Source organism: Eulemur rufifrons, chromosome 30 (genome assembly GCF_041146395.1).
Source record: "Eulemur rufifrons isolate Redbay chromosome 30, OSU_ERuf_1, whole genome shotgun sequence".
NCBI lineage: Eukaryota > Metazoa > Chordata > Mammalia > Primates > Lemuridae > Eulemur > Eulemur rufifrons.
Window position 1 is genome coordinate 9,452,320 of NC_091012.1, and position 72,089 is coordinate 9,524,408.

Here is a 72,089-nt window from a genome sequence, read left to right on the forward strand (position 1 = left end):
AAAAAAAAACTGCCTGTCTTTTCAGAAGTGGGAAAGCATATTCTCAAATTCATATGGAATTGTCCACCTAGTAGCCAAAAAAAAAAAAAAATACTGAAAAATAGAAGGAGAACTCACACTTTCCAGTTTTAAAATATATTACAAAACTGCAGAATCAAAACTGTGGTAATGGCAAATGAGTAGAAAAATAAATATATGGAATACAACTGAGAGTCCACAAATAAACCCATATAATTCTTGTCAATTGATTTTTTTATAGTCACACTTGCATTTGATTAAAGAAAATACAAAAATACTCACACATGGTTCCTGTATGAATTCTAATTAAGAAACATTACTTTCAGAATATTAATACTCGGTGATAATTTTCAGAAGACTCTAAGAGCTTCTTTACCATTTAAGGGGTACATAGGGTGCAGGTGTTTACGTGAATGTATTCTTAAATAAGAGACTACACCACTCTAATTTGCCTGGCTGTAGCTCTGTTCCAGGTTACTGACTGCTAGTTCATGTTCCAGAGTTTCTTTGCCAACAGGTTACTTACAAAAGAGGCACCTCCAAAGTCTTAGAGTGAATTGGGAAAGGGCTGGTTAAATGAGGAAATAGGCTATCATTCCCCTGTAAAAGTTCATCATTTCCTTTCCCAATGCATCTTTTTATAGAGAACTTCTATTTTTTATCCTGTGTGCCTCCTCTGCCATCTCACACTCTGGCTCTACCTGCTGTATTTTGGCCACCTGCACCTCATTCATTTGTATCAGTTGTAAGATGGAAATTGGTTGATGGGGTTCTTCCTCATGTGTCTTTTTAAAGGCACCTTCCTGGGAGATTTTGCTCGTGTAGTTTTTATTGGAAGTTATTCTGACAGCTGAATAACAGGTGGAGCAGTCCCCTCACATACTGGGAAGCAAGGAACTCTTTCTCGTCATTGAACAGTTCTCTATAAGCAGCAGCAAATGATTGTGGGCTGCAGAGTGGGGCGGTATTCGGCCTCTTCTTCCCCTCATCCCTGACTCTGCAGGAAGTAGAGCTGCTCAAGGGCATCCTGTTGGCAATCTTCTTCTTCCCCAGGATGTGGGTACTCAGAAGTGGGCTGACACTGCGCTTCACTTTCTGTTTCCTTTCACAACCTGTAATTGATTTGGTGCCAGGCTTGATGTTCTCCAGCACTTCAGCTGTGTGGAAAACCGCCATGGCACGCTCCTTGCATTCAGCTAAGAGTTGCATGCGTGGCAAGCGCTGCCCAGGTGCGTCGCTTGAGGGCAGTATTTCCTATATCGCATCACTTTACTTACGTTCCAGCACATATTCGGAATTTTTTACTAAAGCAAGCAAGAGGCTCTTTTCCAATTCGGAGAGGTATTTGGCAGGTTTTATAATTTTGTCCTTTTGGATTTTTCACTATATTCCATCTGGACACTAGCTATGTGAGTCCCACTGCGGCGCAAAGAGGCAGCAGCAACATCCTGCCACCAGAGCAAGGGTCACAGCGGGTCCCCTAGGGAGCTTGAGCTAACAATTGATTGGAACAAGGGTGTAGATGCATTTCAGTGGGAGAGGGGAAGAGTTGTCAACAAATAGTGCTAGAAAAACTGGATATCAACCATGCAGAAAAAATGAAGCTGGATTCCTAGCACAAACCTGTACAAAATTGACTCAAAATGAATCATTTACGCTCATGCAAAGGTAAATGTATTTCTGTGTGTTCAACCCCACTTGTGTTTTAATTGGGTCCCCTATCACCTGTACTCTGACAAACATTTTTCTGTCTCAAGTGATCCTTGGGCATATTCCTGTCACTGGATGTTCAAGGCTTTGTTCCCAGAGGCTTTGCAGGTGATGGCATGGACATGCCATGTTTTATATAAAGCACAACATAATTGATCTTTTAAGACATCATAAGAATGGTACGTTTTTCATCTGAAGACATTCTTAAAAATGGCCATGTAGAAAATTTGTTTAAACCAGACCTTGACTTGGAGAAGCTGTGAAGAGAAACTTTGTTCTCTTCCCCAGGTTAAGAACATACATTACTCACCAGTAAATACTTTGTGGTTAGAGTCTCAATGCAATGTCACAGACTTATTTTATTCTGTGAAACAATTAACAACAATTAAAAAATTTCCTTAAGGGAGTAGGTCAAGCTAGTAAGGAAATAGTTAATTCTTTCAAGCAAATAGCAAGTAGGCAGAATTCTTATATTTTTATTTTTATATAAAAATAAATCATGGCTGACGATTGTTTTATGCTGCCTCTACTGATTAACAATTCTTATTTTTTAAAGAAAACTTTACTTAACATCAACTTGAAAAACACACAGAACTATGTATGTAGAAGTTCCAGAAAGACAAGAACACCAATATTAAAGCAAAAAAAAAATTGAAAAACAGTTTGTAGGTAGATACAGATATAATAAATAAAAATATTTTTATATTTTATAAAAATTTATTGAAATGTAATGAATCAATTTCACTTTTTAGTTTTGATCACTATCCTTTTGTCTTTTCAAATCATTTTAATATTTTTATACTAAAAGTTTATATTGTGGTTGTGTGGGCATGAAAGTGTGTACAATTTATAAATATTTGAAAACAATAGTGTACAACTTTTTCACACACATTTTGAATGTGAGTATGTAATGAAGTATACCTAAATATTTCTCAAAGGTTTATGGATAACAATGGTTAATATTTTTAATGTGGCAAATCTAATTTAGAAAATTGTTACAATCTTTAATCTCACAACTAAAATAATCCTTTTTAATTTTTCTAAAGAATATTGAATATTTTCTTATTTACAAATACCAATAACAACAACAGGAAAAGTGTAAACCTTCCACTCTTACCAGTTACAGAGGAAAACATTTTAAAAAATACCTTCGGATATTTGTGGCATTCAGGAATATGCTATCCTCTCCTTATTGCTATCTTTCTTTCATTTCTATTTAATCTTTGTTTTATTTTTAACTTCTCCTTACTGCTTGTACTAGGAAATTTTCAATAAATATCTTCAGGCAGCCTGAAGAATAGACTGAAGACAATCACTGTGCCTTACACGTAACAGGGTTTAAGTTCCATAAGTCTCTCTAAAATTATCATGGTCAAAATTTTAAGAATTTTCAAAAGTCAGTATATTTTTATTAAAAAATATACATGTTCATAAAGTAGTTATATTTTTATTTGTCAAAATTATTGGAGGTTCTATGTAAGAATTGGATGGTAATTTGCAAATTGGTTTTTACATATGACTTCAGTCTGTTGCTTTGTAAGCTAGAGTTTCCCTGTAAGAATGATACATGGAAAACAAAGTCAAATACATAAAAAAAGCAATTCCAAGTTGTAACTTGCTCATATAAGCAAAAAAATACATCAAGTATGTTTAATTAATTCAAACTAGCTAGTGGACAATTTACTAAGTTCTATTAGTGAAACAAAAAAGTGGTAGGTAGTACAGTGTAAAAAAAGGAAATGTCTCCACAGCTTTATGCTACCATCCAGGTTTTAAAGACATATCTGACCTTTCCATGTAATATTTTTGATAGAGTGAAAAGTCTTGCAGGTTCTTAAACATATTTGCTTTTCGTGTCACCCATTACTAACCAAAATTTTCACATTTATTTGTGTTCTTATGTATTGTAGTATTTTCCCCCTCAAAAAAACAAGCAATTAAAAACAGTAATAATTTCCTTCTTCCACTAAAACCTCACTGTCAGAACAGCTTTTAGATGGTTGTGTGTAATCAGTAAATATCTTTTGAAAAACTAAGACTTTAGCCTGTACTTCTCACAAGGGATATGAGTTTTATTATTTCAAACCTACATTCAATGTATTGATTTATGGAGATTGGGAAAGAACATACCTTATTTTGGACCTAGTCATTTGTAAATAATTAGGATAAGGAAGAATTTTAGTGGCCAATCAGTTACATTAAAATGCATTTCTTTATTAACTGTCACATGTGTAGACATGTACTTGGTACTAAAAGTTAAAAAAATACAGTAAAAAATTCAAAAAATTTACACAAATGTGTGGGTGACAAACACATACAACATTCCTATAATTCAATATAAAATTTAAATTTTAAACAAAATGTAGGTAGAAGAATAAATCTGAATTTATTAGGAAGGTTCAAAGCAAAAGCGGTATTTGAGTTGGATTTAAAGACTAGATAGATGGTAAGGGAAGAGCATGATATTACAGGCAAAGAAGGAAAGTGGCACAGTCAGAGACCAGTTTAGGTTTATTCTGAGAATGAGGAGTGTACTCAGATGAGGACTTCAGGTTTGTATAGAGAAGAATGAGAATTAGGGACAGAAAAATATATTGCATATAGATTTTGCAAGACAAAAAATATTCCAGTCTCGTGAAATGTAACTTATAAACAACTTGGGCTGTCTACTCACACATACAGCCTTGTGGAACACATGCACTTTCAGAGATGATCTGAAAGCTGATAAGAAAAGTGACTTTCCTGAGGGAGATGGTGGTTAATGTGAGAAGATGCTGAAGAGGAAAATGGTTGGATAAGGTGGGGGATATAACCATTTATGTCACTCATGGGATTTAACTGGTAAGAGCTCTTTCAAAAGTGGTATGATCAGTAGTGCCAAAAATCTATTATATTAATATTATTATGATATATAGATGATACCTTTAGGAAAAAGAAAATGTAATGAAAAGAATGGTCATGACTAAGAAAAACCATTTTACAGACAGAGGAATCTTAAACTTTATGCAGGTAAAAGCATGAAGTAAGAAACATTATGACAAGCAGAGCTTTAGGAAAACAAAATAGAACAAAAAAATAGAATCAGAATAAATCCATGCTAGAGGCTTTTAAGAATTTTGTAATAATCTGCTGGAAACAGCAAATAAATAAGTAAATGGAGTCTGGGCACGTGGCTAACACCTGTAATCCTAGCACTCTGGGAGGCCAAGGTGGGAGGATTCCTTGAGGTCAGGAGTTCGAGGCCAGCCTGAGCAAGAGCAAGACCCTGTCTCTACTAAAATTAGAAAAAAATAGCCAGGCAACTAAAAATAGAAACAAAAAATTAGCCAAGTGTGGTGCCCTTCGCCTGTAGTCCCTGCTCCTGGGGAGGCTGAGGCAGGAGGATTGCTTGAGCCCAGGAATTTGAGGTTGCTGTGAGCTAGGCTGATGCCACAGCACTGATTCTAGCCCGGGCAATAAAGCAAGACTCTGTCTCAAAAAAATTAAAAAAAAAGTAAGTGGAGATGACCTGGGCAGTGATGGACAGGGCAAGGGTCATGAAATATTAGTATTGAGAAGGATTCCAGTGGAATCATGGGAGGCAAATATGGAATTATGGAAAATGTTTTAAGCTATAAATAAGTCAGATTCAAGTTGAGGCACCAAAAACTGCAATGCCTGCAGCCAGCACTGGCCAACAGAAAGGGCCCGATTCTTCTCCATGACAACACCTGACCACACATCGCACAACTAACACTTCAAAAAGTTTGAATTAAGTGGGCTACAAAGTTTTTCTCATCTGCCATATTCACCTAACTTCTTGCCAATCGACTACCACCTCTTCAAGCCTCTCAACAACTTTTTGCAGGGAAAATGCTTCCACAACCAGCGGGATGCAGAAAATACTTTCCAAGAGTTTGTGGAATCCCAAAGCATGGCTTTTTACACTACAGGAAAAAACAAACTTATTCCTCACTGACAAAAACGTGTTGATTGTAATGGTTACTATTTTGATCAATAAATGTGTTATAATGATTAAAAATTCATGGTCCAAAACCACAATTATTTTTGCACCAAATCTAAGAAAAAGACTCCATCTAGTATATCAAAGGGCATGATGTCAGCAGGGACCAGATGTTCAGAGACTACACCCAACCAGATAAGAATGTAACCCTTTACTACCAGTCCTCCCCAGAGGACTGAAGAGTGATAAAAAGAGCAGGGCTTCACCAGCTAGGTGAGGTCATCTCTATAGACACCATCTTGCTGTCACTTGTGGTCAGCACCTGGCATTTTCTTTTGAAAGATGTTGATGATCATGCAGATCAGCCCAAGATACTCTTCTTGTCCATGTTGCTCTCCTTGGACTGGTTCATTAACTCCTTTTCATGTCCTCTTTCTTTTGATGTTAAATGTTACTTTGTTGGATATGAAAATTTTAATCTATAACATGTATATATTAAGTATACTACTATGTATGGTTTGCAATATTGACAGACTTGTGGATTCGCTTGCACCTGTGTACCAATGGCTCTGACTACTGAGAGAGCCAGTTGTACTAAAGTGAATTTTCTTTTTGGAAACTCCATGAAGCTCACAGCTTTTATGATTAAAATAGCATCAGTAAAAGTCTGGACTTGTGGAAAGACACAAACATACATGGAGCTGGTTCTGTCTGAACCTGTGCCACTCAAGACAATATGCTTTACCGATCTCATGCTTGCATGGTATGACATTGTCAAGTGTCATAAAGGTGTGGAAACTATTGATCTCAATATCTGCACATGTCTGAAGAAGATAAATGTTAAGGCATGACTGTTGCTGATAACAACAGACCACCCAATGAAGGCAACTGTTAGATCTCTGCTACATATCAATATCCAGGCTGAATGTGTTGTCCAACTCCTAATAAAATTTAACTGTTACTGAAATTTACTCCCTTACAGGCATTTTACACATATCAAGTAATTCAATCTTCATTAAAACAATAAATATCATAGGCTGAATATGATATAAGTCAGTGAATTACACTTCTGTAGGTCTTGCTCAGATAACTACTTGAAATACTTTATCCTTAGCAGTTTGATATATTATCAACTCAGGTGTGGTTATGCAAATCAAAAGACCAATAGTAGACCTATACACAAAAACCACTTGTGTAAGACAGAAATAAAAACTTTCAAGAAAAATATATGAAGTGGATTTTATCATTTTATGTTTCCTACTTTTTGTCTTTCTGCCTTCCCAGTCAACCAGAATTTCTAGTAAATGGTCAATTCCACCATGATTTCTCAGTTCCTCTTCGTGGGTTTTGCTAAAGGCTGGAAACTAAGGTACTTGCACTCCATGCTATTCCTATGAAGTACTTGGCAATCTGTTTGGGAATCTTTTCATCATCATTGTCACCCGTGTCAACCAGAACCTTCACAGGCCCTTGTATTCCTGAGGAATTTGTGCATTATGAATATGTGCTATATTTCTATCACTGCCTCCAATGCCTATGTTAACTCTGTCACTGAAAACAGGGCCTTCTCAGTGGATGGGTGTGCAACTCAGATCTTCTTGGACATTTGTTATGTGTATGTAGTTTCTTTTCCTCACCATTATGGCCCACAACCACTGTGTGGCCATCTGGCAGACCCTCCATTCCTCAGTCCTCATATGCCACCACTTTTGCCTCTGAATAACACTGGCTTCCATACTCTGTGGTCTCTTCTATGCAGGCATGCACACTGTCAACACCTTCCACTGGTCCTTCTGTGGTTCATCAATTCTCCTGTGATGTGCCCCCTCTGTTGAGGCTCTCTTGCTGTGACCCCTCCAGCAATGTGCTCTAACTTCTTGCCTCTGCCATAGGAGTTTGTGGTGGCTGCTCTACCTTAATGCCCATGTTATATATTTGCACATTTTCTAATGTGCTCAAATTTCTAACCAGACAGTGAAGAAAGGTCTTTTCTCACCCATGCCTCTGATATACAAACAGTGTCTGTCTTCCTCAGTTCTCTCATGTGTATGTATCTACAGGCTTGGGTAACTTCTGAAACAATTCAGGATATAATTCTTTCTGTATTTTATACTATATAGCTTCCATTCTTGAATCCTATAATAGTTGTATGAGAAGAAGAATAGAAAGGCTGACACCACATCTAAATTTTTCTGTACTCACCTTTTTAGTACTCACCTTTTCTGGTATTATAAGGATTAAGTCATGCAATGTAAAGGCTTCTTCCCAGTGCAGCATACCATACTTATGAGCACACAGTACATGCTCAGTAGACATTGCATTATGCTGGTCTTCACTTTGGAAAGTAAGTATCTGTGTTGTGATGACTGTTGGGCATAAGACACTCTGTATGCTGTGCTTGCTGTCTCTAGCTGAGTGCTACTAATAATGGATCTAGGTTGAGCAACATCAGCACTAAAACCAGACTTGACAAAGAAGCCAATTAATGTCCCCCTTCCACACCAGCAGATCACATTTCTTAGATTGAGGCCCACAATATGACATGATTTCTATTCACATTGATAGTTCAGAGACAATTTTTAAGTAATTGCCTCTCAGCCTAGGCTTTCAATTAGGATTACCTGGCTAGCTTGAAAGAAACACCATCACCTGTCTATTGGGCTGGGTGGGAACATCCATGTGGTTTTAATTGTGCCCCAAATAATTCTAATTTGATACCAGGCTTAAGAATTATAACTCCCAAATACATTCATGAGACTGAGTTTAGACTTTGTTCCAGAGAGAAGTCACAGGGCCTGCTGCTTTGGGTTTTGTAGGGGCAGATCAGTGTGGTCCAGGTTCCCACTGCTGTAGCAGAAAGTCCTGGCACATGTGGCAGGGGGAGGTCACCAAGGGAAAGACAGGAGAACCTCACATTTTAATCTCCATCAGGAGACATCATACCTGACTGTATCCTGTGACTAAGAACCAGTGAGTGTAGCCTTTTCTGCATTTTGTGGTCCTCCTGTTTGTGGATGCTGTGTAAACAGGTGAAGAGATTATGCTGACTCCTTTCAGGGCATAGTCTCAAGATGCAATTCTAATTGTTCTACACAGTCTCACCTGAAAAGAAAGTTCAGAGTAGGAGCAGGAGAAGGAGAAATGGCTGGTTTTCAGGTAAGTGTGTCCCAGGTTAGGGGCTGTGTCCACTATTCCTCCTGGAATGTCATGCAGAACTTCAATTTTTAGAACGTGTAAGCCTTTACTTCTTTACTTCTGATGTTTATGCCTAATGAGTTTTCTTCCACTACGTTTTTTTTTCATTTCTTCTTAGGATAGTCAAGCAGCCCTGGAAAATCGTTCCTCCCTATATAATAAAACCTGTTCTGCATTCTCTTCACCCAAGCTTCTTAATAAAATAATCAAGTTCCATAATAAATGTGTGATATGTAATATTGAAAATGTTCCCATTGGGACAGGTCAACTTATAATAGTGTGGATATTGATATTCCTACTGGGGATGAGATAGGGTCTTTGTATTTGAGTGAAGAAGGGGAACATGTACTCTCAAGGTTTCATCTGGATGTTTTCATCAGCTCTATGTGAAATAATATTTGGAAAATGCAGAAAGAGGATGGCATTGATTGCCTAGGATAACAAGAAAATTATGGAAAAATAAAAAATTGAAGACTTGCTCTGTATAATGCAAAAGTATTTACATACAGTATTAAAGATTACAAAAGATGGGAAATATCTATAACTTGAACTTTGCATAAAACTGATGATTCTTCATGGTTACATATTGTTGGGCACTACCATCCCAGCAGTGATTTTTTTATCCTCTGTGCAATGGTGTCTAATACCAATTTGTCCCACTACAGTTGATGTTAATTTCATTCACTTGGTTAAGGTGCTCTCTGACAGATTCATCCAATGTAAAGTTGATTGTTTTTCTCTTTATTATTAAGTGTTTTTTGGAGGTTTACTGACAGATGCGCATGAACCATCACATTTACACTGGAAGCTCCCCTTTCTTTTTATAGCTTGCTTGGAAAATCAAGACTCTTATCTTTGTCTTCTGGTCAGATGAACTGAGATAAATTGAAAGTCTACCAGTTACTGGATGTTGACAAAATACTGTCCTTAGGTTAGAAGCACTGGCTTCACTGGTTATATTATGTGAAAAGCAGAGACTCAGACCCCACCCCAGATCTCCTGAATGAGAATCTGTATTTTAACAAGATCTCCAGTTCATTACTGTACACGTGAAAATTGGGTGATACCTTCTAACTCACTGTTTCTCTGTGTGAGAAATATGCACAACTTATTTCATATGATGTAAATATAGCACACATAAATTTATATTGCTGTGTTAAGGCCCTTTATTTTATTTTATTTATTTATGTATTTTTTATTTTTTTGGAGACAGAGTCTCACTCTGTTGTCCAGGCTAGGGTGTTGTGGCGTCAGCCTAGCTCACAGCAACCTCAAACTCCTGGGCTCAAGTGATACTTCTGTCTCAGCTTCCTGAGTAGCTGGGACTACAGACATATGCCACCATGCCCAGCTAATTTTTCTCTATATATTTTTAGCTGTCCATATAATTTCTTCCTATTTTTAGTAGAGACAGGGTATCGGTCTTGTCAGGCTGGTCTCAATCTCCTGAGCTCAAAAAATCTGCCTGCCTCGGTCTCCCAGAGTGCTAGGATTACAGGCATGAGCCACCGTGCACAGCCAAGGCCGTTAATTTTATATTAAATACTTTATCATGCAAAGCAGTATCATATGCACACTAGTTTCATACATGTTATATGATCTTCATTCCTGAAAATTAGAGAATATGTTCAAGAATATCACTGTGCTAAAAAATAGCTTTTTGGATAATTCCGGTCACCCATATGTCAGAAACAGTTCTCATAACTTTCATTTTCCTTGTAGTCAAATTAAGAACTCTCTCCTTGGCAACTTGGGAAATATGTGTCTTTTTTTCAGGAACTGGTGACATTCAGGGATGTGGCTATAGAATTCTCTCCAGAGGAGTGGGCATGCCTTGACAATGCGCAGCAAAATTTGTATAGGGATGTGATGTTAGAGAACTACGGAAACCTAGTCTCCCTTGGTGAGGATCACTTCAATACACAATTCCTATTCCACACTAAGGGCATTATTTTATTTTTGTAGATTATTTCTTGGAAGTTTCTACTTTACATGAATGAGTTTTATATCCCTGCTTTTAAAGAAAATTTGAAGGATTTTGGTGTAGAAAATAAAATCACTAGATGTCTCATCTTATGAACCTTTTCCTTTCTTGAGCTGATCTGTATACTTCACTCTAGATTAGTGGTTCCTCTAGAAATCAGGGTATATAATTGTTGCCTGTACCTTAGAATACAATTTCCACCACTTATTTTTAATTTGGTGCTAGTGGGAATTGGTACTCTGGGGCCATAAATTTGGAATAATTTCTTATCATTCTACATTGTCTGTAAGAAAACAATATTTTGGAAAACAGTTTTCTAGAATCGTCCATAGTATTCTGTCCATAAGTATAGTACTTATAAGATGAGTAACTAGAGAGTCTTCAGCAAGAGTCATGTGAATTCTTTCTAATAAAACAGGTCTTGCTGTCTCAAAGCCAGAGCTGATCACATGTCTGGAGCAAAGGATAGAGACCTGGATTATGAAGACAGAGGGAACAGCTAAATATCCTGGTAGGTAAGATTCAGTAAAGCAGATAACAAGTGTTACAGAGCCAAAGCTCAAGGAGAAAGGCAGATATAAAAACGTGGTTTGGAATGCTCCGCTCTATTGGAAATGTTTTTTGAGAAGCCTGTGTATGTTTCTCTTTCTCTTACAGAAGGACATCTTCTGTCCCATGCTCTTAAACTCTCTAAGAACTGTACATCTGTAGTGACCTTCCTTAGAATTCAGTGAGAGCTAAAGTTCTTGTCATGGCTTATAAGAGACTACATTATCTGTAAACACTTCTATTGTTCGGGGAGATATGGGAATATCTGTACATATTTTCAAGACCTCTACATTAAAGCACCTTTTGACAGCATTTTGCTTTGCTTCCCCATGTGGAGTACAGGGGTTGATCATACCTCTCTGCAAACTGAAACTTCTGGGCTCCATGGATCCTACTACCTCAATCTTACAAGTACCTAGGACTATGGGCATGAGCCACCATGGCCAGCTGATTTATTCCTGTTATTATTATTTTTGTTAAAATGGAGTCTCATTATGTGGCTGGGGCTGGTTTCAAGATCCTGACCTCAACTGATCCTCCTTTCTTGGCTTCCCAAAGTGCTGGGATTATAGTTGTGATCCACCATGCCCAGCTCCATTTTTGAAGTTCCTTTTGTTGCCTCATTTTTGAAATGTGTAAAAGGGAATAGTGGAGAAATTGTGATTTGCTTCAGTAATGCTAGAAACACTAGGGACAGATGTTTCATATTTTCTGCATCATGATTCACAATTCTAAGGTTTCAGAGGCGATCCTACAGAAATTCAGACTCATTAATTTTATACAAATGCATGGCCTCTTCCTAAACCTAAGAACATCTAATGGTATTTCACTTCGAAATATCCTTTTTTCTTTTTTTATGTATATTCTTTTTTCTAGTATAAAATAAGAGTAAAATTTCAACTTTATTGTACCCAGATTCCCAAACTGTAATATAGTTTATTTTCCCTACTCACCTCATAGAATTCTTAAATCTACTACCTCCTAGGCCGGGCGCGGTGGCTCACGCCTGTAATCCTAGCACTCTGGGAGGCCGAGGCGGGTGGATCGCTTGAGGTCAGGAGTTTGAGACCAGCCTGAGCAAGAGCGAGACCCCGTCTCTACTAAAAATAGAAAGACATTATATGAACAACTAAAAATCTATATAGAGAAAATTAGCCGGGCATAGTGGCGCATGCCTGTAGTCCCAGCTACTCGGGAGGCTGAGGCAGTAGGATCGCTTAAGCCGAGGAGTCTGAGGTTGCTGTGAGCTAAGCTGACGCCACGGCACTCACTCTAGCCTGGGCAACAAAGTGAGACTCTGTCTCAACAACAACAAAATAATCTACTACCTCCTTGAGTGCTTCAAATTGCTGAATATATTCATACTCCCAATTGACACATTATATTTTGATACTTATATTCCATAATTTCCCCCTATTTAGTACTATCAGGAAATTGTCATTCATATATACGTGTGTATGTGTGTATATGTATTTGTGTGTTTGTGTTTAACTGGTAAATTTTTCCACAAATAAGAATTGCATAACTGTATATATTTATTGTATACATTGTAAGTATTGCTGCAGTATACATGGGAGTGAAGAATTTTCTTGAGATACTCATTTTACACCTTTGGTTATACTCATAAGTAGAATTGATGAATGATAAGGCAGTTCTATTATTTACATTTTTAAACAAATCTCTGATGATATTACCGGTTTACAATCAATAACTGTACAGGGATTGCTTTTCTGCACACTTTGCCCACACTTGTTATGTCTCTTTTTTTGGACATTAGCCGTTTTAACAGTTGTGAGGTGATAGCTTATGATAATTTTGATTTGTGTTTGCATGACGTTTTGGTGATGCTGAGTTACTCTTCATGTTACTTTCATTAAAGAATTTTATGTCTCCCATTTAAATCTTTATTACATCTGGAGTTAGGTTTTGAATATCATGTAAGAAAAAATAGCCTATTTTTATTCATTTGTTTGTGGGTATCCAGTTTTCCAGCAACAAGCATTGAAGAGACCATACTTTATGCATCGCGCATTGCTAGTGCCTTAGGTAAAGGTTGGTCGACTTTATATACTTCGGTTTATTTCTGAGCTCTCCATTCTGTTCCATTGTTTTTTGTGTTGGTTTTATGTGCATATTTTGTTTTTATTACTATCACCTTGAAATATAGTTTGAAACCAGAAAGTGTGATGCCAGAACCTTTTTTCTTCTTTCTCAATATTGTTCTGGCTCATCAAAGTTACATGAGATATCATCCAAATGTTAGGATTTGTTTGTTAATACTGTGAGTAATGCCCCTGGAATTTTGATAGGGAGTGCATTGAATCTATACATGGTTTTGGATAATACCTTTCTATTTACTCATGTCATCTTCAAATTCTTTTATTAATATCTTATAATACTCAGTGTAAAGTTGTTTTTTGTTTTTTAATACTTTGGTTAAATTTATTTCTTAGCAAACTATTCTCTTGATGTTATTGTAACTGAGAGTGTTTTCCTTTTTTATTGGATAGTTTATTAGTGTGTAGAAAAACAACTGATGTTTGAATGTAAATTTTATATCCTGTGACTTAACTGAGTGGTTTTTTACTTTATAAGGGTTTTTTTCCTGTCTTTTTATGGTTTTTGATATATAAGATAATGCCATCTGCAAACAGTGTTATTTTTACTTTCTCCTGTCTAATTTGAGTGGATTCTTGTCATGTTCTTGCCTAGTTTTTCTGCTTAGGTCTTGTAGTAATATCATAAGATAGAAGCATTAGGAGTGGTTGCACATTATGCTTATATTGGTATCTGTGCATGTGAAGGATTAAATACCTTTTCCAGTTTTTATATGCTTGTTTTGGAAGGTAAAGATGTTTCCTTTTGGGTACTTGGGCTAAAGGTATGTCCACTGGGTTTTCAATGAAGAGTTGCTGTAGCCAGGTCACAAGGCTGCCCCTTGCTCTGCAGTGGAGTCTGCATTTGGTGGGTCAGTTCTGAAGGGCTTGGGTGGTTTTCAATCCTCTCTTGTTTCTGAGTAAGCTGGTTGCCTTCAGGATTTTAATCTCTATGACACATACTAGGGTTTGTTTGTGCAGTTGAGTCTGCATATGGTGGGGCTGATACCAGCTGTGTGGATGGGTGCGGCTCCCAATGAGTACCTTGGAAGTTTCCCTTCAGGTCTCTGTGTGGATCTATGCACTGAAAGAACTGGCCATGGACTGTAGTTGAGACAGCTGTAGCAGAGTCACAGGTCTGCTTTTCAGATTACAGTAAGACCAAATTATTCAGGTCTGCCTCCATGACTGCAGATAGGTGTGTTTCTCCCAAAGGCTCTGGATGAGCAGCACCACTGCAACTTTGTCGCAGGGAACAGTTAGAGACTGTGTGTATCCAGGTTGGTTGATCCATGATGTAGTCTGTAGTCATGACAATGGGTCCTTAATTTTGGCACCTGAATGAGAGCCTGAATATTCAAAATGACCCTACAGGATCTATGGTTCCACTAGGGTTTAATGACCTTCTATTTAAGTCCCCAAATTCAGATAAATGTAATTTTCCATGGATGGCCACCAAAGTTTTGTTGTTGTTTGGAAAAATACAAGTGGATCCTTTGCCTCCCACCATATTGCTGAGTTTAGTCTCCTTATATATTTTTAATTTCTGATCTGTTCTGTTTCAATTTTTTATAATTTTAGAATCAAAGGTTCAGAATAACATGACAGCATTTCAATTTCTCTACATTCTCACCATATGTATGTATGTATGTATGTATTTATATATATATTTATTTATTTAAAAGCTCTCAATGTAATGAATGTGAGTTGATATCTCATTGTGATTTTGCTTTGCATTTCTGTAAAGATTAACAATTTTCAGAATCCTTTCAAATTTTGTTTGTCCATTTGTATTTCTTCTTTGCAGAAATGCCAGATCAATCCATTGTCCATTTTTCAGTCAAGCTATACACTTTTTGTTGTTGAATTTTAGTCATTGTTTATATCTTCATGATGTTAACCCCTATCAAATATGTGATTTGCATCTATTTTTACCCATCTTGTAGGAGGCATTTTTACTCTACTTAGTCTTTTCTTTGTGCAGAAATTTTGAAGTTTGATGAAATCCCATTTTTCTTTTCTTCATTCTTATTGCTTATGCATTTGATATTACACTACTAAAACAGTGCCAGGACCAATATCATGATCTTTCCCTTTTATTTTCTTCTAAGAGTTTTATACATGTATTTCTCTTTTTTTATTTTAGCTTATTATGGGGGTACAAAAGTTTAGGTTATGTATATTGCCCATGCCCCCCAACACCCCCTGAGTCAGAGCTTCAAGCGTGCCATTCCCCAGACAGTGTGCATTGCACTCATTATGTATGTATACACCCATCCCCTCCCCCACCCACATCTGCCCGACACCCAATCAATGTTATTCCTGAATGTGCTCTTAGGTGATGATCAGTGAAATCAATTTGATAGTGAGTACATGTGGTGCTTATTTTTCCATTCTTGGGATACTTTACTTAGGAGAATGGGTTCCAACTCAATTGCCCATCAATACATGAGTGGATTAATAAAATGTGGTATATGTTTACCATGGAGTACTACTCAGCTTAGGAAACAATGGTGATATAGCATGTTGTTTTTATTCCTGAAGATTTGTTTTCAAATCACGAAGTGCAATGTCTCTTTGTTTTTATTTTCTAAAACAATCTGACTATTTATCGTTCTAATACATTTTAGAATTTTTTTTTTTTTTATTTCAGCTTACTATGTGGGTACAAAATTTAGGTTATGTATATTGCCCATCCCCCCACCCCCCCGTCAGAGCTTCAAGCATGTCCATTACCCAGACAGTGTGCATCACACTCATTATTTAGGTATACACCCATCCCCTCCTGCCACCCCCCTCATCTGCCCGACACCCAATTGGTGTTATTCCCAAATGTGCACTTAGGTGATGATCAGGGAAACCAATTTGCTGGTGAGTACATGTGGTGCTTATTTTTCCATTCTTGGGATACTTCACTTAGTAGAATGGGTTCCAACTCCTTTATATATCTCCAGATCAAGTATGATTGGAACGTTATAGACCTTGCATTATATTTGTATATTACTGTGGATACTATTGACATCTGCACTATTTTAAATCATCTGACCATTGAGCATGAATACATTTAAGAGTGTGTTTAATTTTGACATATTTTTGTATTAGCCAGTTTATCTTTTGCTTTTGATTTCTAGGTCCACTTCATTTTTGCCAAAAAATATATGTTGTATGTTTTTAGCCTTCTTCAAGTTGATAAGACTTAAGTGTCCTAACAGCATTTGACGTGTCTGATTGAAACTATTATGTATTGTGCTATCTTTGACTGAAGAGCTCTGCAAATATCTTTCACATCTAACTGGTCTATAATGTTTTTCCCATTATCTGTTTCTTATTGATCGTCTATCAAATTTTTGTATTCATCATTGAAAGTGAGGTCTCGCAGTCTCCTATAATTTGTGTGTTGCTAGGTGTTTCTTGCAACACTTCTGTCCACACTTTTGTTCATATTTGCTTAATATATTTAAAAGTCATGATGTATATAATATATATTTTAAAATATCTATGATAAAATATGTGCATTGCATATATATCTTCTATGTGTATTGTGTGCTATAGATTTCTGCTAAATGACCCATTTTATCATTATATTATAACAGTCTTTGTCTCTTCTGATGGTTTTTGACTTAATGAGTATTTCCTTTAATTATGGCCAAAATATCCTCCTCTAATTATTTACATCCTTTTTTTTTTCAATAACTTTCAACCAGTTTGACTTTTCAGAGCTAAAGGAAGGCTTTCATAGGTGGCATATTGTAGGGCACTGTTTGTTTTTAATCGATAAAGTCATCTTATTTTTCATTAGAGAATTTAAACCACTTATATTTAAAGTAACATCTAAAGGATATGAAGTTACCATTGAAATTTGTTAATTCCTTCTCATGTGCCCTGTAGATACATGGTTCCTCATTGCCTGTCTTATTCTTTTATTTTTGTTTCCTTGATTTTGAAGTGACATGCTTTGATTGCTTTCCCATTTGCTTTTGCATACCTTCTACAGGCATTCTGTTTGTGACCACGTTAGGAAATGGAGACTACCTAAAAAATCTCTATGTTATAACAATATATCTTAAACTCGTAACAGCTTCACTTCAAGTGAATAAAAAACCTATATGTCTTAAAGTGCCACATGTTCTTATTAACGTCACAAATTATACCTTTTATATTGTATATATTAGAACAGCTTTTTGCACATTTATGCCTTCAGTTTTTTTTTAATTCTATAGAATTATTATGAGGGTTTATGAACCATCATGATCATATAGAATTCTATATCTGTTTGTAGATTTATCTTTAACACAGAGCTTTATGTTTTTAAGTGTTTATAATGCTACCCAATATCATTTTATTTTTCATCACAATGGACTTCCTTTACCTTTCTTCTGGCCTATTCCAGTGGTGATGAACACCATTGACTTTTGCTTAACTTGGAAAATCTTTAATTTTTCTCTTGTTTTTGAAAAAATATTTCCCAGAGAAAGCCTTCTTAGTTGGTAGTATTTTTTTTATCACTCTGGAATTTAGAAAATTCTCAGCTGCTTTATTCTCCAAATAATCTTTCTGCCATTTTCCCACTATATTCTTCTTCTAGGAATCTTTCTTTGATATATTGGTCTACCTGATTGTGTCCAAGAGTCCCATACTCCACCTTCAGTTGTCTCCCTTTTAAAATTTTGCTTCCATGACTCAATATTTTTAAATGAAATGTCTTCAACTTCCTGATTCTTCTGCTTCATTCTAATTTTTCTGCTTCTGATTCTTCTGCTCTAGAGAAGCTTCTGTGCTTCTCTAGAGAATTTTTCAACTCAGTTATTTTATTTTTCAGATCCACAATTTGTGTTGGGTTTTTGCTATAGTTTTTATGTCTGCTAATATCTCAGTTTCTTCAGGCATCATTTTGCAGATTTTGTTGTCTGTGTTTTCTTTTGTTTGTAGGGGATGTGTCAGATGATTATTTTTAATGTTTTTCAGATACTGCAAATATCTCCATTTCTTAAGCATTGATTCCTGGAGATTTATGTTTTTTGTTGCTGTGGAACAGGTTTTGTGAATCCTCTGCATTCCCTGAAATCTTGTGATAAGTTCAGTTAATTTTATCTTTGCTTTTACCTATGCATTGTAATTTTGTGTGACAATATTCAACTCTGCTCACTTTAACACAGTATGAGTTACTATTTAAATTGGAATTACCAATTTAGCCATTGCTAAAATAATTCTGTATGTGTTTGTTTGCCTGTATGAGTAAAAATTTTCTAGTGTGTTTCAAACTTACTTGTTTTCTTGGTTTGTGGTCTATAATTCTTTTATCTTGACTAGGTGAGTAGTCATGAAAATTGTAATTTCAGCAGCTCTTTATTGGTGAATGTGTATTATGTTTGTGTGAGAGAAATAATCATGTAAGGAGACTTCAAGATGGCTGACGAGAACCAAGGCTTGTCGGACCTTTCAGGTAGAACAGTTGAGAATTCAACAGATGGGAGTGGAGGATGATTCCTGGTGAGCAGTGGACCATAGAGTCTGAAATAAGTGGATTCCAGGACACTAAGAGCAGGTAATGAGCAGCTGAGAGGAGAGGAGGATAGAAGGTAGGAACTGGCACAAACAAAATCATAGAACTTCTGGAGCCCAGGGAAAAAGTAAAGGATTTTGACCTCCCCCACCCAGGTGCCTCAGGCCTGCAATACGATGCATGTCTCTCATGCCATGCGAATATGCTATGAGCAACAAGAGAGGCAGCATCACTACACCTGGACACCCCACATTCTGCACCTGATGCACTCCCGGCATCCCAGGAAGTAATTTTGGCTTAAGGTTCTCATAGCTGTGTGACCACACTCACCCCATAGCAACTGCCAAAGCACCTTGCACTGAGTGACTAAGCCTGCTTTGGGTAATGGGTAGCACACTTCCAGCAAAAGCTGCACTGGGTGACTGAGCACGCCTTCGGCAATGGGGTGCGAACTACCAGCCGAGCTTGCCTTGGAAAGTGTAGCTGGTGCTGCAACTCAGAGAGGAGGAGGTTGGCCTGGCACTCAAGCTTCCTGAGAGTGTTACAGGAAGACCATGGCCCGTTCTCGCCACCATAGCTGATGCTGGAATTCTCTGTGCTGAGATGGCCAGCTTTCAGTGCCACAGGTGCATTTTCACCTAGCTCCAGCAGTGTGGCCTCAGCTTGTGATCTTCCCATTGACAGGTACTTGGTGCATCTGCCTGCTAATAGCACAGTCAACAGGATGAGAAGCATTGGGGAAGGGTCCCAGTTTCAAAATTAGGCAGTGAATGAAAGGCTGTGTCCATTGGGAGGGTGTGGAGGAGAAAAGGAAAACACTGGTCTATCAATGTTCCCCCTCCAAACCTACCCTCGAGAACTGCCATATTGGATTTTGCTGAACCAAGGAGAATCAATTTGCATAAATACTGGTTACCACGGTAACTATATACATCTGGTGCCTCCGTCTGATGTATGGAATCTGCCCACAACACCACTCACTTTAATAGAGAGTTCAGCTTGGTCCAAAAGTTCCTTGAGCTGCCATGGTTCCCCAAGGGGAAGTGTCCCCCTGGCAGAGTTTCCTGAGGGTAGAGAGAAGACAAAAGAGTTGAATGTGGTCACTTCAGCCCCTTCTGGACCCAGAAGCATGGAATGAACCTTTAACCTATACATACCTGTGAACTGCATTTGTGGAACTGGAGGACAGCATGATCCAACCTAAACTCACCCAGCCTAATTCCCCACCTGCCTCTTCTGTGGTAGTAAATAAATGACTTACATGGAGGTTTCATGGTCCGCACCCACCGCCTGGGGTATTGGAGGGCTTCTCCTGAGGAACTAGAGCTGGTCATAGGATCCCAAAACAATAGTTTACCTTCTTCCTTCCTGCAAACACCATCTACTGACAGGGAGATTAACTCACATGCCTGTTACACATTTACTCAATCATAGAGGGTGTAGTTGATTCTCACTCACAAGCACCAACTAACTCAGAAAATAAACCGTGCATATCATTATCTAAACAAAAGAAAATCCAAAATAAAGAAGCAAAGTCTGCTCCAGATGAGAAGGAACCAGTGAATGGACTCTGGATGTATGAAGAATCAGAGTGAAACATCACCCCCAAATGGGAACACCAGCCCCCTAGCAATGGATACCAACCAAAAACAGAATACAGAAAGGACCTATGAAGTATTTCAAACATCGATAGAAAGGAAACTCCATGAAATTCAAGATAAAATGGAAACCCAACACAAAGAAACCACAAAAACTATGCAAAAACAGAATGAAAAATTTACAAAAGATATTGAATTAAAGAAAAATCAAACAGAGTTTCTGGAAAGGAAAAATTCATTCAATGAACTACAAATCACAGTGGAATGCCTTAAGAACAGGTTACATCAGGCAGAAGAAAGAAACTCAGAGCTTGAAAACAACACCTTTCAATTAAACAAGTCAATCACAGAGATAGAGCAGAGAAATAAGAGGAATGAGCAAAGCCTACAAGATACATTGGATCATGTAAAGAGGCCTAAGATAAGAATCTTAGTGACTCCTGAGGGTGAAGGAGAAAATAAACAAGGGTTGTATAATTTTTGGGGTAAAATTAAGGAAAATTTTCATGTCCCTGCTACAACTCTACATATCCAGGTTCAAGAAGCTCACAGGACCCTTGGGAGATTCATCAAGAGACAAAAATATCACAACACATTGTCATCAGACTGGCCAAAATAAACATGAAAGAGATACTCCTAGGAGCCATAACGTGAAAGGAGCAGGTAACGTACAAAGGAAACCCTGTTAGACTAACTGCAGACCTCTCAACTGGGACCTATAAGTCAAAAGGGATTGGGGCCCTATTGGGACTTCTCAAACAGAATAATACCCAGACTAGATGTTTGTGTTTTCCAAAATTAAGTTTCACTTGAGGTGAAAATAAAGTCTTTCTCAGACATGCGAACACTGAGGGAATTCATCAAGACAAGACCTTCCCTGCAGGGAGTACTCAGAACTTCGTTATTCATAGATTAGCATGATAAACACTTAACAACATGAAATCACCCAAGAGCTAAGGTAGAAGTCCAGTGGCTTAAGAGATAAAACAAACCAACAACATTCAACTCAACAAGATGAACAGAAATCCACCACATTAATCAAATATTTCAATAAATGTGAATGGTTTTAACTACCTAGTGAAGAGACATACGCTGGCTGAATACATAAATATACACAGGCAAGTATCTGCTATCTTCAGGAAACACATTTAACCCACAAGGACTCATCGAGATTGAAGGTCAAACGACAACATTGTATGCTAATTGAAACCCAAAGAAAGCTGGAGTAACAGTTCTCATATCAGATAACTTCGACTTCAAATCAACAAAAGTAATGAAAGAGAAAGATAGCTATTATATAATGATAAATGGAACAATTCTCCAAGAAGGTATAATAATCTAAAATATTTATTATGCACCAAATACAGGAGCACACAGATTCATACCGCTAAAACTGCTTGACCTAAACAAAATCATAGATAATACAACCATAATGCCAGGGACTTCAACACCCTGCTGACAGAACTATACAGCTCCTCCAAGCAGAAAATAAACAAAAAGACAAGGGACTTAAATAAAACTCCAGAATATATGGGCCTACTAGACAGTTACAGAACATTCTATCCAAAAACACCAAAAAATACTTTTGGCTCATCAGCTCAGAGGACATTCTCTAAGATTGATCATGTCCTAAGCCATAAAAAATGTCCCCCAAAATTAAAAAAAAAAGAAATTATACCATGCATTTTCTCAGACCACACTAGAATAAAATTAGAAATCAACAACAGAAGCACTCATCTCTACATAAAGTCATAAAGACTAAACAACCTACTGCTGAATGATTGGCAGATCAAGGAGGAAATTAAGATGCAAATGAAAACATTCTCTCAACTAAATGATATGGGACATAAGTTATCGAAATCTTTGAAAACAGCTAAAGCACCCTGAGAAGAAAATTCATAGTCATAAATCCCTACATCCAAAAGACAGAAAGGTAACAAATCGACAATGTAATGAATCAACTGAAAGAACTGAAAAAAGATGAGCAAACCAATCCCAAACTCAGCAGAAGAAAGAACATAGCCAAGATCACAATAGAACTAAATGAAATTGATAATCAAGGAACTATACAGAAGATTAATGAAGCAGAAAGTTGGTTTTTGAATAGATAAACAAAATTGACCTGCCTTTTATGAGGTTAACCAGAAACAGAAAAGATAGGACTCTAATAAGCTCAATTTGGAATGAAAAAGGAGAAATTACAACTGATTCCACAGAAATACAAAATATCATCTTTGAATATTCTAAAAATCTCTATACACATAAACATGAAAACGTGGAGAAAATGGACAAGTTCTTAGAAAAACGAGTCTCCCTAGGCTCATTCATGATGATATACAATTCTTGAACAGACCAATATCAGGACTGGTATTGAAGTAGTAATAAATAACTTTCCTTAAGAATAAAGTCATAAACCACATTGATTCACTCCTGAATTCTACCATATGTAAAAATAAGTACTGGAGCCTATCCTGCAGAAATTATTGTACAACATTGAAAAGGAAGAAATCCTCCTCAACATATTTTACAAAGCCAACATTGCCTTGATACCAAAGCCAGAAAAGGACAGAACAAAAAGAAAAATACAGAGAAATATTCCTTATGAATATGGATAAAAAATTCTCAATAAATTCCTAGAAAATGGAATTCAGCTGGTCTTCAAAGAAATAACCCATTATGATCAAGCGGGCTTCTTTCTAGAGATGCAGACATGGTTGAACATATGCAAATCTATTAATCTAATTACATATATGAAAGGGAAATAAAAGATTCTGACAAGAAACTACTGGAGTTGATAAATCAGTTCAGGAAAGTCTCAGGTTACAAAATAAGTGTACACAAATCAGTAGCCTTCACACGAGCCAACAGCTGTGAAACTGAGAACCAAATCAAAGACTCATACCTTTCATAATAGCAACAAAGTAAATGAAATACTTAGGAATATATCTAACTAAGGAGGTGAAGGACTTCTACAGGGAGAATTACAAAACACTGAGGAAGGAAATAGAAGAGGATACAAACATATGGAAAAGCATACCATCCTCATAGACAGGCAGAATCAACATGACTAAAATGTCTATACTACTAAAAATAATCTATAGATTCAATACAATCCCTGTTAAAATATTAACTTGATTGTTTACCAATTGAGAAAAAGTAATTCTATGCTTCATATGGAACAAGAGAAGACCCTGTATAACAAAACCAACCTTAAGGAAAATGAACAAATTGGGAGGCATCCATTTACCAGACTTTAAGCTATAGTGCAAGGGTATAGTAACGAAAACAGCATGGTACTGTCACAAGAACAGGACATAGACCAATCGAAGAGATCTGACAACCCAGACGTAAAACCATCCTCATATAGCCATGTGATAGCAGACAAGAACATACACTGGGGAAAGGAATCCCTTTGCAATAAATGATCCAGTGAAAATTAGGTAGCCACATGTAGAAGACTAAAACAGGATCCGAACCTCTCATCTGTCACAAAAAACAACTCACAATGGATAAAAGACTTAAACCTATGTCGTGAAACCATAAGAATCCTAGAAGAAAATGTTGAAAATACTCTTACAGACTTCAGCCTAGGCAAAGAGTTTATGATTAAGATCCCAAAAACTATCACAGAAACAACAAAAATAAGTAAATGGGACCTGATCAGACTTGAAAGCTTCTGCACAGCCAATAAAAGTATAACTAGAGCAAATAGACAAGCTAGAGAATGGGAGAAAATATTTGCATGCTATATAACCAATAAATTGCTAATAACTAGAATTTATATATAACATAGGAAAATCAATAAGAAAAACAATAAAGCAACCCCATTAAAGGTGAAAAGGACATGAACAGAAAGTTTTTTAAAGAAGATGTACTAATGGGCAAGAAACATATGAAAAAAATGTGCACATCTCTAATCATCAGAGAAGTGCAAATGAAAACCACAGTGAGATATCACTTTACTCCAGTGAGAATGGCTTTTATCAATTAGTTCAAAACAAGTGTAGGTGTGGATGTAGAGAGATAGGAACACTTATATATACTACTGGTGGGACTACAAACTGGCATAATCTTTATGAAAAGTTATATGAAAACACATCAAAGTACTAAATGTAGAACTACCATGTGATCTGGCAATCCCACTACTTGGTATCTACCCAATGAAAAAATGTCATGCTCTAATAAAGACATCTGCACTTGAATGTTTATAACATAACAATTTACAATTGCAAAGATGTTGAAACAACTTTGGTAATTATAAATACATGCATATAAATATATGTATAAATACATATAAATATGTGATGTTTGTATACCATAGAGTAGTACTAAGCCTCAAAAATCAGTGGTTAAATAACATACCTTGTATTATCCTGGATTGTATTGGAGCCCATTCTTTGAAGTAAAGTATCACAAGAATGCAAAAATGTGCACCACACATGCTCACTATCAAATTGTTATCAATTGATCCACACATATGTGACCAAATGGAAGTAAAAATCAGCAGGTATTGTACCATTGGAAGGGTGTGTAGGGGTTGGGAAAATTCACACCTAATGAGTGTGGTGCACACAATGTGTGTGGATGCACACACTTGTAGGTTTGATCACTTGGTGCAAAAGCAATATATATAATCTGAATGATTTACTGCCATAATACTTTGAAATTAAAAAAAAAGAAACAGTTTTATAATATGTAGGATAGTTTTGAAGAGCCTCATAACTGTGTATCTCTTTTAGATATTATTTTTATTTTAATTATTGTAAAATCACAAAAATTACAATCTTGATTACTTTTAATTATTCACATCAGTCATGTTAACTATATTTACATCATTATGCAATATATGTCTAGAATGTATGTATTTCCTAAAACTAAAATTCAGTACACATGAGAAAACTACCCATTTTCCCCGTTGCCTAACTGCTGACAAACACCATCATGTTTTCTGTTTCTAGGAGTGGAACTGGTTTAGAAATATTGTACAAGTATAATCATAAAATATCTGTCTTATTCTGCTTGACATTTCCTTAAGCATGATGTCTTCAAGCTTTATCTCTACTGTGGATATTATTAGATTATTAGTTTTTTTAAAGCTGAGAAATAATCCATTATTTCTAAATTTCAAATTGTATGTATCCTTTCATTTTGTAAGGGCAGTTTGGGTTTCTTTCATCTACTGGCCTTTGTGAATAATGATGAAATAAATGTGAGTGTGAAGATACCTTTTTATTTTACAATATATGCAGGAATTTATATTTGTGTTTCTTTCTGATTCATTGGTCCAGTTTTCTGTCTTTCTGCCAGTAGAAAACTTCATTGACTACTGTAGCTTTTTTAATCTTTTAAAACGGGGAAGTGTGGTCCCAATAGCATTGTTTCTCTTTTTGATGATTGTTCAGATCTTTGTGGTCTCTTGAGATTCCATATTATTTCTGGGTTTGCTGTTTCTATTTTTGAAAAAAATTAAATGGAGAATTTGAAAGGAATTGCATTGAATCTGTAGACTGCTACCGATGTCTTCAGAGCATTAAGTCTTCCCTTGAACAAGAACGTGTTCAAAAGTGTGTTATTTTCATATATTTGTGAATTTTTCTGTGTTTCTTCTGGGATTTATTCACAGTTTCATTCCATTCTGGTCAGAAATTAAAGTGTGTAAAATTTCAGTTTTCTAAAATTGGTTAAGACTTGTTTTGTGGCCAAATAGGTAGTTTTTTAGGAAGAATGTTTTATGAGCTATCAAGAAGATTGTATGTTCTATTAGTATTATGTAGAGTATTTTCTATATATCTATTAGATCTAATTGCTCTATGGTGTTTTCAAATCTTCTGTTTTCTTATTATTAATTTGACTTGCTTTATTATTATGGGAAGTGGAATATCAAAGTATCCTATTATTTTGCTGTCCCTTTCTTGCCTCAGTTCTATTTTTTTTATATATATTTGCGAACCTTGATGTGAGATAAAGATAGATATATATATGTATTACTATCATGGGTTCTCAGTGAATGACATCTTTTTATATTAAATGTCCTTGTTTGTCTCTTGTGACAGTTTTTGCTTAAAGTGTATTTTATAAACTATAACATTTTTCACTTCAAATGTAATGTGCCTAATATAACTTTGAACTCCACTGCTCTTATATCCTTAAGGTTTTCATGGTATATCTTGTTATATCCTGCCAGTTTTAGTCTATTGTTTTTACAAGCTATGAAGTACAGTCTCTTTAGAGAGAATATAGTTGGATTTTGTAATCCATTTGTTTAACTGTGTCTTCTGACTGGAAATAGTAGTACATAAATATTTACATAACTTTCTCAAAGGGAAGGACTTATAATTTCCCTAATATTAATTGTTTTATATAACTTGTGTCACTATTTTTTGTTTCTTTCCTCTCCTTTTCTCCTGCGTTGTGTGCCACTGATATTTAGGGACATATTTTGTTTCTTTGTCCACCTTCCTTTGTGTATCTCTATAAACACTTTCCTGATGTTCACTGTGAGAATTACCTAAAATCCTTTGAAGTTGCAACATACGTTGAACTGAGAACTACTTAACTTCAGTTGCATACAAAAATTCTTAATCTTTACACCTGCCCCCAACCTTATGATATTGATGTCAATAATTATGTCTTTTTACATTGTATATCAATAAACATATGGCAATGCTTTTTTTTTATTTTGTCTTTTAAATTTTATAGCATAATTAAATGTTTTTGTACCGTCATTATAGTACTGCAGAATTTTATTTTTGTTATGTGCATATGTTTCCCAGAGAGTTATATAGTTGTCATAGAAGACAGAAACCAGCTTATGGAAAGGCCATAAAAAAACAAATGTATGGACATATGTGCCAATGGTTTCATTCTCTTTTGAAAGGGAGTCCAGGAGATGGGATTTTACTACTAATGTGATTCCTCTATATCAGCGCAGAGGAAGGGCTTTGGTAGGTAAATGTAACAAACTTTCCTTCCAGTTTCATTTGGTTCTTGGTATCATTCTCATCTGGGGTGCTATAAACTATTAGCAGTTATGAATTCTCAAATAAGTCATGTTTGTAAGTATACTTTCAAGGTCATACGTCTGTGATGGAAGTAAGACCATGGTATTCTATTGTGATTTCTTGCTAATGTGCTTGGTATAGTTTTATATATTCAAATTGTGAAGTATATTCACCTGAGTCCAGTTAGTGAGATACTTTGTTATTTTCATTTCTTTCAGAACTGTCTTCCCATTGCACCCGAGACCTGGTGCCAGAGCAGGGCATAAAAGACTCATTCCAGAAATCAATAATGAGACTATATGGAATCTGTGGCCTTAAAAATGTACACTTAAGAGAAGACTGGGAGTGTGTGGGTGACACTAAGAGGCAGAAAGTATATTATGATGGTCTTACTCAATGTTTGTCAACTACCCATAGGACAATCTGCAAACATAATAAATGTATAAAAGTCTTTACCAAATCTTCAAACCTAAATACACATAAAAAAAGACATACAGGAGAGGGAAGTTTTAAACATAATAAATGTGGAAAAACTTTTAACCACAGCTCAAAACTTTCTGGACATAGGAAAATTCATACAGGAGAGAAACCCTACAAGTGTGAAGAATGTGGAAAAGCCTTTAACTGGCACTCAAAACTTACTACACATAAGAGAATTCATAGTGGAGAGAAACCATACAAATGTGAAGAATGTGGCAAAGCATTTACCCAGTGCTCAAACCTTAATGTACATAAAAATGTTCATACAGGAGAGAAATTGTACAAATGTGAAGAATGTGGCAAAGCCTTTACCCGGTACTCAAGTCTTACTGAACATAAAAGAATTCATACAGGAGAGAAACCATACAAATGTGAAGAATGTGGCAAAGCATTTACCCAGTGCTCAAACCTTAAGGTACATAAAAAAATTCATACCAGAGAGAAATTGTACAAATGTGAAGAATGTGGCAAAGCCTTTAGACGGTGCACAGACCTCACTCTACATAAAAGAATTCATACAGGAGAGAAACCATACAAATGTGAAGAATGTGGCAAAGCCTTTAGCCGGTACTCACATCTTACTGAACATAAAGGAATTCATACAGGAGAGAAACCATACAAATGTGAAGAATGTGGCAAAGCCTTTAGCTGGTGCTTAAGACTTACTGAACATAAAAGAATTCATACAGGAGAGAAACCATACAAATGTGAAGAATGTGGTAAAGCCTTTAGCCGGTGCACAGAACTCACTCAACATAAAAGAATTCATACAGGAGAGAAACCCTACAAGTGTGAAGAATGTGGCAAAGCCTTTACCCAGTGCTCAAACCTTAAGGTACATAAACAAATTCATACCAGAGAGAAATCGTACAAATGTGAAGAATGTGGCAAAGCCTTTAGATGGTGCACAGACCTCACTCAAAAGAATTCATAGTGGAGAGAAACCATACAAATGTGAAGAACATGGCAAAGCCTTTACCCAGTGCTCACATCTTAAGGTACATTAAAAAAAAAGTGATGCTGGAGATAAATCCTACAGATGTGAAGAATGTGGCAAAACCTTTACCCAGGACACATACCTTACTCTGCATAAAAGAATTCATACTGGAGAGAAACCCTACAAATGTGAAGAATGTGGCAAAGTCTTTACCCAGTGCTCACACCTTAATCTACATAAAGGAATTCATACCAGAGAAAAATTCTACAAATGTGAAAAATGTGGCAAAGTCTTTAATAACTGCTCACATCTTACTCAACATCAAAGAAATCATACTAGATAAAAGTGAGATAAATGTAATGACTATGGAAGTGCTTTCCCAATGCATTAGCCTTAAATGCACAACAGTACTTATGCTGAAAGTAAACATTAATAATGTAGAGCACTGAACATACCTTTATTCTATCACAGATCTTATTGGACATGAGAGAACTTACACTGAAAAGAAACCCTCCAATGTTTTCTCAAGCACTGCTCAACATCAGAAAATTTTTAATAGATAGAAACCTTACAAATTTAATGAATGTGAAAAAAGATTTATGCAAAAGGTATGCCTTAGAGAACAACAGAGAATTGATACTTAAAACTACTTTGCAGACGTAATAACTTTCAGAACATATTTAATCAAAAATCAAGTCTAAATAGATATCAGAGGATTCACAGTACAATGCACTAAGGCACTAATGCATTCAACCATTTCTTTAAACCAGGTTGCTGACTATACAGAATAATCCAGTTAAAATAGTTAGACAATTTATTGTATGTCAGTTTTAAAAAAGAGAGAGATTTTCTGAGAGTTATAATTATGTGTAAAATATACTTTCTGGTCAGGGTGGGGTGAAAATGTAACAAAGTATAATTTTTTGCATTTTTTGATAAGCAAATATTGATGTGATTCAACTTTCAAAGCAGTAGGTGCTATGCTTTCATTCCTAGTGTGCATGTGAATGTGTGTGGTTAATGGTAGCTACATCACAGTTATTAGAAGTCTTTCTCTATTAAGTAGGCATCATTCATGTACTTTTCCATGGAAAATTGAAAACACTGAAATGTAACATGTATGAAACGGAGAGGTGCTTTGTGGTTGACTTTTAACAAACAGTATTTCAAGTGATGTGTAATGTAGGTATACAGACTAATATTCTTGTCATTATAATCAGAATGAAACAATTACAATATTAGAAATAAATTGTTTTACTAATAGCAAATTAGGATGATGAAATAGAGTGAATTTTGAAATATTTTTAGATTACATGTAAACTTAATTTGTTTTATTAAACTGAAAAAGGTTTTTAATGTGTCAAACATGTTGTAGATTGAATGAAGTGTTATTTTGCCAGTAACATTAACCTATCCGATGTTATTCAAAGTTGGAGATAATGGATTGTAAAAATGTATAATTGGGTTACCCACTAAAATGGCATCATTTGTGATCCCTTTTATCAGTGACTTTAAATTTCTAATACTTTGACGAATAATGTTACCAAAAGTTTTATTTTTTATTAATTTTGCAATTACATTGTTACTGTAATGCTTATAATAAAGAGTGTCCATTTAATGAAAAGCCATCCATTTCTGAACACTGAATGACAACTTCTTCCATTTTATCCTACATTTTTCTTTCAGCATGCAACTGCTCTAGCCAGTGAAGCACAAATAAACACATTTTTTATTTACATGGAATCAAACATACAAATACATCATGGTAAGATGAACTTTAGTTGTAATAGATTTACAGAGTAAGTAATTATGTTTATGTGAATGTGGCTGTATACCTATTTTGAAATGAAAAGAAGAAATATTGGAAAAAATAGGTAATTTCAAAAGTGTTGAGAATTTACTAGCAAACTAGAAACTTCAAAGATTCTGAAAGCAATTTTTTTTTTGCTTTATGTTGAATTAATTTGTTTAAAACCCTAAAGCTTCTGGTTCAGAACCTGCCCACACCAATCCTCTGTTCTCACATGCTTATTACTCATGCTAGGCCTAATGTATAATTTTATTATTTCAAAGTTCATTAAGTATTCTTTATATGACATGCTCTTCAATTATAAGAATGATTTTTATAAAATTTAATGGTGCTCATGAAATAATCTGAAGGTATGAGTAATTCCACAGTGTATTAATTTCATTTTATTTACTTAGTACATTCTATATTTTCCTTCTATTTTGGGGAGCGTATTGAAAGCACTTTTGGTTACTGTTTCTTTTAATTTTGGTCATTGACCTAATTGATTTATTGACTGTGTCAGGCTAATTTGTTCAGGTAAACACTAAGAAGGATTTATAAATTATGAGGTTGTTTTGATATTTAAATAGAAGGAACAATTACAGGACAGTGTTATGTATGTAGTAAATGCTTTATAATTAGCTGTAAATATTTCTGTGGGAGTGAGTTTGTGGCTCCGAGTAAGAGATTGAAAATGTCCAGGGTGAAAAAATGGCACTGATTTTGCATATGGAGAGAGGAGACCTACAGAACAACCAACACTTGGAATTTATAAGTGGAAACTCTGCTTCTTTGATTTCCTAATTATCTCCAGCGTTTTTTGCTTTTTATCTTCATTCCCTTCTACAAATGTATCTAAGCCATTCTTCTTTCTGCCTGTACTTGGGCTACAACTTTCTCACTGTTGTGCTCACCCCCTGCCAGTTCACACAGTACTTTCAAAGTTCTGATGAGAAGTCCAGAATTTTTTAATTTGGTGAAAAAATAATTTAGAGAGTTTGAGGCCATTTATAGGTTATACATGCAGCAATCTGATTACTTAAGATTAGAGAGATTCAGTGCCCTAAGCTAAAAGTAAGAGCCTTAAAGTACAAAGAAATATAAACAATTCTGAATGCCAGAGGATTAAATCAAGAACTCAGTATTGTTTGCTTTTTAAAGGCAAAATGTTATTAGATCTTAACATATAATGTCATAAATATGAAAATAATTAAAATAAGGAAAGCATTAATAAGTGTGTGATGTATATGGTAAGCACTATATAAAGAAACATCAGAACTTGGCCATCATTTAATAGAGAGTTTAGGTAAATGAAGAAGTTTGAATTTAATTTTCTATCAATTACTTATAGTACAACATATGTATCCATCTAGAATCTACTTATGAGTGTGTATTTTCAGTGTATTTTTATAATTTAATAGAATCAAGGGAGTCCAAATAGGGAAGGAAGAGATCAAACTCTCACTTTTTGCTGATGGTATGATGTTATATCTGGAAAACCCCCAGGATTCAACCATGAGACTCCTGGAATTCATTAATGAATATAGCAAAGTCTCTGGCTACAAAATTAATATACACAAATCAGAGGCATTTATATATGCCAATAACAGTCAATCAGAAAACCAAATTAAAGACTCAATACCCTTCAAAATAGCAACAAAGAAAATAAAATATCTAGGTATATACCTAACTAAAGAGGTAAAGGACCTCTATCAGGAAAACTATGAAACACTGAGAAAAGAAATAGCAGAACTTGCAAATAGATGGAAAAATATACCATGCTCGAGGATCGGAAGAATCAACATTGTTAAAATGTCTATACTACCCAAAGTGATCTACAGATTCAATGCAATCCCTATTAAATTACCAACATCGTTCTTCACAGATGTAGAGAAAATAATTATACATTTTGTATGGAACCAGAGAAGACCCCGTATAGCAAAAGCAATTTTAAGCAACAAAAACAAAATGGGAGATATTAATTTGCCAGACCTCAAACTATACTACAAGGCTGTGGTTCTTAAAACAGCCTGGTACTGGCACAAGTACAGGGACACAGACCAGTGGAACACAACAGAAAATCCAAATATAGAGCCATCCTCATATAGTCACCTAATTTTTGACAAAGCAGGAAAGAATATACTCTGGGGACAAGAATCCCTATTCAATAAATGGTGCTGGGAGAATTGGTTAGCCACTTGTAGAAGACAGAAACAGGACCCACAGCTTTCACCTCTCACAAAAATCAAATCACGGTGGATAACAGACTTAAACCTTAGGCGTGATACAATCAGAATTCTAGAAGAAAATATAGGAAAGACTCTTACAGACATTGGCCTAGGCAAAGAATTTATGAAGAAGACCCCCAAGGCAATCACAGCAGCAACAAAAATAAATGAATGGGACATGATTAAATTAAAAAGCTTCTGCACAGCCAAAGAAACAGTCCAGAGAATAAACAGACCACCTACAGAATGGGAAAAAATATTTGCATACTACACATCAGATAAAGGACTGATAACAAGAATCTATTTAGAACTCAGGAAAATCAGCAAGAAAAAATCAAGCAACCCTATCAAAAAGTGGGCAAATGACATGAATAGAAACTTCTCAAAAGAAGATATAAAAATGGCTAACAAACATATGAAAAAAATGCTCAACATCCCTAATCATCAGAGAAATGCAAATCAAAACCACAATGAGATATCACTTAACCCCAGTCAGAATGGCCTTTATCAAAAAAAACCCAAAACAACACATGTTGGCGTGGGTGTGGAGAGACAGGAACACTCATACACTGCTGGTGGGACTGCAAACTAGTACAACCCCTGTGGAAAGCATTATGGAGGTATCTTAAACAGATTCAAGTAGACCTGCCATTTGACCCAGCAATCCCATTACTGGGCATATACCCAAAGGAAAAAAGGTCATTCTTTAACAAAGACACATGTACCCGAATGTTTATAGCAGCACAATTCACAATAGCAAAGATGTGGAAACAACCCAAATGCCCATCAATACATGATTGGATTAGTAAGCTGTGGTATATGTATACCATGGAATATTACTCAGCTGTAAGGAGTGATGAAGATACGACATCTCTATGGTTTTCCTGGAGAGAGTTAGAACCCATTATATTAAGTGAAGTATCCCAAGAATGGAAAAACAAGCATCACATGTACTCACCAGAAAATTGGTTTCCCTGATCATCACCTAAATACAAATCTGGGAACGACACCAATTGGATATCAGACTGAGGTGGGGGGTGGGGGAGGGGATGAGGGTATGCCTACACAATGAGTGCATTGCGCACCGTTTGGGGAGTGGTAACACTTGAAAGTGCTGACTCGGGAAGGGGTGGCTGGGGAAGGGAGGGATATATACCTACATGATGGGTGCAATGCGCACGACCTGGGGAACAGACACGCCTGGATCTCTGACTTGGGGGGAAAGGTGGTACAGGAGCAACGTATGTAACCTGCAATTCTGTATCCCCCATAACAAGATGAAATAAAAAAAAATGACAAAAACAGCACTAAAGCTTTATATTTTTGATACTGTTCAGTTAAGCTCATGACAAAGATCCAGGCTCAGCATTTAGAACAATGCTATACTTCAAAGATTTTTATTGATTTTTTTAATTGACTGATAACCTTATATGTATTTATCATGTAAAATGTGATGTTTTGAAATATATATACATACACACACACACACCCTTGTCTAATGCTTATTCTAGTTAATTAACAGATGCTTTAATTCTCATAGTCATCACCTTTGTCGTGAAGAACATTTATCATTGACTGTCTTAGCATATATGTTTTTTTAATTTTTATTTTTTTATTCTTATTTCAGCATATTGGGGTAAAAAAGTTAAGGTTACGTATATTGCCCTTACCTTCCCCCCCGAGTCAGAGCTTCAAACGTGTTCATCCCCTAGACAGTGAGCGTCACACTCATTATGTATGTATACACCCATCCCCTCCCCCACCCACATCTGCCCGACACCTGATTAATGTTATTCCTAAATGTGCTCTTAGGTGATGATCATTGAACCCAATTTGATGGTGAGTACAATTCTTGTGATACTTCACTTAGTAGAATGGGTTCCAACTCTTTCCAAGAAAATACAAGAGGTGCTATATCACCATTGTTTCTTATAGCTGAGTAGTACTTCATGGTATACATATACCACATTTTATTAATCCACTCATGTATTGATGGATGGGCACTTGGGTTTTTTCCACATCTTCGCAATTGTGAATTGTGCTGCTATAAACATTCGGGTGCAGATATCTTTGTTATAGAATGTCTTTTGTCCTTTTGGGTAAATGCCCAGTAATGGGATTCCTGGATCAAATGGTAGGTCTACTTGTATCTGTTTAAGGTATCTCCATATTGCTTTCCACAGGGGTTGCACTAGTTTGCAGTCCCACCAGCAATGTATGAATGTTCCTATCTCTCTGCATCCACACCAACATTTACCTTTTTGGGACTTTTTGATAAAGGCCATTCTCACTGGAGTTAAGTGATATCTCAGTGTGGTTTTGATTTGCATTTCCCTGATGATTAGAGATGTTACGGATTTGTTTCATGTGTTTGTTGGCCATTCTTCTGTCTTTTTTTGAAAAATTTCTGTTCATGTCCTTTGCCCACTTTTTGATAGGTTGTTTGATTTTTTCTTGCTGATTTACCTGAGTTCTAAATAGATTCTAGTTATCAGTGCTTTGTCAGATGTGTAGCATGCAAAAACTTTTTTCCATTCTGTAGTTTGTCTATTTACGCTCGTGACAGTTTTTTTTGGCTGTGCAGAAGCTTTTCAATTTAATCAGGTCCCATTTATTTATTTTTGTTGTTGCTGTGATTGCCTTGGGGGTCTTCTTCATAAATTCATTGCCTAGGCCAATGTCTTTAAGAGTCTTTCCCACATTTTCTTCTAGAATTCTAATCGTTTCACACCTAAGGTTTAAGTCTGTTATCCACCGAGATTTGATTGTTGTGAGAGGTAAAATGTGTGGATCCTGTTTAAGTCTTCTACATGTGGCTGTCCAGGTTTCCCAGCAGCATTTATTGAATAAGGATTCTTTTCCCCAGAGTATGTTATTGTCTGCTTTGTCAAAGATTAGATGGCTACATGAGGATGGTTTTATATCTGGATTCTTGATTCTGTTCCACTGGTCTGTGTCCCTGTACTTGTGCCAGTACCAAGCTGTTTTAATAACCACAGCTTTGTAGTATAGTTTGAAGTCTGGTAAATTAATACCTCCCATTTTGTTCTTATTGCTTAAAATTGCTTTTGCTAAATGGGGTCTTCTCTGGTTCCATACAAAGCATAAAATTATTTTTTCTATATCTGTGAAAAATGATGTTGGTAATTCAATAGGGATTGCATTGAATCTGTAGATCACTTTGGGTACTATGGACATTTTAACAGTTTTGATTCTTCCGATCCATGAGCATGGTATGGTTTTGCACCCATTTACATGTTCTGCAGTTTCCTTCCTCAGTGTTTGATAGTTCTCCCTGTAGAGGTCTTTTACTTCCTTAGTTAAATGTATTCCTATGTTTTTTACTTTCTTTGTTGCTATTGTAAAGGGTATTGAGTCTTTGATTTGGTTCTGTGTTGACTGTTATTGGCATATATGAATGCCTCTGATTTGTGTGTATTGATTTTGTATCCTGACACTCTACTGAATTCATTTATCAGTTCCACGAGTCTCTTGGTTGAATCCTTGGGGTTTTCTAGATATAATATCATATAATCTGCAAAGAGTTAGAGTTTGATCTCCTCTGTCCCCATTTGGACAGCCTTCATTCTGCTCTCTTGCCTGATTGCTCTCACAGGGACTTCCAGCACTATGCTGAATAGCAGTGGGGACAGTGGGCAACCCTGTCTGGTTCCAGTGCTGAGTCAGGAGGCTTTCAATTTTTCCCCATTCAGTATGATGTTGGCTGTGGGTTTTTCATATATGGCTTGTATTATTTTTAGGTAGGCTCTGTCTATGCCTATTTTGTTAAGCATTCTGATCATAAAAGGGTGTTGAATTTTTTCAAATGTTTTTTCTGCATCTATGGAGAGGATCATATGGTCTTTGTTTTTGCTTCTATTTATGTGGAGTATTACATTTATAAATTTGTGTATGTTGAACCCTCCCTGTGTCTCTGGGATGAAGTCCACTTGGTCGTGATGGATTATTTTGTTGATAAACACCTGGATTGGATTTGCTAGGATTTTATTGAGAATTTTTACATCTATATTAATGAGGTATATTGGTCAGTGGTTTTGTATTTTTGTTGCATCCTTTCCTGGTTTTGGTATTAGAGTTATGCTGGCTTCAGTTATACTGTGCATATTCTCAGATCACAATGGAAAAATAGAAATCAACCCTAACAGAAATTCTTGTTTCTACTCAAAGTCATGGAAGCTAAACAACCTCTCCTGAACGATCATTTCATAAATGAGGAAATCAAGATGGAAATCAAAAGATTCTTTGAACTAAATGACAAAGGAGACACAAGTTATCAAAATCTGTGGGACACAGCTAAAGCAGTCCTGAGAGGAAAGTTTATTTCCATAAATGCCTCTATCAAAAAGACAGAAAATTTACAAATAGACAACCTAATGAATAGACTCAAAGAGCTGGAGAAAGAAGAACAGACTGACCCCAAACTAAGCAGAAGGAGTGAAATTAATAAGATCAAATCGGAACTAAATGAGGGGATCGGAAGATGGCGGAGTGGTGGTGACTGCCTGGATCTGCACTCTGGTGAAGGAAGCTGTGGATCCGGACCTGCCACAACACTAGAGGACTGCTCCCACACAGGAACAGTGGTGTGAATCCACAGAAAATCAGCGTGGGACAAACAGAGCGAGTGAGGTCTGAGGTGAACGAAAATTAGGATTGCGGAACTCTGCGGAACGCGGAACAGACAGTAGCCAGCGGAGCGCGGGCCGGCTGCACCCACCCCAGGTGGGGTGGGGGCAGTCTTTTGGGAAAGCAGCTTGCTCTCCTCACTGACCTCCAACCCCAATTGCTTGGAGACCCCCCCGCACGCCAGAGCAGAATCACCGAGTGAGACGTGGGGCATTGCAGACACGAGGCTTTTTCGGGAGAATAGCTTGGAACCTGGGAAGTCTTGGCTGAGACAGCCCTTGGTAAGGAGGGACGGACCTGCGCCAAGTGGGAGGGGCACGAAGGATCCTCGATCAGAGAATTGCGTTGTGCCCCTGTGCTGCTTTTTTCAGCAGTTCTCCAGCCGGTGGCCCCCGGCGGCTTTTCTGGCCAGCCCCCCGGCAGTGGCGGTCTCTGACTGCTGGGGAGCTGGTCCCCCTCCGACCCCGGAGCGCTGCGGGCACCCTCTTGAAAGCAAAGGCGGAACCGCTCAGGAGCCACAAGGTCCCAAGCGGCTCTCTCTGCCCAGCGCCCTCCGCTGGTCTCTGGGACCACGCCATCTCTTCCGGGGCCGTGCTCGGCGTGAAGGTGCAGAGCTGCACTAAGACATAAAAAAAAAACAACATTGAATCGCCGCTCGGGATCCAACCGAGCGGGCGTGAAGGGGCGGAGCTGTGCTAAGGCGCAAAACCACAATCATTGAGTCGCCGAACGATATGCTTCAGATTTGTGTATCTCTTCATTTAGCGATGTGGTGTGGTGCTGTGTACTTTTGTTTTTGTTCTTTTGTGTTTGTGTATTTGGTGTTTTGGGTTAGGTTTTTTGTGTTGTTTGTTTGTTTGTTTGTTTGTTTTGTTTTGTTTTTCTCTTTTATCTTTTTTTCCCCTTCTCTTCTCTTTTTCTTTTCTCTTTCTTTTTCTTCTCCTTGTTTTCTTTCTTTTCTCTTCTTTTTCTTTTCTTTTTTTTTCTTTCTTTCTTCTCTCCTTTTGCCTTCTAACTGGGAAGCCACGGTGAGCTTCCAAACGGGCCAGGCCCCTGGCTCTGGTACATACCGGAACCTGAGTAGTCACCCCCAATGCCAGCGATCTGCGGGCACGCAATCGCCATCTTGGGGCCCAAAACCAAGTCACTGCGGAGCAATAGGGTGCCAAGAGGCTCTCTGGACGGCCCCCTCCCCTGGTCCACAGGCTTTATATAGGGGCCCCGCCCTTGTGTAAACACTGACTACTTCTCCAGAAGCGAGAGTGTGGAGCCTGGTCCCTGGGGACATTGGGCCAAGGCAGACTTTTACCCGTGGGAGCTGCAGGAACTGGGGCGCTGAGCGAGCGAGGGCACCATCCACTCCCCATAGCTAGTGTCTTTCCTGCGGATAGAGACAGAAACCACCCCTATAGAGGAAGAACCAAAGGGAAACAAACAAACAAACAAACAAAGAGAATTTCAGTCTACTACTAGTGTAGATGCTGCCTGTCTTCTGAAAGATCACAACACAGTGTCCGAACTCGCCAAAGCGGTCTTGGATGACTCCAATCCTCTAGGATTGGACCCATCAGAAGCAGTCCCCCAACTGAAATAGAAAAATCTCTAAACAATTCACAACAGTCACCCCTCTTGCCAAAGGAAGCAACATACCTAGACTGTTTCACAACCTAAGAATAGAGCACAAAGAGTTCTGTTAACCAGACTAAATCTATAAGAAACGATCCAGCGATAAATCTAGATGGGAAGGGCCCAACGAAAAAACACAGGGAGCACAAAGAATCAAAAAGAAAGCTCACCCACAAAGAGAAATACCAGCTCTCAACCATTTGACAAAAACCAGACTCAAAACACCAACATGTCACAGGAAGAATTACAATTATGGATTATAAACAAGCTGAATAATATACAAGAATCAATGGATAATCAACACAAAGAAACCACAAAAAAAATACAGGATTTGGAGGAAAAATTCACTAAAGAAATTGAAATATTGAAGAAAAACCAAACTGAACTCCTAGAAAAGAAAAATTCACTCAGAGAGCTACAAAAGACTGTGGAAAGTCTCAAGAGCAGGGTAGATCAAATAGAGGAAAGAATCTCAGAAATTGAAGATAACTAATTCCAACTAAAGAAGTCAGTCACAGAGATAGATCAAAGCATTAAGAGAAATGATCAGAGTCTTCAAGAAATGTGGGATTATGTGAAGAAACCTAACTTGAGAGTTATTGGCATTCCTGAGGGTGAAGAAGACAATAAGCAAGGGTTGGACAAGCTATTTGAAGACATAATCGAGGAAAAATTTCCGGGCCTTGCTAATTCTCTAGACATACAGATTCAAGAAGCTCAAAGGACCCCTGGGAGATTCATAGCAAATAGGAAAACACCACGCCATGTAGTCATCCAAGACTGACCTTGGGGAGAAGACACCATTTCCAGGGACACAGAGGGCCCCAAGAGAGCTCGGGGAAAGCAGAGCCTACCTAGGAACACATGGAAAGGCCCACATCTGCAGGCCTGGGCAAGACTGGGCATTCTTGACCGAACAGAAAACGGTTACGCAGGCAGTGCACTCAGCCCCCGAACCTCAGCATAGGGGAACAGGGCCACCACCACCCTGCAGCCACACAAAACCCAGTCTCACCTCCTCCTGACTTACCCCCTCTGTGTAAACAGTGGTGGGCAATGGCTCCTGTAAGCCAATGCCCACCCCTGCCAACAACTCTCCAGGAACAAGCCAAGCACAAATCTCCCTGCAAGACAGGAATCAACGGACAGCGGAAACCAAGGGAAACAGAATCTTCCTCAGAAGGCAAAGGCCAGGCAAGGTGTGCTGCCGCTCAGCCCATGGGAAACGAGCGATGGGGCACTGACACCAAGACTTGACTGACTTGCTGGCAAAACAAATGTCTGGGAGGATGGGCACGGGCCTCAGGCCTACCCAGTCATTAAGAAGGCACGGTGGAGAAGCAAAGCCTCACGCAGTGGATGCCCCCAATGCTGACCTTGATGGAGTGGGAATGTGTTCTGGCACACACGGTTCATCCAGATGAAGAAGGGTCCAGTCCTCGGAAACCATGGAGGAAGTGATAAGATGTGGGGGCATGGTGTTGGGGTACAAGCTGGCACCCCGGCAGGAGAAAGCACTGCCAACCGCCACGGGGATGCCACCTTGGATGGCTGAGCTAGCCAGAAAGGCCCCTGTGGAGGGCAGATGTTCTCCCTCGACGGTCTCTGCTTCTCTGCCCTCCGGCCTCCGTCAGAGAAGGCAGGCGTGAGCCTAGGTAGGGCATGAGGCCCAAGGGAGGCAGAATCTCCTTCCTGGCCTTCCCTGCACACCTCTCTGGCCTCCAGAGTTCCTGGTGAGGTGGTGGTGGTAGTCGTCAGCTTGGCTGTCATCCTCTCTTCGTGTGGGAATACTGGCTCACCTCCTGGTGGGGAGGACGTTCCTCCTCTTGCCGGTCTCAGGTGGCACCCCCGCCCTTGACCAGGCGGAACCACACCATCCTACCCCCATGCAGGAACCCCACGGTAAACGAATGGCACCGGGGCCCTAGCCCGAGCGGAACTGCACCAAGGGGCTCATGGCGAGGTGACTTAGGGGAGCCCCGAGGCAAACGGCGAACACCACAGACCAGTGACTCCCACTTGCGAACACACATACATATAATCTCCCTCTCTCTCTCTATCTCTCTCTCTGTCCCTCCTTCTGTCTCAGAAGCCACAGGTACTCAGGCAGGTCCTGTCAGGGCCAGGCTCTGCGGCCGAGGAAGGTGGACCCCTGAGTAGAGAGGGACACACGGGCATACGGATAGTGGAGCCTTGGGACTCACGGGCGTGAAGACCCTGGACTCTCGGGGAGACTCACATACACAGCCAGCAGGCGGCTGTGAGGTGGCGATGGGCGACAGGTCCAGGGATTCCCCCTGCTGCTTCCTGCAGGCTGCGACGACGGAGCCTTCTGCAGCCCGCTGAGCCCTCCTCCCTCTCCTTGGAACCGCGGACGAACCCCTGGCAGGCATCCTGGAGAGGACAGGCCAGAGCCTGACAAGGACGTGCCCGGCCTGGCCGCAGAGGGCTCCTGCCATAGAGACGCGGCCCTAGGCAACAGCCGCTGTCATAATGACAGCGACTTGCGCATGCGCGGTTGTAAGGCTGGCTCCCCTGGCCGGCCAAGGCTGTCAGAAGGCCAGGGCGGCTTTGGCCTCGCGATCCGGCCATGGCCACGGGGATGCCCACCTGCGGCGGCGGTGGAGGGCGAGACGGTGCTGCCTAGGGTGTCTGGAAGGGCGGCAGGAGGCTGTGAGGGGAGAAAGACCCGGAGCGGACAGGGACCACCATGGGTCGGGGGAGGGGTGAGGAGGGGGCACAGCGTCCCGGTCCTCTTTGCGCAGAGATCTGGTTGGGATCCCAGCTCCCAGTGGAGGGCCGGCCTCAGGGTGAGAGGCGAACATTGCCATCCCTCCTCCTGGGATCTGAGCTGGCATGAGACCCACTGGGGACAGGCGTGGCTGCCCACGGCGGCCGCGATGAACTCTGGTGAGCGGGGACCGGGCCTGTGGGGCACAAGGGGTTACCTGAGGCCCGAGGGAAGGCTCCGGGTAACAGTTCATCAACTTAGGTGTCCTGTGCCTCCGAGGGCCCCTGGGGCCACCAGGTACTGGCCCGGTCTTAATCACCGTGGGCTCCTGCCTGCCCCCCGTGCTCTTCAGGGTAGGCGGTAAGGCGCAGCCAGGCAAGTCCAGGGGACAGCAAGTATGACCAGAGAGGGGTGCCTGGCTAAGACCTGACAGCCCAGCAGGACGCAGGAAGGGAGGCGGCGGTGTTTCCCCCGCAGGACCGGCCGGCTCCAAGACTGACCTTGGGGAGAAGGCACCCTTTCCAGGGGCCAATGGGACCCCAGAGAGCTCGGGGAAAGCAGAGCCTACCTAGGAACACATGCACAGGCCCGCTTCTGCAGGCCTGGGCAAGACTGGGCATCCTTGACCGAAGAGAAAACGGTTAGGCAGGCAGTGCACTAAGCCCCCCAAACTCAGCGAAGGGGAACAGGGCCAGCACCAACCTGCAGCCACACAAAACGCAGTCCCTCCTCCTCCTGCCCCACCCCCTCAGTGAAAACAGTGGCGGGCAATGGCCCCTGCCAGCCATTGCCCACCCCTGCCGACACTTCCCCAGGAACAAGCCAAGCACAGATATCCCTGCAAGAAAGGAACGAAGGGAGAGCAGATGCCAAGTGAAACAGCCTCTTCCTCCGATGGCAAAGGCCAGCAAAGGTGTGCTGCCGCTCAGCCCGTGGGAATCATGGGGAACGAGCAATGGGGCACTGACACCAAGACTTGACTCCCTTGCTGGCAGAACAAATGGCTGGGCGGAGGGGCACGGACGTCAGGCCTACCCAGTCACTAAGAAGGCACTGTGGAGAAGGAAAGCCTCACGCAGTGGATGCCCCCAATGCTGACCTTGATGGACTGGGAATGTTTTCTGGCGCACACAGTTCATGCAGATGAAGAAGGGTCCGGGCCCTCGGAAACCATGGAGGAAGAAAAAAGATATGGGGGCACGGTGTCGGGGTACAAGCTGGCACCCCGGCAGGAGAAAGCACTGCCAACCGCCACGGGGATGCCGCCTTGGATGGCTGAGCTAGCCAGAAAGGCCCCTGTGGAGGGACACATGTTCTCCGTCCAGAGTCTCTGCTTCTGTGCCCTCTGGCCTCCATTGGAGAAGGTAGGCATGAGCCTAGGTAGGGCATGAGGCCAAAGGGAGGCAGAATCTCCTAATGGGCCTTCCCTGCACAGCTCTCCCTGGCATCCAGAATTCCTGTTGAAGTGCTGGTCGTTGTCATCGGCTTGCCTGTCGTCCGCCTCAGATGGGAAAGCTGGCTCACCTCCCGGCAGCGAGGACATTCCTACTCTTGCCAGTGCCAGGTGGCGCCCCATCTCCGTGCCGGAACCAGACCATCCAACTCCCTAGCAGGAACCCCACAGAAAACGAATGGCACTGGACTTTCTAGCCCGAGCAGAACTGCACCAAGGGGCTCAACACGAGGAAAGGTGACTTCAAGGAGCCCCGAGGCAAACCAGTGGCTCCCACCTGCCAACACACATACATATCACTTCTCTCTCTCTCTCTCTCTCTCTCTCTCTCTCACTCTCTCTAAAGCCAAAGGAACTGAGGCAGTTCCTGAGAGGGCCAGGCTCCACGGTGGGCAAAGAGAAACCCGTGAGTACAAGGGGCACACGGCCATCGGGCAGTCCAACCTCCCGAGTAAGGGGCATGATGACTTTGGACTCTCGGGGAGACTCACACAAACAGCCAGCAGGTGGGTGTGAGGTGGCGATGGTGGACCGGTCCGTGGATGCTGCTGCTGCTTCCTGGATGCCTCCATGGAGCCACCTTCAGCCTGCGAGGCCCAGTCTTCATTGCCAGGGCCTGCGGACTGTCCCCTCTGCTCTTCAGGGTAGGAGGTAAGGCGCAGCCAGGCAAGTCCAGGGGACAGCAAGTAGGACCAGAGAGGGGTGCCTGCCTAAGACCTGACAGCCCAGCAGGGTGCAAGGACGGAGGGGGTGTTTTGCCAGCGGATCCGGCCCGCTCCAAGACCGACCTTGGGGAGAAGGCACCCTTGCCAGGGGCCCAGAGGGCCCCAGGAGAGCTCGGGGAAAGCAGAGCCTACCTAGGACCACAGGCACAGGCCCGCGTCTGCAGGCCTGGGCAAGACTAGGCATTCTGGACCGAAGAGGAAACGCTTATCCACCAGTGCACTCAGCCCCCGAACCTCAGCCAAGGGGAACAGGGCCACCACCACCCTGCAGCCACACAAGACCCTGTCCCTCCTCCTGCTCTCCCACCTCCTGAGGGAAAACAAGGGTGGGCAATGGCCCCTGCCAGCCATTGCCCACCCCTGCGCAAACCTCCCCAGGAACAAGGCAAGTATAGATCTCCCTGCAAGAAAGGAACAAACGCAGAGCGGACGCCAAGACAACAGCCTCTTCCTCAGAAGGCAAAGGCCAGGCAAGGTGTGCTGCCGCTCAGCCCATATGAATCATGGGCAACGACCGATGGGGCACTGACACCAAGACTTGACTGACTTGCTGGCAAAACAAATGGCTGGGAGGATGGGCACGGGCCTCAGGCCTACCCAGTCATTAAGAAGGCACTGTGGAGAAGCAAAGCCTCACGCAGTGGATGCCCCCAATGCTGACCTTGATGGAGTGGGATAGTGTTCTGGCGCACACGGTTCATCCAGATGAAGAAGGGTCCAGGCCCTCGGAAACCATGGAGGAAGTGATAAGATGTGGGGGCATGGTGCTGGGGTACAAGCTGGCACCCCGGCAGGAGAAAGCACTGCCAACCGCCACGGGGATGCCACCTTGGATGGCTGAGCTAGCCAGAAAGGCCCCTGTGGAGGGCAGATGTTCTCCCTCGACGGTCTCTGCTTCTCTGCCCTCCGGCCTCCGTCAGAGAAGGCAGGAGTGAGCCTAGGTAGGGCATGAGGCCCAAGGGAGGCAGAATCTCCTTCCTGGCCTTCCCTGAACACCTCTCTGGCCTCCAGAGTTCCTGGTGAGGTGGTGGTGGTAGTCGTCAGCTTGGCTGTCATCCTCTTCGTGTGGGAATACTGGCTCACCTCCTGGTGGGGAGGACGTTCCTCCTCTTGCTGGTCTCAGGTGGCACCCCCGTCCTTGACCAGGCGGAACCACACCATCCTACCCCCTGCAGGAACCCCATGGTAAATGAATGGCACCAGGCCCCTAGCCCGAGCGGAACTGCACCAAGGGGCTCACGGCGAGGTGACTTAAAGGAGCCCCGAGGCAAACGGCGAACATGACAGACCAGTTAGACCCACTTGCGAACACACATACATATAATCTCCCTCTCTCTATCTCTCTCTCAGAAGCCACAGGTACTCAGGCAGGTCCTGTCAGGGCCAGGCTCTGTGGCCGAGAAAGTTGGACCCCTGAGTACAGAGGGACAGAGGGGCATACGCATAGTTGAGCCTTGGGACTCACGGCCATGAAGACCCTGGTCTCTCAGGGAGACTCACATACACAGCAAAGTCTTGTGTACCCAGCTGAAGTTTCTAATGTACCTCCGTGTGTTCCATTTACTCCCTCCTCTCCCCACCCCACCACAGAGAGAATCCCAAGATCTTCTTAGAGATAAGCCAGGGTTGCCAGCTTGCCCATCAGCCTGGCATCCAACACTTGCCCTACCTCTGCTTCCTCCCTCCTGCCACACTGCAGGCCTGTGCATTTCTGCTCAAGGCCCATCTTTGCACCTTGCCTTGGTCTCCATCTCCTGCCTTCACTGCTGAGTACCCTTCCCTCTCCTGGGCAGTTAGTCTCTCCCGTTCAACTAGAGCCTTCCCGTTGCTTTCTCTCTTTGAAAACAACAGAGGTTTGCAATTTTTACCTTTTTAGAATTGACAGGTGCATATGGCAAAAATAAACTTCAAAGATATACAATGAAAAGTAAGTCTCCCTCTTACCCTTGACCTCCAATCCTCCTCCTCAGGTCGTTAACCAAATTTTTGAATATCCTTCCAAAGTTATTCCATACAGATACAAGCATGTAGGAATAGATATCCTTTTCTTGTCATGCGCAAGCATAGCAAGCTACAGTCACTGTCCTGCGCCTTGCTTTTTACACAACATGCCTTAGAGAGCATCTTAAACCATCACATATGGATCTAAAGTATTATTTGTCACATCTGTCCCAATAAGGATACACTGCCTGCTGCTTCAGGATGGAAGGGGCCCAGTCTAGTTGGCTGGCACTGTGTGTCCCGTCAGTCTCTTCGAGGAATTGTGCCACAGCAGGGACTCAGTGTCGGTCCCTGTTGCTGGAAGGTTGGCAGTAGTAGATGCATCGGCCTTGGTACGTGGGAGTCTTTACTCTTGGGGCTCCATCTGGGGTCACTCAGGACAAAAGGTGGCCAACATCAACTGCCTTGTTCAGTGCCTCTTCCACGGTGGATGCTTTCTGCTGGGAGTTTGCACACACTTCATGCCCACTCCCAGATGTGCGTCCACAAGCCTCTCCCCTAGACCTCTTCCTTGCTCCTGATCTTCCAGTCCTTTCCCCTCAGGCTCCGGACCAAAAACCAAGCCATTGGGCATTGCCCAGAAACATTTATATGCATCTATTTCTATTTAATATATTCATTATAATTAATTATATAGTTAATTATATTAATGTCATAATATTAAAATATTACATATTTTATACCGTACAGATATACACATACATATTTACATGTATTTTATTTATGTGTGTGTGCATGTGTGTGTATAAAAAAACAGAGCTGCCATAACAAATTACCACAGACTGAGTGGCTTAAAACAACAGCTCGGGAGACCGGAAATCTGAAATCTGGGTGTAAGCAGGGACATGCTCCTTCTGAAGGCTCTAGGGGAGGATCCCTCCTGCCTCTTCCACCTTCTAGGGGCTCCAGGTGTTCCTCCCTTGTGGCTGTATCACTCCAGGGTCTGCCTTCATCTTCACGTGGCCATCTCCTCTCTGTGTCTCTCCTCTTCTGTCTCTTGTGTCATTGTACTTAGGGCCTAGTTAGATAAGCTAGGATGACCTCATCTTAATATCCTTTTTTTAATTTTTATATTATTTTATTTTTGAGACAGAGTCTCACTCTGTTGACCAGGCTAGAGTGCCGGGGTGTCAGCCTAGCTCACAGCAACCTCAGACTCCTGGGCTCAAGTGATCCTCTTGCCTCAGCCTCCCGAGTAGCTGGGACTACAGGCATGCACCACCATGCCCAGCTAATTTTATTTTGTATATATTTTTAGTTGTCCATATAATTTCTTTCTATTTTTAGTAGACACAAGGTCTCGTTCTTGCTCAGGCTGGTCTCGAACTCCTGAGCTCAAACAATCTGCCCGCCTCGGCCTCCCGGAGTGCTAGGATTAGAGGCGTGAGCCACCGCGCCCAGCCTCATCTTAATATCCTTAACTTAAATAATCTGCAAAGATCCTCTTTACAAATAAGGTCACATTCACAGGTTCTGGGGAACATATCATTCAACTTACAGATAGACAGATAGATAGTCCCGCCTGGGGCCACTTCTCCTTCCCCATAAAGTGGAGGATGGGGTGCACCACTTGCAGCTCTGCATCCCTATCCAAGAGTGAGGGTCACCCCTGGGTGTGGCTGGAATGCAGCTGCCTTCTACTCTGTGCTTGTACCCAAATACCAAGCAAATCTAGTCAGAAACCAAGCTCAGGCCGTTCCTCCTCCAGATGGTCACATTGCCTTTGACTTGGTCTCTGCCTGGATGGGCAGGATGCAGTTCATAGGCTTCTCCTTGGCCTTCCTCTGTGTGAAAGCTCTCACTCCATATGTCAAGGACCCAATGTGAGGGTTACTCCAATTACCAAGTGTGCCAATTCCAATTATGCACTCAGGGGCTGGGAAAATGACCTCTGGGTGGATCCAGTGGGCCCACTATGAGCCAGACCTTAGCCAGGACTTCACTTATTAGATTGTTTTCAAAATCACATAATTATAGGTAAATTTTATTTTCTTTTTTATGTTCCAAATTTTCTCAAAATAAAATGGAAAATATATTGTTTTCTGACTAGAACTTCCTGATATTTTAGTTCTTTAACTTCATTACTTTCATTCTCCCTGTCCCTGGTCCTCATCAAGACACATTTTTAGGAATTGGGAACACAACTGCTACACCCCTAGACCTTCAATCACAAGTCCCCAACCCAAGATTAATCTGACCATCTATTTTCTCCATTCTTGCTCATAAGCTGTGGCGCATGGCTGGAGGAAACAACCAGAGAGATTGGCAGCATTAGAAACTCAGGACCATGCCAGGTGCAGTGGCTCATGCCTGTAATCCTAGCACTCTGAAAGGCCAGGCAGGAGGATGGCTTGAGGCCAGGAGTTCGAGACCAGCCTGAGCAAAAATAGAAAAAAATAGCTGGGCAACTTAAAATAGAAAGAAAGTAGCCGGGGTTGGTGGTGGCACCTGTACTCCCAGCTATCGGGAGGCTGAGGCAGGAGGATTGCTTGAGCCCGGGAGTTTGAGGCTTCTGTGAGCTAGGCTGACGCCACGGCACTCTAGCCCAGGCAACAGAGTGAGACTCTGTCTCAAAAAAAAAACAAACAAACAAAAAAAACTCAGGACCCCAGTCTAATGTGAATATCTATGCTGCCCTCGCTCCCCTCAAAGCTTGTTCTCTCCACCACCTTCGCCCACAAAGTCCGAATAGATGACCTGGATCGAGGTAGTTTCTTGCCTTGTACATGACATGTTCCTGAAAGCCCTTGCAAATCAGACATCCAGAAGTCTAACGATAGATGTGTGTGCTATAGGGAGGTATTTATTGTCTAGCAACCCAGTAGACAACTAAAAAGGCCCACACTCACCTGGGGCCCACAGGTGACGGTGACTGCTAACCAGAGCCATCCACTATGCCCACATCTCATAGTGGATAATTGGCTACATACTTGGTGTTTTCTTTCTCCAACACATGCATCTACCACAGGCAAAGTTTCCAGCCTCCTTGCCCATGGCCTAGCACTGCCCAGCCCTCCTCTTCATCCACATCCTTAGCCACATGACTTTGAAGGTCCTACCTCTAGTGCCAGGATATGGTTCCCTGCCCACTGATACTGAGCTTGACTGTGTGACTACCTTTAGCTAATGGAATGTGGACAAAAGTAACAAAGTGCTAATTTGATCCTAGGCCTTAAGAGGCATCATGGTCACCCCTCTTAAATGTCTGCCATCATCATGAAAAGAATATGTGAAATAACCAGGTGACCTTCTGGTCTCAGAAGAATGAGAGACTTGTGGAATAGGGCCATCCTAGCTGCATGATGTTCCATAATATGGATGTACTGTGATTTATTTAAACACTGCTCTATTGACCAGACACTTGGGGATTATATTCAAAATTCTCCCAAGTCCCAAGAGTGCTTTAACAGGCATTCTTGCACATACCCATTACATACATCTACAAGCATTTCTGTGGTGTAGAAGAATTGAGGTGGCATGATGACATGAAATGCCAAAGTGGGTCCTTCTTATTTTCCTAGAATTGATGAGTAAGGTCCACAGCTATGAAAAAAAGATCTTCAAAGTACCTCTCATTCTAAACAAAGAGGGCCACATGTTCAGGACCAGCCTTGCAGGGATTGTCAAGAGGTGCCATTTCAAAGAAGCCCTTTCTACAGCTTTCTCATAAAGAGGGCAGAGGTGAAGGAGTCACCTTTGGGGAAAAGCCACCCTTCTCCTCAAGGTTCTCTCAATTTCTGGAAGGGTACAGTAGCACCTCAAGTGTACAGTCTGTAGGAGTCTGCACAAAGCAGAGACTGACATCTTGTTCCGGGTTAGATATTTTCAGAGCCACTGGCCTTGCAGATCTGCCCCAGTGCTCTCAGAGCAGCAAATGCAGAGGGCAAGAACAAATGTTTGGTTTTTACAGCTACTGAAATTGCCCCTACAAAGACTGCACCTACAGTGTTGGCTTACAGTTCTCTACCTGGGGATGGGAATAACTTTGGTCTCCGTTCAGAGAGTGCTTTCCTTCAGACAGAGGTCAACAGGGTTGATTGTTAGTGACTTGAAGAGCTCAACAGTAAGAGATTAAAATAGTTTTATGGACCTAAGAGCTGTATATATCAATAGTTGATGAATTATTTCCCAATTGCTTCTTCAGAGACTGGATGCTTAATAGGTAATTCTCTTCTACTTCTGAAAAAGCAGGCAGTATAGTAGAAAATGAACATGTGGACAGAGGTGAGTATTTCTTCTTCTCAGGGGTGTAGGGTAAATTTTACTCTTTTTCCATAACTATCAATATTCCTAACTAGTTGTTCCCCAGATTCTGAGGTTCACCTGGGACAGACAGAAGGAACATCTCCCTAGACACAAACTTGCCAAGGACTTCACAGGCCTGGACTATGCCAAGAAAGTCTTCTGAATCTGAGTTGCCCTACAATCCTCTGCTGTTACTCCATTGCCCGTGATTCAGGGCTGCAGTGAAGGCAAGATAGGTATTAATAGTATGACGGTCCAGTGCTCTTGCTAGGAACAAAGGCCCACCACAGCTGGCACATCTCCAGCAAGATAGCACTGTAAGAAAAGAGATATACTTCCCAGAGTCACGTGGCTCACAATGTGGCTCAATAAAGTAATCCTGACTTTTAAACCTCCAGTTGGATTGGAGAGGTGAGAGTTGACTTGAGAGTTAACTCTGCTGACGTTATTAAGCAGAGAGAGATTTAGGAAATACAAAAGGATCTTAGCAAGACAGGCTCAGGAGAGACAATTAGAGGTGTATGCCTACCGTATTACTGAAGTTGTCAGCAGCCAAACTTGTAAATGCGGTCCCAGGTGGAACAAACAGACTAACTCTTTGAGCCAAATAATTACAGCAAATAACAAGTTCATGCTGCAGCCTCCCAGCACATTGCATGGGATTTCTGCACTCCTTGCCCATAACTGAGTTTCAGGACACTTTCAAGAATCAGCGACTCTTGTCCAGACATGAGAATTATGAGACTGACTCTGATCATTTACTTTGTACCTCCTCTATGCCAGGCTCTGTGCTGCTGCTGTGAGGAAGGGAGAGATCAGCAAGAGTTCACAGACTAACAGAAGGCCAAACGTAAACACTTTGAAGCAGGCGTTAAGAATTAGGCATTATTTTTTCTATATCTGTGAAAAATGATGTTGGTAATTTAATAGGGATTGCATTGAATCTCCGTAGATTACTTTGGATAGTATTGACATGTTAACAATGTTGATTCTTCTGATCCACGAGGATGGTATGGTTTTCCACCTATTTACATGTTCTGCTATTTCCTTCCTCAGTGTTTCATAGTTCTCCCTATAGAGGTCCTTTACCTCTTTAGTTAAATATATTCCTAGATATTTTATTTTCTTTGTTGCTATTTTGAAGGGTATTGAGTCCTTAATGTGGTTCTCCGTTTGACTGTTATTGGCATATATGAATGCCTCTGATTTGTGTGCATTGATTTTGTAACCTGAGACTTTACTGAATTCATTGATCAATTCCAGGAGTCTCATGGTTGAATCCTTGGGGTTTTCCAGATATAACATCATATCATCAGCAAAGAGTGAGAGTTTGATCTCTTCTGTCCCTATTTGGACTCCCTTGATTCTGCTCTCTTGCCTGATAGCTCTCGCAAGGACTTCCAATCCTGTGTTGAAAAGTAATGGGGACAGTGGGCAGCCTTGTCTGGTTCCAGTTCTAAGTGGGAATGCTTTCAATTTTTCCCCATTCAGTATGATGTTGGCTGTGGGTTTGTCATATATGGCTTGTATTATTCTTAGGTAGGTCCCATCTATGCATATTTTGTTAAGTGTTCTTATCATAAAAGAGTGTTGAATTTTGTCAAATGGTTTTTCTGCATCTATTGAGATGATCATATGGTCTTTATTTTTGCTTCTATTTATGTGGTGAATTACATTTACAGATTTATGTATGTTGAACCACCCCTGCATCTCTGGGATGAAGCCCACTTGGTTGTGATGGATTTATGGAATCAGAGAAGACCCCATATAGCAAAAGCAATTTTAAGCAATAAAAACAAAATGGGAGGCATTAATTTGCCAGATTTCAAAATATACTACAAGGCTGTGGTTCTTAAAACTGCCTGGTATTGGGGCAAGTGCAGGGACACAGACCAGTGGAACAGAACAGAAAATCCAGATATAAAACTATCCTCATATGCCATCTAATCTTTGACAAAGCAGACAAAAACATACTCTGGGGACAAGAATCCCTATTCAATAAATGGTGCTGGGAAAATTGGATAGCCACATGTAGAAGACTGAAACAGGACCCACAGCTTTCACCTCTCACAAAAATCAAATCACGGTGGATAACAGACTTAAACCTTAGGTGTGAAATGATTAGAATTCTAGAAGAAAATGTAGGAAAGACTCTTACAGACATTGGCCTAGGCAAAGAATTTATGAAGAAGACCCCTAAGGCAATCACAGCAACAACAAAAATAAATAAATGGGACCTGATTAAATTAAAAAGCTTCTGCACAGCCAAAGAAACAGTCACGAGAGTAAATAGACAACCTACAGAATGGGAAAGAAATTTTGCATACTACACATCAGATAAAGGACTGATAACAAGAATCTATTTAGAACTCAGGAAAATCAGCAAGAAAAAATCAAACAACCCTATCAAAAAGTGGGCAAACGACATGAATAGAAATTTTTCAAAAGAAGATATAAGAATGGCTAACAAACATATCAAAAAATGCTCAATATCTCTAATCATCAGGGAAATGCAAATCAAAACCACGATGAGATAGCACTTAACTCCAGTGAGAATGGCCTTTATCAAAAAGTCCCAAAACAACACATGTTGGTGTGGATGCGGAGAGACAGGAACACTCATACACTGCTGGTGGGACTGCAAACTAGTGCAACCCCTGTGGAAAGCATTATGGAGATACCTTAAACAGATTCAAGTAGACCTGCCATTCGATCCAACAATCCCATTTTTGGGCATCTACCCAAAGGAACATAAATCATTCTATGACAAAGACACCTGTACCCAAATGTTTACAGCAGCACAATTCACAATCGCAAAGATGTGGAAACAACCCAAATGTCCATTAATTCATGAATGGATTAGTAAATTGTGGTATATGTATACCATGGAGTACTACTCAGCTATAAGAAATAACGGTGATACGACATCTCTTTGGTTCTCCTGGAGAGAGTTGGAACCCATTATATTAAGTGAAGTATTCCAAGAATGGAAAAACAAGCATCACATGTACTCACCAGAAAATTGGTTTCCCTGATCATCACCTAAATGCACATTTGGAAATGATAGCAATTGGATATCAGACTGAGGTGGGGTGGGGGGAGGGGATGGGTGTATGCCTACATGATGAGTGTGTTGTGCACCATCTAGGGAATGGTCATGCTTGAAGGTGCTGACTCGGGGAGATGGGGGGTGGGGGGGAGGGGATGGGGGTATAACTACATGATGAGTGCGATGCGTACTGTCTGGGGAATGGGTGCGCTTGGAGCTCTGACTCGGGGGGATGGGTGGTACATGGGCAACATATGTAACCTGAACTTTTGTACCCCCATAATAAGCTGAAATTAAAAAAAAAAAAAAAAGAATTAGGCTTTAGAATTAAGTCTGCTTAGAATGCTTAGAATTGGAATTAGTTTAGAAGGAAAACTAAGGGCAAGACTTGACCAAGCGGTGGACTTGAGCTGGAGCCAAACAGATCACCAGAGTTCCAAGCTGAGCTCCACCCCTTCCCGGCTGTGTGGTTTGGAGTAAGCTATGATACTTAACCCCTCTCTCAGCTTTAGATTTTTCCTCTTTGACATGGAGCAAATAACGGTAACTACCACACTTCATTGTTCAGAGGAATAACTGAGAGAGCATATGTATAACAAGTTCATAGGTACAGGCATCCTTCAGCAAAAAAGCCCAGTATTCTCCTACTCCCACAAATAAGGTCTCCACCTATGGCTCTTATGGCACTGACATCGAACACAATGGTCCTGTATGGACATGTACTGGGTTATTCCATCAGCAGCAACACAGAGAGCATCAGCAGTCCAGGCCAGCCTGGCTCTTTTGTCTCTCCTCCAGTGCAGAGGTGGAGACAGCCCTTGGGCAGCCCCACCATGTTTCCCATGGACATTGTATGTAACTAGGTGGAATAAGTGTCAGGAAATATGAATCAAATAATAACTAAATATGATAATGAAAACAGTTTGGTGTTGAAGAAGAAATAGGAAGCCTGATCAATAAGAGTCCAGATATAGATTTTTTAAATCCATATGGAAATTTAGTACATAATAAAGGAGAAATTTAGTAAATGATAAAGGGAACATTCAATAAATGGCATTTTGGACAACTGGCTCTCCATTTTGAACACACACACATGTTCACACACACAAAGGTGCATCCCTACATCATTCTTTACATCAAAATAAATCCCAGGTGGATCAAAGAGTAAACATAGAAAAATGAAACACTAAAACTGCTAGAAAAACACACTGGTGGATATTTTTATTTTCTGAGAGTGCTGAAAATATTTCTGGGCTCAGAAACCACAGAGAAGAAAAACGATAAAGTATCTGAATAAAATTAAAAATGTATGTGTAGCAAAAGACAAATGGGAAAATATTCATAACAATTTGATGGGGCTAATTTTGTTAACAGAGAGTTTCTAGGACAGCCCAAAAAAACGGATCAAAAATAGGCTATAAATATGAATAAGGACGTCACAAGAAAAGAAATACAGAAGCAAATAAACACATGAAAAGATGCTCAGCCTCACTCATTTTAAAAGAATTTTAATTTCTTTAATTTTGAAAGAAAAAATAAAAGAAAGATATTCTTGTCCATCCTATTGGCAAACATTTTTTAAATTCACATCAGTCTGGGCAAGGCTGTGAGGCTAGAGGCACTGTCACATGCTGTTGATGACGGTGTGCATTGGATGCACATGGCGCTCAATGGGATGGGTGTGCAGAAGGCCAGAACAGAACGTATTGAAGGAAAGGGAGAGCCAGGCAGGCACGCCAAGCGGCTCTTTCAATTGAGGGGCTGATTGAGGGGCTGCACATTGCTCTCCTACTATCCGTGGCAGAGAGAGCAAGTCAAGACTAAGTAACAGCTTGAGCTGCAGGGAACCTGAAGGCACTTAGTAAAAGTTGGCCTCTCTCCCAAGCCTGTGCTCAGTGTGTGTCCTGTTTGGAAATCCTTTCCTGGAGATAAATGCTCAGACCTGAAAGACACCGTCCTTCAACCCCACAGCCAAATTAGCACATTTGCTTTCTTCATTCATTCGACAGCTATTTATTTAGCATCTGTGAAGCGCCAGACACTGTGCCAGGCTCTAGAGGTGCACCCAATTGCAGAAACTTCCAGAGCTGCCACCACTTAATAAATGCTCATTCCAGAGCTGAGAGCTCATAGGCTAGAGAGGAAACATGAAAAGAGTAGGTGGAAGAAAGGCGTTACATTTGTCAGTCAACCTTGAATAAGTCATTTTCTCACTCCTAGGCTAATTTTCTATGCCATGTCCCTTCTTTCTTGTTGCTCCTTTTAGTGGCCTGGGATATGACCTGGCATGAGGGTGTGGTGGCATTGAGCCAGCTCTCACCACTGAGATGACACCACAGGGGAAGGTGGAGAAAAGTCAGACAGACTTGGGCTCCCCCCGACTACTGTGTCTTGAGATCAGTGTCATGTGCAGGAGCTCATACTTCACACGCGCTGGCTAACATCCCCGTTCCCAACATCTCCTCTCGCTGTCTCGTTCGCTGGCACTGTATGCAGACCACAACCACAAGGCTTTTCTGGCTACCTCTTAGTGGATGTTTGAGACATGGAGAGAATCTTGAGGTTGTTTTATAATTGGGGAATTTTGAAATTACTCAAACCTGGACCATCACCTGTAAATTTGGGAGTTGTTTGCTACCATTGCAATGGAAGATGCAGAAGAAACTTGTCTTCAGAGAAAAGGAAAAACAAAGCAGATTCACAGGGATGAAAGATACAGGGAGGGAGGGAGTCCTGGTGGTATCTGAGTCTCTGGCTCCAGTTTGTTCCTGCAGTCCTGTCCTGGGTTTCCGGGAGACAGCCATCCCTCACCAAACCTGGTATTCATAAAATAAATTCCCATGGTTTTCTGAGCTAGTTGGAGTTGGTTTCTGCTACTTTTGACCACTAGAAGCCTAACTGGTACATCTGCTTACTCACCCTTCTAGAAGAAGGTCTGTGTTTGCCAGTACCGGGAGTTAAGAGGGCTCCACCACACACTGTGTGTTCCAGTCTTTCAGCCAGGATGAAGAGAGACAGAAGAAGTTTAGACTCGTTGTAGTTCTACTTTACCAGCTAAGAGACCTGGTTAATTGTGAAGAGCCCAATATAATGGCAGCAGAGAGATTGGGCAGCGCCCCCTGACCTCCAGCTGGCACATTTTCCCTCAGAAAGCCAGGTTGTGGCAGTGCCAAGCTCTTTCCCCAGCACTGCCAAATGCAACCAGTATAAGGCATGAATAAAGACTCCCATAGACTTCTCAGAAGTGGGGCCAGCTGTGTCTCCTTTCTCCAGCTGCCACATAGCCCAACCTCACCTCCAGCCCAAGCCCCTCTCACTTAGTGGGTATAATTCCCCAAGGAGCTGTGCTTTCATATGCAGGGAGCTGCAGGCTAAATCTCCCTTTAAATTAGTCTTGTTAGGTAGGGATAAGGAGGGAGAGGTGCAGATGGCACTAGGAAATGCTTTGTCTACAATAGGAGGAACAAATTGACCAGAGGGAGCTACCAAGAAGGAACAGATGACATGTCAAGGGGGAATTCTGAGGACTGAACAGATGTTTGGTCTACGATAGGGGGTCTCCAAGGACTGACCAACCAGAAAGAGGTAGAGAGGCCATGAAGTAGAGATATGGTCAAGGCCACAAAAATGGGTCTTTGGAGCATGTGTATAAGTAAGGTGACAGTATCTTCAAGTGACCTACCGTCATTAACATAGTAAAAAGTCACATACCCCCAGTGCCATGACAGTTTACAAATACCATGGCAAGCCCCGCAAATTGCCTTACAGGGATAGAAAAGAGGAGGACTGGCCATTCCAGGAATTCTCAACCCCTTCCCAAGATAAACCAAGAATATTACCCCCATACACACTTAACATAAAATTAGGGAATCAGCATAAAGGTGAGAAATCTTGTTAAATCCAGGGTCTTCTCTCCATTTGCAAAGACATACTTGTTCCTTCTCCAGAATGTACTGTGCTTCTTTAATAAACTTTGGCACTTTGCCTGCTTGCATCTGCTTGGTCTGCTCATTTGCTCCATCGACTCAGTACCAGTAACCATGTTTCAGTACTGGGAACCAAGAGCCAGGAACATGGAGCTGACATCTGGTCCCCACACCGACAATCTTCTACCCTCTACATGAGGGTTATGGAAAGTAACGTTTGCAAAATGATGATGGTCTATATAGTGAGTTGAATTGTGTCCCCAAAAAAGTTCATGTCCACCCAGAACCTGTGAACATGAGCTTATTTGGAAATAGAGTCTTCGAAGATGTAATCAAGTTAAAATGAAGTCATTAGGGTGGGCCCTAATACAATATAACTTGATTTCCTCATAAAAAGGGGAAATTTGGAGACAGACACATTCAGGGAGAAGGTCATATGACAACAGAGACAACAAAGATTTGAGTGCTGTGTCTAAGCATCTAAAAGCCAAGGAACACCAAGGAATGCCACCAACCACCAGAAGCTAGGAGAGACAAGGAAGGATGTTTCCCTACGAGCCTTTGGAGCGAGCATGGCCTTGCAAACACCTTGATTTTAGACTAGTGGACTCCAGAACTTATACCAGAATGCATTCCTGTTGTTTTAAGCCCACACGGTTTGTGATATTTTGTTCTGACAGCCCTAGGAAATGAATATGCTCTGCAAATTGATGATGGTCCATAAACTGTTCGTGGCCTGTGATAAGTGCAGAAATTGAGTGTGTAGGCAGACAGAGTGAGTGCATGTCTGCTGACTCTAATAATAAAAAATGTGGAATTGTATTTGGTATATCTATTTTCACTTAATCTTACTACTAATTTTAATGTATTTTTTAAAGTATCATTCCATGATGGCTTGGAGAGAGAGAGGGAAACAGAGAGAAGGTTCTCCACCAAAGAAAGTTGAGAAGTGCTACTCTTAAAAAACAGCTGGCAGCAATTCCTCAGATTTTCTGGTGCCAGGCTGGTGCTGTTTCCTATGGTGTTTCCTAGTAAGCTGTTGAACTGGCCTTTCCCTCTAATTTATATTTCATTTTCATTTCAGGAGAAATCTGGGGAGAGGACTTAGATCCATGCCTTTAAGTCACTATTTTGCCTAGAAGTTCTCATTGTTTACTGCTTTGTTGTATCAAAGTTAAAACAACCTTACTAATTATTCTGATACAGAAATAATACAATTTCTAGATTCTGAAAAGGTAGCAACAGTGGCTGTAACATTGTTTTTGCATATTCATAACTTACCTCCCCCACCCCACAAAAAAGAGAGAGAATAGGATAGCAAAACCAAAAACCCAGGACAACTTGCACAAGAAAACTAGGTCATCAGGTATCCCCTTGAACTCCAAAATCTGGACTGGCTGAGACCAAATCACATCCACCCACCCTCCACCCCAAGATCTTCCTGAAGGGGTACCTGGTGGACCTGGAACTCCAATACTTACCTACCTTGGGCAATTCCAACTATGAAATTCTTTGTGGTTACTCCAAACACAAGACGAGAGAATTAAAAGAACATATAAATCTGTAGTTAACCTTTCCAAAACACAGAGACTGTAATTAGTAAGGTCAAGTGAGAAAAAAAAATGATCAACCAGATTATTTCATCATATTTTACCCCAATACACGCAGACAGTTCCATTCAGCTGAACTCGGTGTCCAGGCTGTGGGTGTGACTGTGGCTTCCTCACAATAAAAATAACAGTCCAACATACAAGATGTCCTAAACATAAACCCTCTCCCACAAAGAATTTCCAGAGGAGACAATAAAGTTCAAAATTTTCCTAGCAAGTTGAAGTTCAAAGACATGGGAGAAAAGTCCAAAATAAAAGTCTTTTGAGCCGGGTGCGGTGGCTCAAGCCTGTAATCCTAGCACTCTGGGAGATCAAGGTGGGTGGATTGTTTGAGCTCGGGAGTTTGAGACCAGCCTGAGCAAGAGCGAGATCCCTGTCTCTACCAAAAATAGAAAAATGAGCTGGGCGTCGTGGTGTGCACCTGTAGTCCCAGCTACCCAGGAGGCTGAGGCAGGAGTATCACTTGAGCCCAGGAGTTGGAGGTTGCATTGAGCTATTATCACATCAGTGCACTCTAGCCCAAGCAACAGAGATGGACCCTGTCTTAGGGGAAAAACTAAGTCTTTTGATCTTATGAGCTAAAGTTGAAAGACATTGGAATCCCTAATCACTCTCTCCATCCTCCCCTGTGCTCGCATTCAGCTAAAGGTTCTGGATGGTTTGTGAGGCCGCAGAGTTCTGCAGTCTGGGCCACCATCCACAGGCATGGGTGCTGTTTATTCAGTGCCTTGTCAATTAGGTTATTTAAAGGCCAACTCACTGTGACTTTCCCTTTTTAAAGAATTCAAATAGTTAATAAGACTCAGTACCATGTTGCCCCAAATCCTAACAGAATCTGTGGCCGCTAACTGATGTCTAATTGGAGGGAGAGGCAAAAAATCTGGGTAATTTTGACAGCTCTGGTACCTGAACTATCACTGCTTTAGAACACCTAGGTTTGCAAAGGCAGAAGCCCAGTTACTTAGGTCTCTTTTGAGGTGCCTTTATTCCAAAATGTTAAGTTTATGTTTGAAACCTCTTGCTTTCCATTCCTCCCTTTGGGCCCCATGTGGCGGTAACCCTAGTCCTAACACTGCCTGCTGAAAGCCCCCTGGTCTCCGGGAGCAGACACCCTCGCTCTCCAGGCCGGGTCTCTCCCTCGGGCTCCCGGGGCGTCTGCTGTTCGCTGGCTCGGCTCACGAAGGCTCGGTCACTTTATAACAGGCCCACACATTTCCCACAGATAGGACAGGATCACCTCACGGAGCTTTTCCCAAAGCCTATTCTACGGTTGTTTAGGACAGTAAGGTTTCCGTGGCCTTTGTCTCTACTAAAAGCAGAAGAGCTTTTGTTTCAGCAACTGTGGCCAAGATGAGAGGGGGCTGGAGAGGAGGAAGGAGGAAGAGGAAAGTTGAGCGGCTGGAAAAGTGCCACCTTGGGGTGTGGGGAGCCCCTCCGGGGGTGGAAGCAGAGGCAGAAACTACCAGAATGATTTAAGGGGGATCGCGTGTATGATTCTTAGCTCAGACGGGGCTGATCAGGGCTCCTGTTTCCTGTTTGGGAGTGTGGCGGTAAGGAGGCTTTTCTGAACAAGAGTGGCTGCCGCCGCAGGCTCCTGAACACGGGTGAAGCAGCATCAGGGGACGATGGGGCGCACCAGGCTGAGAGGAAGTGACTGCTTTGCCGAGATGCGAATGTGGTGCGGGTTGGACATTGGGCTGCACCTAGCTAAATCAGGGTGTGGCGACACTTGCCTGGGAGATGTAAGTATTAGAGGAAGGTTAGGTCAGCTGAGCAGAGGCATTCTCCTCACTCCATTGCATGAAACAAGCCACTTCGATGGCTCTGATTATGCCTCTCCTAATTATTACAAACAACGGCAGAATCTGAGCGGGACAGGGGGCGCGTAAAAGGCCACCAATCCCAGGCTCCATTGCCCACTTTACGCTCCTCTCTAGCAAGCCTTGGTCACTGGATTTGTTTTCTGCCTCTTGAATCAGCCTGCGGCCCATTCGCCTTCTGGTAATTGCACAGTGGGGGCTGCAGTTTCAGCACATCTGACTTAAAAAACACGGTCCAGACCCCCACGGTATCCAAGGTTTCCAGTAAGAACGTAAGCCATCGGGGTTTCCAGCTGTGTGACCTGGGGACGGCACTCCCCTAGGTGGGTGGAGCCCAGCGCGGCCTCCTCCATGACCTCTCCTAGGACTCCCTGAGTCCTGCCTTACGGCCACTTGACACAAGTTACTAAGGACACTCCCTTCCTAGCAGCCAGCAGCAGCACTTCCGAGGGCTGCTCCCCGCGGTCCAGACAGGCTGGAAAGCCACGGTCTGGGCTCGGGGGAGCTGTGCTTCCTGGTCAGCGGGCTGCTCTTCCTTCTTCAGTTCTCAGCAACAGGAGAAGGTCACAGAAGAATCTCCACTTCAGGCACTGATCTGCCCCTCCCAGGTAACCCTAGTCCTGTTCTCCGGTGCGGAGAGGCGTGAGAAAGGAGCAGGGAAGGACACACTAGCAGTCTGCACAGCCTGGCATGCTGGGCTCTGCACTGCGATGTGCTTTGTGCAATTTAAAAAATTGAGAAAACACTTCAACGTCGAAGTAATAAAATATTAATTAAATTATACTTTATGGTTTGATTATGTTTCATTCATTTTTGTTTATGTATGTTATTAGTATTTATTTATAATTTATTTTTAATTAATAATATAGTGCATTCACACTGTGGAATGCAGCAGATAAAAAGAATGCAGAAAGCCGATATGTGCTGACTGCAAACCTCCCCCAGACGTGTTATTAAGTGACATATTACTACAATAAGGACAGTAAGTTCAGTACACTATGATCCCATTTAATGTGTGCTTTTTTGTATTTTTTTTTTCATAGCTCCAAACAGTCCTTGGCTATTTGATGTTTTAATGTGTGAGTGTGATGAGTATTTATGTGCATATGTGGTATGTGTGTGCTTGTGTGTGAGTGTGGCTGTGTGTGCAAGACCGTGTGTCTGTGTGTGTGCTTGTGTGTGTGTGTGAGTGCATGAGTGTGTGTTTATACCCACAGGAAAGCTGATAGGGAATGCTAAGAATGCTTCTCTCTGAAGAGTGGGGAGCAAAGGAGAAGTAACTTGCACACCGACTTCCACCGCTTACTTCTTAAGTGTTGGGTCATGTGTGACTTTTACTTTCATTTTTGTGCTTTTCAGTATTTTCAAGGTTTAGGGCCCAAATAAAACAAAGCAATGCCCACATTTCTGCAGCAGTGTCATGGGGGCAAGGAGTGGAAGTGATGTGGTGTGGCAAAGCCAAGCGTATGAGCCCAAGGAGGGCAAACATGAACCCAGGAAGCACATTCTCACTCACAGACAGAGTTATCAAGGGGCACTGAGGGTGGGAGGCTGGGCTAGGTCATGGGAAGGGGTTGGGGTCAAGCTGTAGGGGCCCTGTCTGGAGGGATGCTGGTCACCCTGCCCTCTGCCAGTCCTTCCAGACTGGGCTCCTGTGACGGTAGTGGGGAAGATGGCAGAGGGGGGAGCCTGGGCTGGCTGGGCTCTGTCAGGCAGGGACTCATTGTGATCTCTGGGGAGGGCCAGTGATGAGGGCAGGAGCAGGAGGTGGGTCATGAAGGGAAGGAGGCTTTGTGACCATCTGCTCTACAGTGAGGAGTGGGCACACTGCCCTCTAGGGACCTGTCCAGCGCAAAGACTGCAGGTGCCCTTTAGGTAAGTAAAAAACAAAATAATGCTCAGAGTAACACAAAAGTGGCTCGGAGGCTAGAAGAACCCCCCTCTATGCCAAGCAAAGCTATCCTCCAAATGGGTTTTCTAGTTTCATTTAACCCACTTTGCGCATCAGTGATCCCAGCAGAAATGGCATGCCCCTAAAAAGTATGCTCCTTTAGGAGGCAAGTCCACTTCTGCAGGGCCCTTAAGTCCTGCTCATTCTTGATTTGCTAAATCTCTAGAATCTTAGGAAACCTTCTCCTCTTCTCCAACGCTGTGATGGAGATATGTCTGGGAAGAAAGCAGAGGCTAAACACAAGGCTCCCTACTGGTAACGTGGGTCCTGCCAAGGGAAGGAGGGAAGCAAACAGCTCCTCGAAGCCTGGGAAGCAGACCAGCCAAGTGTGGTCCCGCCGGGCACTCAGCAGCCCATTGTTCTGAGACTATTCCCTCCCTGACTCTCTCCTTACTCTGTCCTGTGACCTGGCTCACCCCTTTGCCCTCTGCTCTTCTCACTCTGCGCCCGACCCTGTGCTAACTGTGGAAGACGCATAAGTGAACAACAGGCACTTGTTAAACAAACATTTATTGATATTCCCAATATGTTCCAGCCACTGTTTGAGAGGCTGAACAAGACACCGTTCTTGCCATAATGGAGCTCATTGGCTGTTGGGGTAGACAGAGAAATAATCAAAGAATCACAGGACTCAGGGATAAATAATATGATTGAGGAAGCCCAGAGTGCTGTGGGAACATAGGGAAGGGCCTCACACAGCCTAGAGGTCAGGGGAGGTATCTAGAAGGCGGTGACACATAATGCAGGGCCTCCCTGCAATTGAGGCAGGGACATAGGAGAGGCAGCTCTCGAGCACTCTGTTCACAGCTTGTCACCTGCAGGAACTCCAGGCGTTTGGAGGCGGTAGTAAGGGAAGAACAAAACAGCCAATGAGCCAAGTCAAAAGCGTCTAGAGCCTACAAGAATCCCCTGCAGCTCACTGAGTCTGCAGCTTCCCACCCCCACCCCAGACAACTCTCAAACTGGAGATCAGCTCTGACAGAAAGACTGTCCTTGGAGTCCAGGAAAAGCAACTTCCTATTTAGAGTTCGCTCATCTCAGGTCGTTTTTGTAGTAACTCGACAGGTGAACAAAAGTGACGTCACATGAGCGGGGCTTCATTCTCAGTGAGCAGAGGGCAGAATTCAAAAAGCTAGTAGCATGAAGACAAGGGCTGATCCTGGAAAAGGGGCCTGGAGGGCCTGGAGAGCTGGCTACACTTCCATCCCTGGAAAGGGCTTCAAGGTTTCCCACAACTTGGAGAATTGCTAAAAAAAAAAACAAAAAAACTGACCTTTCCATCCTAGGAGTTCTACAAAGAAGAATATAGGATGGACCCACAGCAGAAAAACCACACCTTCAGCTCTGAGTTTATTATATTGGGCTTTGGAGACCTTGCTGAATTGCAAATCCTTGTTTTTGGACTCTTTCTAATCATGCACCTTGTCACCCTAGCAGGGCACACAACTATTGTCCTCATCACCCTCATTGATTCCCGCCTCCAGACCCCCATGTATTTCTTCCTCCGGAACCTGTCCACCATTGAAATTGGTTATATACTGGTTATTGTCCCCAACATGCTGGCCAATTTCCTTTCCAGGAACCAGCGGATGTCCTTCCTGGGCTGCGCCCTGCAAATGCACCTCTTCATCGCCCTGGGTGGGGCAGAGTGCTTCCTCCTGACCGTGATGGCCTATGACCGCTTTGTGGCCATCTGCAACCCCCTGCGCTACGCTTTCATCATCACCAGGGCCCTGTGCCTGCAGATGCTGGCTCTGGCATGCAGCAGCGGCTTTGCACTCTCTCTCACTCTGACCACGCTGATCTTCCTCCTGCCCTTCTGCGGGTCCCATGAGATCAATCATTTCTTCTGTGACATCCCCGCTGTGCTATTCCTGGCCTGCTCAGACACACAAGCCAATGAGATCGCAGTCTTCCTCGTATGCATGCTCATCCTGCTGATGCCCTTCTTGCTGATCCTGCTCTCCTATGGGTTCATCATCACGGCCATCCTCAGAATCCACTCAGCGGAGGGCAGGAGCAAAGCTTTCTCCACCTGCGCAGGGCACCTGCTGGTCTCGCTTCTGCACTATGGCTGTGCGATATTCATCTACATTCGCCCCAAGTCATGCTACACCCCAGAACAGGACAAAATTGTGTCCTTAATCTACACCAACATAACCCCCATGCTGTACCCTCTGATCTATAGTCTGAGGAACAAGGAAGTGAAGGGTGCCGTCAGGAGACTCCTGGTGACGAAGCAGCAGCCCAAGGCAAGTTGAAGGGAGGTCAAGGCCCACCAGCCAGGCATCTCACTGTGCACCTCGTGGCTCCACGCCTCCCTTTTCTCACTGCCTCTTTTTCTGTGATCAGAACGACAGAAGGAATCCTAAGATTTTCTGAGATGCAGCAGTTCTCAGGCATTGACGGAGGTTTTACTGTCCCTTCATGAACAGTTCCATCCATCACCCACAGCACTGTCAGAGACGTGGACACGGACAGGCAGAGGGTCATTAGATGACCAGAACAAAACATTAAACCAGCCACTTCTGTGGCCAAAGAACTAGCAGAGATAGAAATACAAGGAACTCCCAGATCCAAAGTAGGTAGTCTGGATGAAAATGCAGAGCCAGCCCAGAAACTGAATTCCTGCACCATCAGAAAATGACCTAAAGATCACTTGAGACACACGAACGCAACCTGAAGCAGCAGCATTGTGGACTCCTCCCTCGACCCACGCACCATCCTCACTGAGGCATTTCAGGGTCTGCCCCACTTCTGCTTCTGGGCCAGCTGACCCCTCCTCATCCTTCAAATCTTGGTTAAAGGGCCACTTGCTCCCAGAAGCCTCACGTGCTTACACATCATCTAGCACTGAAATGGCTTGTCTCCCCGAATGGCCTAGACACTCCTTGAAGATGAGAACTATGATTAATCTCTGTCACCCCAGCACCTGGCACATAACAGATGCTCAATAAATGGTAATTGGTCAGGTGCAGTGGCTCACACCTGTAGTCCTAGCACTCTGGGAGGCCGAGGAGGGAGGATCGCTTGAGCTCAGGAGTTCGAGACCAGCCTGAGCAAGAGCAAGACCCCGTCTCTACTAAAAACAGAAAAATTAGCCAGGTGTGGTGGCATGTGGCTGTAGTCCAAGCTACTCGGGAGGCTGAGGCAGAAGGATTTCTTGAGCCCAGGAGTTTGAGTTTGCTGTGAGCTAGGCTGACACCACGGCACTCTAGCCCGGGCCACAGAGCGAGACTCCGTCTCAAAATAAATCAATAAATACATGGTAATTGAACTGAATTGTAAGCCCCCATGAGCCTTGGCACAAGAATGTCTTCAGACCTCAGCTGGTAATGGAATGAAAACTTTTAGTATGTTGCTGGGCTGAGGCCTCTGTGACCTCAGGAGAAAGTATTTACTGGCCTCACTCCCACCCCATAGGCTGGGCTCAGTGCCTTGGATCCCTGTGTTTCCTTCAACCATGACACTTAGCAGGAAACATTTCTTCAGTGAATGAATGAGTCCCTCATGTGTACCTGGCACTGGGCTTGGCACTAGGCATACAGACAAAGCCCCTGTCCTCAAAGAGCTCACAAATTATCCTGGGCTATCAGACACTGAAACAACTCATTTTAATACAGTGGCTACCTGCTATGCCTTCACAGGAGAGGATGAGTCATTTCTACCACCAAACCTCGGAACACCCACATGCTGTTAAAAGAGTCAGAAAGGAGAGAGCCTGAGTCCTTGATGGACCCTTCACTGGGCAACTAAACCAACACCAAGACCACCTCCCTCTGGACTTCGTGTTCTATCAACAATACATTTCCTATGGTTTGAACTCAAAAAGCATTCCTAAATGAGGCATGGGGGAACCACAAGTACCAGCTATTTCCAACCTTGCCAGCTGTCCTCAGTTCACTTTGCCCGCCACCTCCCCCATCATGCCTAGGGAATGACCCTGCTGCAGGAGCCACCATTGAGGCACTCCTTCCCAGATGGGAGTGGGAGACCTTGAAGGGCAGGCACCATCTGGTCCTTTTTCCTGGTGCCCAGCCCTGCCTGCTCTTTGGTCAGTGACAAGGCAATGGCAAGTCAGTGAGAGAAGACGATGACTACAGAAAAGAATCCACTATAGGCTCTGCCTGGGAGCTCACAAACCAGTGCAGGAGACAGAACAGCAAATACCTGGTGACAGCCCAGTGCTATCAATATTATGCCCAAAGATAGACTCAAGTTGCTATCAAATGAGGCAATGCTATTCCACATCTCCTGGAATTGTGGTGAGGATTGCATGGGGAGTGACACATGGCCAGGACGCAGTGAGGATTAGCGGCAGTTTAGGGCAGCACTGGGCCCTTCCATGTTGCCCTCCCCCCTCAGGCTGCAAATGGGAGTGCGAACAAGAGCAGGACAGTGATCAAAATAACAGCTGTTTGGTGCTGACAACACCACTCCAGCCCTTTGTGGACCCTGTCCTTCAGGGCCACATGATGCCCTTGTAGCCTGCAGCGGGCACCCCTTTATTTGTGCAAGCTTAGGTGGATGCCGCTTCTGCTATCCTGTCAAGAAACACTAACTCCTACTGCTTGCATCCCTAAATCCTCCCCTACTTTCCAAATAAACTAGTAAAATGTTGGCAACTGTTGAAGCTGGATAAAGGGTAGATTTTTTTAAATATTATTCTCTCTCCTGTGTGTAGATATGTAATTTCCATAATAAAAAGTTTTAAAAGTTAAAGACTCCTGATTGGTCCTCTTTGCCTAGCAGTCCGCCCTCCCCCCATGGCTTAGAAGGGCCGCCTCATCCCCCCATTCATGCACACACGGGGCCTTGGGGGAAGCACAGGGAGTCAAGCCTTCCCAGGCTGCGAGATAAGGATGTGGCAACACAGGGGGCTCCAGGGAGGAGGGAGAGGCCCCTTCCAGTCAAGGGGGGTCATACATCAGGATGGGAGGGGTGAGAAGGGGATGGACACCATCAAAAGGGCCATCAGTGGCAGGTGGCCTCCCAGTCCAGGCAGTACCTGGGGGAGCAGCTGAGCTGCTCAAAGCAGAGCAGCTTCCCCTGTTCCCAGGTTGGTCCTGGCCCCCAACAGCTGCCTTTCGCTGTCCCCAAATGGCAGGAGGGAGGGAGGGGAGGGGGATCAGAGATGACCAAGGGCACTAGGCCAGGACACAAGGCCAGCCAAGGCTTCCCACCGGGCCCTGACCCCGAGAGACCTGGGTCCAGCAGAAGCGCCCACAGTGACATACACAGGCAAAAAAAGGCCTGGCCCCCCACCTCGGTCCATATTAGGCCAACCTGTGCCGGGCCCATCCCCCTCCCAAGAGCAGGTGGGCCCCGCTCAGGCCAAATCTCTAGGGAAGGGGCCCAGGAATCTGCAGATGAGGGGAGAGGCTGTTCTCGTCATATAGGTAAGAGATGATGTCTAGGGAGGGTAGACAGGACATGTTGAAAGGAATTGAGTAGATGGAAAGTGAGATGAGAGTATGGGAGGCCGAGGAAATGCCTCCCAAACAAAGGAGACAAAGAAGAAAGGAGAGGGAAGAGTTTGGGGAGTGGGGGAACAGACAGTGAGGTCAGTTGGGAGTTGGTTGGGTTTGAGGTACCTACAGGGCTTCCAAATTCATGCGGCTATACCAGTTTGAAGCTTAAGAATTCAAGAAAGATGTTGAGTATCTGGCAAAAAGATCCTTGTTTAACTATCACTTTCCTTGAATTATACACACTGGCCCTGTCAGCTCTGAGGCTTAATCATTACAGATTATGCCTTTGATTGAAAATATATTTAATACATTCCAAACAAGTTTTCTCTGATTCAGAAACACAAAGGCTTTGATTGCCAGAATGTTTAGGACTGGCACTCTGGAGAGGACGGGCTGTTATTTGCTGAGCACCCCTGTGTGTGTATGATGTATTTTTTGTGTTCAAGCACACATGCGTTACACAGGAGCACTTGGAAGGGGCAGAAGAAAAAATATTTCATTGTGTAATATTAACAAAATGCTGATGAATCAAACTGTCAATAGCCCTCTGGAGGAATAACTTTCAGGATAGGATGAACACTGTGTGTAGAATTTAGAAAGGATTGCTTTTTGGAAGCAGCTCGAAGCCACAGAGAGAGTAGAGTGGTATGGCGTTGGCCCCATAGTGTCTGCCCATGGCCCGGAGGCTCAGTGACTTCAGAGACTTCATCATAGCATAGTCCTCCTCATTGCATCAAGAAAAAGTGCCAATTAAAGGAACTTTCAGAGGAAAAATATAGCCTCCAATGAATTGAACAGGACAATTAAAACTTCAGCAAAGTAGTTCACTTGGGAACTAATTAGAAGATTTTCTCAACAATAATTGATGAATACATTTCTTAATTTTCTGCTTACTAATGAAATATGTGTTCACTATAAAAAAATAGAGAGTAAATATGAGCAAGTTTGGAAAAGAAAATAAAAATCAACCATTATCTCACCACTAAAGATAACTATAAGGAGAATGTGGTATATTTTTGGATAAATGAGTTAATTCCTGCTTAGTGTTTAGAACAGTGACTGAAACACAGTAATCACTCAATAAATGTTATTGGTTATCATTATTCCATTCCTAGTAGGCTTAGAAAAGTCTTTTCCAATCCAAAATCAAATAAAGTTCACCTAAATTTTCTTCAAGTATTTTTAGTTTTTTTGTGCATATATTAGCTGAATACATTTTAATTATACACAATTCATATAATATAGAAATATTTCCACACATCCTATTCCTTTACGCACCACCGGTGCTTTTACCAAGATATGTAATAGCAGCTTAGTAAGTCAGCACTTACTTGCCCGCTCCTATTACTATTCATTTGTTTCATTTCATTCATTTGACTGTCACTTGCACCTCAGAATTGTCCTCCAAAGAGTGAGAGACTGAGGCATTTATTCAGTGATCTTGGCTGCATCACAGGAGGGCTGTGTCCAAGGGCACAAATTCCCCTGCACTCCCAGGACCACCCTGTGCACAGGTTGGGTAGGGGACAGAAAAAGGGAGAAGTGCTGGGAGCTGGAGGGAGCGCTGTCACAGGGCACATAGGTGCCCACTCCAGCAGTTCAGAGCCAGAGGGCATGAGGAGAGTGCAGGGGGCCCAGAGGCACAGCCTGATTGAAGATGTAGAAAAGTGTCTACGGAAAATATAAAGGTACAGGAATATAGGCAGGCTGCAGATGATGGTGACCAGAAGGGATTCAAGAGATGTATAGAAAATACAGGAAAGAGCTTGAAAGTCGAACTCTTTGCTTGTCGCCCTGCACCAGCCTGCTTTTTTCCTTGATGGCCACATCTCGGTAGAGCCCGGTTATGCCAAAGCCTGGAGGTCCTCCTTGACAACACTCTTCATCCTCCACATCCAGCGTGCCTTAAATCTGGGGCTCTGACAGGCTAACGAGATCTTTCCTGTGTTTTCTATATACCTCTTGAATCTTTGCACCAACCCTTCCTTCCCTGCTCGATTTGCTCCTGTTATCCTTTTCTCCCCAAGTGTGTCAGCTCCGGGGGGACCAGGCGTTCCGGCTGCCTTCCCTGCTCCCTTCCCAGTTCCTGGACCCCGTGCTGGGCGCAGAGGCCCTCAGAACATGCTGGCTGACCGCAGCAGCTCGAGCTGGGGGAAGGCCCCCCTCATACCTCCTGCACCCCGTCCCCTCCCAGAGAAGCAGAGGCAGCAGGAGGAGGCACCTTTGGAAAATGACATGTTTTTTATTGCTATGTTTGCAGTGGCTTTTTAGCACAGTAAGAATGTCCCCGCAGGCCAGCCGCCCTCACCCAGCCCCACCCCTCCAGCGTATGCCCCAGTGTCGGCAGCCGTTCTGGGGGCCACTCAGCTGTCTCAGGGCTAGTCGTGACACAGACGTAGGTGGGTTAAAGCTGCTACAGGGAAGACTTGAGATGTGGCAAGTGCATCAGCCTTAAGCTTGGAGGTGGGAGCCATGCCCGGATCCCCTCCCCGGGTCGTACCCATCTACCACCCCTGCAGTCGTGCCCAGCCCAGGGAGCAGGGTGTGGGCAGGCCTGAGCATGCCAGGTCAGAGGCCCAGGGTCCCCGGGACAGAATACTGCAGCCTCTCGCCCCAAAGACTTGTGGATACAGTGTGGAGACAGACATACAGCTCCCAGGGCAATGCTGCCCCCGCCCTGCCCGCCTCCAGCTGTACCTTTCCTGTTGATCTGACCCCCTTCCAGACACAGAAGTACACCAGCACCCAGCAGGCCAGCAGACACAGGGTCACCTCCCAGTTGAGGGCCCCTGGCACCTCCAGCCCCCCAGACAGCCACAAGACTTTGTTCCTAGGGGAAGAAGACGCCATGAGGGCTGTGCCAGCAGAGGACGGACGAAGCCACTGGAATCCGCTCTGAGGGGTCATGGCTCCTCGCTCTGGCAGCCCTCGGTCCAGCCGGTCCCTCCCGTCGTCCACCTGGGCCAGGCCTGCAGGTGGCACGGTGTGCCTGGCATCTGGGAGTCCATGGCTGGCGGGAGGCGGTGGGGCCCCCAGCTGATTCCCGATCCCCAGGCCCCAGGGCCCAAGGCCCCCACCCTACTCTGCCCCCCCACCAGGCGAGGCGGGCACGAGGGAAGGGCAGTGAACCGTGTCGCTGAAGGAGCAAGGCCCGTGCGAGCCCCAGGGACTAGCCTGGGTGCTCCCCGAGGACAGGCAGGGACTGGGAGTGACTGCTCCGCATCCCGGGGCTCGCGTGCACGCGCAGGGGAGACCCTCGGATGGGACGGGCCAGGCCCAGGGACGCCCCACCCGCTGCCGGAACGCGCCGACGGGGCCCAGTGGCAGAAGGAAGCAGCCGGGTGCCTGAAGTCCTCAGCACAAGCCGGTTGGCACAGGCACACGGGGGAGCCCTGGTCGCGCCCGGCTTTTAAGTGCGCAACCTCGGAAGGGCGCCTCAGTGTTCTCCTGACAGGAACCGACAACAGGGAACCAGTCACCGGGAGGGGTTGGCGCTGCGGACATGGGCACCGCCTTCCAGGCAGGCCCGCGGAGCACGCGCGCTGGGCGGGCTGGGCGGGAACCAATCACGTGCCCAGCGGCCTCACCCGGGGTCTCCAGGGGCGCAGAACAGGGCCGTTTGCGCAGGCGCTCTCAGGAGCCCGAGGTGAGTCAAGCGCTACCGGCGGAGCTGAGAGGTTCAGAGGGCTCTGAGGGCGAAGACAAGGGTTGGGGAGCCATGTCGGCTGCAGACCAAGGTGCAGGCGGTGCAGCAGGCCATGCTGAAGGCCAAGACGGCCCAGATGGCCCCAGAGGCCACGGAG

General features: G+C 42.5%; 3 protein-coding genes across 3 annotated transcripts; 2 read left to right on the top strand and 1 right to left on the bottom strand.

Annotated features, from left to right (window-relative positions):
• Nucleotides 1–18,901: 18,901 nt before the first annotated feature.
• LOC138378372 (zinc finger protein 678-like) lies at nt 18,902–38,301 on the top strand. The gene is made up of 4 exons (XM_069463720.1): nt 18,902–18,938; nt 19,391–19,508; nt 28,015–28,969; nt 38,050–38,301. Exons 1-4 carry the CDS (start codon nt 18,902–18,904, stop codon nt 38,299–38,301), a joined length of 1,362 nt encoding a protein of 453 aa, XP_069319821.1.
• Nucleotides 38,302–43,109: 4,808 nt separating this feature from the next.
• LOC138378374 (uncharacterized) lies at nt 43,110–45,939 on the bottom strand. Its single transcript, XM_069463722.1, has 3 exons — nt 45,883–45,939; nt 43,980–44,198; nt 43,110–43,641 (listed from the first exon to the last, which is right to left on the bottom strand). Exons 1-3 carry the CDS (start codon nt 45,937–45,939, stop codon nt 43,171–43,173), a joined length of 747 nt encoding a protein of 248 aa, XP_069319823.1. The 3' UTR covers nt 43,110–43,170.
• An 18,186-nt stretch (nt 45,940–64,125) lies between these two features.
• On the top strand, nt 64,126–65,076 carry LOC138378376 (olfactory receptor 10V1-like). Its single transcript, XM_069463724.1, has one exon. It carries the CDS (start codon nt 64,126–64,128, stop codon nt 65,074–65,076), a length of 951 nt encoding a protein of 316 aa, XP_069319825.1.
• Nucleotides 65,077–72,089: the final 7,013 nt, after the last annotated feature.

Bases quoted from the DNA above. Each gene is read 5' to 3' on its own strand.
- LOC138378376 (XM_069463724.1), top strand. From the start codon at position 64,126: ATGGACCCACAGCAGAAAAACCACACCTTCAGCTCTGAGTTTATTATA.
- LOC138378372 (XM_069463720.1), top strand. From the start codon at position 18,902: ATGGCTGACGAGAACCAAGGCTTGTCGGACCTTTCAG. The intron at 19,509-28,014 runs GTTGGCCTGGCA...AACTACCCATAG, and splicing joins TGCAACTCAGAGAGGAGGAG to GACAATCTGCAAACATAATA. The intron at 28,970-38,049 runs GCCTTTAGATGG...TGCTTTTTTCAG, and splicing joins AATGTGAAGAATGTGGCAAA to CAGTTCTCCAGCCGGTGGCC.
- LOC138378374 (XM_069463722.1), bottom strand. From the start codon at position 45,939: ATGGGCCTTGAGCAGAAATGCACAGGCCTGCAGTGTGGCAGGAGGGAG. The intron at 44,199-45,882 runs GTAGGGCAAGTG...GTCAGGTCTTAG, and splicing joins GCAGGAGGGAGGAAGCAGAG to GCAGGCACCCCTCTCTGGTC. The intron at 43,642-43,979 runs GTGAGTCTCCCC...GGTTCCTGCTAG, and splicing joins CCCACCTGCTGGCTGTTTGT to GGAGTTGGATGGTCTGGTTC.